We start from the raw sequence: 64,897 nt of genomic DNA on the forward strand, positions 1-64,897 counted from the left end.
TATAATATAATATATAATATAGTTTATATATATATTACTGAAAAAAAACCCGGGTTTTTCTAGTTTAATTCTCCCAAATTGCCTACCCCACACACACACACTCAGTAGTTTTTGGATATCGCAGAAAGAAGAAAAGCCGCAACACCCAGAAAAAGGTATGTAAATTTCTCTTCCTTATGCTACATATACTTTTTTGGTAAATTTACATCTACAATGCCCTAAGAATCCGTAAGTAAATAGCCAATGACATCTAAACAGGAGCACTCCTAAACTGAAGCAGGCAAAATAGCCGTAATTATAATAATCATAAAATAAAATAAAAAGTCATCTAATTGTACACTTATTCTTCTTCACACAGGCATATACATCGGAAAGATGTGAACAAAATGACAGATACACTGTTAATATTCATTACAATCACGCATATTTAAATAAATAAATGCCCTCAACATTTCATAGGATATTAAATGATAAAAATGCTAATAGGCGACCTCATTTCAGAGTCGCCATAATTTCTTATGTGCCAGACGGCCAAGAAACAGTATTAAGTGTAGAGTAGGCAGCATATACGTTGCTATTACGTTTATGCAAATATTTAAAGTTTTCATTCCTACTTTAATTAAATTCTATCGTGTTGATATTCAGCCTTTCATTGGGATATTCCAGATAAATGAATTGTTGAAATTTTCCAAACATTGTCGTATTATCAAAAAATTATTTCTCTACCTCTCCCACAGTTTGTTTTCTACAGAATATAATGAGCCTTCTGCATACAAATTAACATGGCTTGGGGAGGATTTTCTGTCTGAAAAATGAGAGCCAACTTTTTGAAAACTAGAAGAAAATCCAATAAGAATCTGAAATTCTTGCACTGAAGAGTGTTTCATAATTGCACGATAGATTCCATTGACTTCAATTCGACAAGAACTGATCCAAGAGTCCCAATTTACTGGCGATCCATCGAACTTGATAAATGTGGTTAATTTTTAAAATTTTCAAGTTCTTGCTGCCTTTTCGGAGCTATAAAGTTTAAAAAGGCCCCTAAGAATATCATCTACTTTTGTAAGAACATCTTTCACAGATTTCAGGACACTTAGTTGTAATTTATGAGCTAAGCAACGTACTGAAATCAAATGCTTGACTTCATCTTTCATTTTTGCTGCAAGTTTATTAACACTGCTTAACATTGTCCGAGTGGAGCAGACTTTGCATGAAACTGAACTTTCCATTTTAAATGATGCAACTTCGTTTTCATTTCTGTAGGAAGAGGATCATCATCATCAGAACTATTTAATTTCTTTGTATGGAGGACATGTTTGTCTTTTCCCTTTTTTCATCGTGGAAAAACAAACATGTGGAGTGATGCTTGATTGACTTCTTTCTTGTTACTCATCTTCAAATAAAGCATGAAAAATATAAAATTTCCGTTCAAATGGAACTGAAACACTCAGATATACAGAATGACCTATTAGACGAAAATAAATAAAAATAAATAGAGCACATAGTACTGTTTAATGTGCGACTAACAACTAGCGAACAGTATTCTGCAGGGCAATGTCTCATTCAGCATCGATCACGTGACCTCCTCCGAGCAGATGCGCTATGGTACATGCGAAAAAGAGAGGGACAGCTATCTTAAACTTTTCTGGCCAAAGTGCAAACGCATGAATCACCTTATGAATTTCCAAGAATGAAAACATAAGGGGGGGGGGGGTTTCTTCTATCTGTCATCTTGTAACTACCTTACTTCCGTCATTTCGTTAAAGCTTTTAACGGATTAACTGCACAGATTTTCGACCTTTGGAGACACTTTATTTAAGGTTAACTGTTCTAACTTGAAATTTCCTCTAAAAGCTCTGAATAATTTAACGTTTTGCTTTACACTTTTATTTAGGTTGTTCGCAAGATATAAAAACAAATTACATCTATTTGTAATATGATGCGAATTCAATCTCAGCAATAAAGTTATGACAAAAAATATTTGAAATATTTTCTTCAAATCAGGTGCAGTAGAACGTTATTTTATTCAGGATTCATTTTTATGAAAATATTGACGAAGTTGTTTTCAACCTATTTTCATAATTTTTTTACGAAATATATTTTAATATATTTTTATTATCATTAACAAAGTAATTTTATTAAATATTAAACTAATAAGCCTTTGTGCCCTTCCAGTCTAAAATCTAACTGATATTACTCGTCACTATTGAGAAACAAAAGAAAGACTTTTCATAAAGGAACACTAAACAGCTCCAAGGAATAGGCAGAAATTTATATATATATATATATATATATATATATATATGATTTTTTTTTCGTGCAAAAACAATAGCAAACAAATTCACTTCAAAAACTGCGCTCGATATCAAAACTAGCAACAAATGTATTTCTTTTTGAAATACTTTTTGAAACTATTTTTCTTCTTCAGCTTATTAAACATTGAAAACAATAATTAATATTGCTTTATTAATTTTTGTTACTCCGAAGGCTTAGTTGATATATAACAATTTCATATTTCAATTCATAATGAGATTCTGGGAACGACTGTTTAAGATTCCTGTAAATAATATAATTATTGTAAATGCTGAGATATGCGTTGCTTTATATTTTGCTTTATATAAAGAAAAACGGTATAAGTGCAGAAATTAAGCAATCATTCTGTGAAGTAATTTTGAGTCTAAATTAAATTATGAATTACGAAAATTTAGAACAGCGACTTTTTTCAAACTTTTGACAAAAAGCGATACTTCGAGGAGAAAAATGCACTATCAGATGTGGTAGATGATTACGATTTCCTGTTATTACCATCGATGGCCAATTTATCCACGATGATAAAAAAAAAATAGCATACATTATACATGCAAGTTTTTCTTATTTTGTCCTACCATTAACATCTGTGTTTATACGATTAAAGGACAACAGATATAAAAATACATTGCGTACCTATAGACTATATGATATCCATATTTAAAATCAGAACTAAGCTTTAATATTTGAAGAAAAACTTCAAAAACTACACATACCAGCCACCGAATTAGACACTTTCATTTAACAGCATGTTGGAGCTGCCTATTGGACTGCCAATACCGATCCTTTTCAATTCCCTGCGCATAGTTCGGTTCTGTGGAGACGGACACGAACAATACGTCTTTTATCGAACTCTGAGAGATCCTTTATTTTTCCTATGGTGAGATATATCAGTCGGAAACAGCCTTCATTAAATGCTTCGGTCGATTGCTGCACACAGGAAGTTCTCTTTGCCGATTACTGCACACAGGACGTTCTGTTTGTCTAAAAGCCTTCTCAGACAACGGCGATCTCCTTGCTGACTGTCTTAGGAACACAAGCAAAGTGGATTTTTTTCACTGATTAAACACCTCTTGAGAAAGCAGTCCACTCTGCTGTTTTCAAAAGCCTGGCTACAGATGGACGGCACCCACAATAAGCTTTTCATCGAACTGCGAAACATCCTTTGTTTTTCCCACTGTGATGAATAACGCTACTGACGATTGCTGACCGACTGACTTCTTAAAAGTTGCTAGAATATGTGATGACGCAGTGACTAAGTATTTTTGCATATAAGCTGTGTCAGTGACGTTTACGTACCTGCGTAAAAATTTCTAATCCAATGACCAGTATGCGTACAATGAACTATGCCTTAGGGGCTTTCTCTAAAGCTGCTAGGAGCACCAGTTAATCCGCTTATTCTGCTAAGTGTGGATTATCAGAACCCTCTAGGGAAGTAACTAAGGCTGCTTATTCATTTGTTTCTCCAAACTCTGTTATACTTGAAACTTATATATTAGTGGACATGAAAACACATCATGGCAGTCAGGGAAGAAAAAAATGTTTTTTCTTAGAAGAAAAAACAAAAATAGGAGGAATAAACTAGAAAATTAACAATGCATATCACGCTGGCTAATACGTCAGTCTTTATCTTGAAAAATATTCCCTCTTTATCAATAACACACAGGAAATTATAAATGCATTCAAATTTATTCGGTTAAGACTTCGATAAATTAAACAACGCGGTTTTTTCTGATTTTTAATCCCATGGCTGACCACCTTTGGAAGGACAGGAAAACGAATATTGAATGTTTGTTATTCACAATTTAAAATACATTATGAAATTAGATCTGAATACCATCGGAATAAAATACAAAGCTTCTATGTTTAGGTAAAAATCACTTCGTGAAGCTACTTTTTGCCTCGCGCTGTGAAGTTAGTTTTACGCCACTTAAGAATTTATAAACCTATCAAATTATAAGCCATGAATAATTCCGACTAAAATAGCAAAGGGAATGGAGTGTAACTGAATGTTTTTAAAGTGTTTTAAGAATACTAACTTTGGGAATCAATCAGATTTATTAACTGTTGCTAGTGGATTTTCGAAACAATGAATACAAAAGATGAAGTAATATAAAATCTTCAACACTTTCTGCTCTCGTCTGCTGACCAAAAATTCATTTCTGTGTATGGGCCAAGATTTCCTATTTTTCTTAAAACACCTCTCCCGTTCTTTCATTTTAATGGAATGATCACAGTTATAGAGTTTTTATTTGGGAGGAATGGGAGTAAATCATGTAATGGCCTTTTTTTTTTTTTTTTTTTTTACCAATTTGAAAACAAAATCAAAACCGCTGCTTAAAATAATCGTCGGATTTCGTATTTAGATATGATCTAAGAGATTATTAGATTTAATATGCAAATCATTAGTAATATAATGTCATTAATGAATATGAAAGACTACGACTTTTCATGGAATGTATTCTTAGAAATATTATTTTTACTTATTATTTTATTATAATTATTTTTTTTCATGTAGTTTCGTTAAATCTCTCAGGTGGTGAGCCTTGTTATTTTTTAAAGACATTTGGTATGGAAAAAATAATTTTCCAAGTGCCCTACTGGAATTTTAAGGGGGAAGGAAATGGAAAAACGATGAGAATAATATTATTCAGGCAGTGCCGAATTTGAGAGATGTGATCTCCCGTTACAAGAGTTTTAAATGACTGTGCTTCAGCTGAGAAAATCCATTTTTAATTCTTGATTCAAGTTTTTAACTTTCACGCACTTTAGAATGACAGTACTGGCTATGAATCATCACAAATATGTGATGTCCACCTCACAAACAGTCCAGGATCTCATTACATGCCTACAGCAAGATGGTCCAAAATTCTCGTTGATGAGAATTTTGCTGCAGCCATCGCAGCGAAGAGGGTCCTGCATCTTATTAAAATGGGCTCCATTGCTGTTTGTTCCTCACACTATGGTGTTCGTAGATTTACTTCCAAGGTGTGTATTTGCTGCTATTTGACTTGCAGAGATGCAGAAAATTATTAAATAGCCACCAGCCTTCATGTGTACTAGTAACTGAACTTGTAGTACTTGCATTAAACAACGCCAGTGACCATGAAACTAAATTTCATGCTTAACTTATTATTATTATTATTATCTTTTGCAGATTAGTTTTTTGAAAAGTTTTTATTAAATTGAGCAATAGTCATTTCTCACCAATAATGAATGAAATAAATTTATTTTTTTATAAACTTTCAAGAATATTTCTCAAATAATTGCACAAAATTATTTTATTTGCCAAATTTCATCATTTATTATCAATATCATTATTATTATATTAATAGTCTGAGAAGCCTGAAAGCAAATCCTGTTACAATTATTATAAGAAATAATTCGGTAGTAGAGTCCTTATATAGTCCTTATAAGGACTGGCTTAAAGGTGCGAAGCAAGAATGCTTTTCATCTTCCCCGTTATCTGTAGAGGACAGTGTAGGGATAAGGGTTATTGAGCTATTAAAGCTCTGATCATGGAAAGAAGGTAACAGCAATGTCCGAGCCTAAGTTAGAGCTTAATTGGCTACAGCATTACCCTCCAAGGGTATCAATCACCGCATCTGACGGTCGGTACTAGAGTAACATCTAATACATACTTTCTACCTTGGTATAGAAAAAAGCAAATGGTATATTAGTAGATTAAAATTAAACTCTAAATTTAAAGCAGATCCTTAAATTTTTTTTAAGATTTTTTTTTTTTTTAGCAAAAGACAGTTTATTATTCTCATCACATATGCAATGCAAGTATTGCTATATATATATATATAGTAAAATACATTATCAGATAGTTTTAATAGTTTATATAAAATTTTTAAAATGAGTTAGTGAGTTTTACAATTTTTTTTTTGTGTGTGTGTGTGTGTGTGTGTGTGTGTGTGTGTGTGTGTGTGTGTGTGTGTGTGTGTGTGTGTGTGTGTGTGTAACCAAGGGTAACCTTAACCACACTGGTTACTAGAAAATTAAATTTACGTGATACTGTCCCTGGAAAATCCAGTGGCTGTATCTATGAGGGCTCACACATGGTAAATACTTGTAGTAATATATTATAGGAATCATAATTGGACATGATATGTATGTTATAGTGATCTCTGATAATATACATTTAAAATAAAGGTCAACCTTATTTAGTTCCATGAGGTAGTCTCTCAATCTTTTTCTGAAAGCATATTCTGAGGTTATTGATTTCAAATTTACATAAGTTACAATAAATTCATTTGGGAGTTTATTGTAACTTCTGATTTCATTTCTGTTACCTCCTTTAAACAGCGGAATAACTGACGGTCTATAAATTTCCCGTGTTCAAAACATTTATTAATAAAATATATAAAGAACTTTAACTTGTGTTTAATAATAATATTTAGTTTTTCAACATTTATATGGTCACACCCCATCCCCCCCCTTTTATTATTTTAAATCGGATTACTACACTCTTTACCTCATCTTCATGTACTGCGTGTAGATACATGGAATTCTTAATCCACGGAAGGTGAAGTATAACTGTGACGTCATTGCCCTCGGGAAATTCTCCTGCTTTCTTCTTTATTTTATAAATTATCATGTTAACCAACCCCCATTCTTTACTTTTATCATTTATACGAGAAAGAAATTTCATTAAGATATAATGTTCTTTTGCGAGCTTCATTTTTACCTTTAAGTATTTAACGAAATTTTATAATCATGTTCAAACATTAAATTTTACGGATTTTCCTATGCTTCTAACTGAGCTTTTCTTTCGTCCTTATCATATTTTAGTTCATCTGTTATCCAGCGTATGTGAACATCTTTTTTTACGTTAACTCTTTTCTGATATTGCGATTTGCTGTACGCATATTTAATCATTTTGGTAAATTTCTCATATAATTGATTTGATCTAATAGCTCATTTTGAGGCAGTTGGTAATGTTTTATGTAATTCTCAATTTTATTATACTGTAATTGGTGCCAATTTCGAATTTTTCACGACTGCCTGCACAGCTCATATTAGTACTATTAGATAATCATAGATTAGTACAGTATAGAATGAGGATCTGTTATTTTGCTAAAGTAGATTGCAGAGGATACCCAATAGACCATTTTGTTTCTTTGAAGATACGGCTAATACAACCTACCGAGTTGTTCGCTCTCTCGTATTGCCATCAATGTATGTAAGAAACCCATGTGTAGATAATATAGTTTTAAATTCTTCAATTTTGCTATTATTATTATATAAACCCAAATTTATATTCCTCACTAGTATAAAACTATCGTGTTTGAAGGTCATTATTTAGCTCTGACAGAGACATATCAACTGGTCCATCATAGGCACGGTATATAGAAAATAGAAATACCGTATAATTCATTACTGTGTCATAAATCGTCACAGTTTCAGCAGTGTGCATATTTGATTCCAGTTTATAAAAATTAAAAGAATTTTCCCTAGAATACACAATTAATTCGCCTGAACGGTTATAATCACGACAGTCTTAATACGTGTTGTGATCAATTTCAAGTTGTTTCATCCATATTTTACTTAATACTAGTATATCTATATATGATTCGGTTTCTGTGAAAAGTAACATTCAATTATCAAAATTTGTCCTTAAGCACTTAATATTTACATTAATAAGTTGGCTTCCTTCGATGAATTTGAAGTATTATCAAAAACCTTTAACAGAGGTTAGATTACATAGTTTTTGCAGTTGACAGTCGCACCAAGATCTATGTTATTCATGTGTTCTCTTAAGTTCATTGAGGTCTTCATTGTTCCAGTTATTCACAGGCAGCATTTAGATTTACTGCCTTCTTTGACTGTTCGTTGAGTGCGTCAGATGTTTTATCCGGATCACTTTGGTGTTGTCGTCCTTTCTCATGAACAGTTTACCGTCTCTTGCCCATACATACCTGACTGCACCACTCGTTCTCTTTTGTTTTGCTTCATGAAGAAGTTGCTTAAGTTTGGTCAAATGGTCGTTTATATAGACGGGCACCGGTTTACACTCTTGAGTTGTAATCTTGTGGAGTTTTCTTGGCCTCCGCCATATATTTCCTTTTAATATTCTTGCTCACTATTTGGATAATAACTGGTTTGTTGTCTGTTTTTCCCTGCTGGTATTCTGTAGGAGTGCACGATGTCTTCCCTTTTAATTCCAAGTAGATTCACTAATTTTCCAGTTATAGTACGCATATTTTCATTACGAGTTTCTAGTAAATTATTTATTTCAGTATTGCTCAACCTGGTGCACTGTTGAATTTCATTAACTTCCCATTTCAGTTATTCATCTGAGCTTTGTATTTTATTTTTGTTTGTTAGTTCTGTGTTTTTAGTGCACAGGACCTTGATTAGTTTTTTATTGCATTCAGCTTTGTTCTTCAGATCTTAAATGCATGCAAAACTGTACTTAAGCGATGCCTTCAGTTCATTTATTTTAGCTTTAAATAATACTTCCAATTCCCCTCTTATCGCGGAGTTATCGCCTTTAATTTCTACTTTAATAGCATTTAGATCAAATATTTAATCCCTAAAATTTCTTAGGAAATCCCACAGCGACATTTAGTTGAACTGTCGCTGATAGTATTTAGTCTACTTGTATCTTTTATGTCATTTTTGAGAAAAGTATTATTACAACTACCTTTGCAGTTTACAACGGATATGACTTGTCGGCGACCTTGAAAGAGGATTATTAGTTAGGAATCGATTAGGTGAAGTTTGTGGTCGTCGTAGCACGTGGGGTCGTAGGATTATAGGGCGTGACCCAACATGACTATAGCAATTTTTGAAACTAGTTTTTCAGGAACCACTCGATCGATTTCGATTATGAATATTTTTAGATTACAAGACATTTCACTTGGGTACATATTTAAAATGGTTATAATAAGGCGATTACTTACATTTAATCATGGGACAGGAACAGAAACAGCACACCCCAAAAAATTTCACAAATAACAAATTGGTATGTATAGTTTAAGAGGGAATGTCGGAGAAATCTTAATATCACCCGAGATTTTATTCCGTTTTATTAATATATTAAGATATATTAATAAAAAAAGTAATATATTAAGATATATTAATAAAACGTTATTAATGTTTATATTTAACGAATTTTTGTTTATTAATTAATTAAATTAAAATTTTTAATAATTAATAAAATTTTATTAATTAATATTAATATATATATATATAATAACAAAATAATAAAATATTAGACTACCGTGATAAAATTAGTAAAAACTCACTTTTAGCTAAAAAAATGCCTTTATCAAGGTTGTTTTAGAGTGGATTTAAACCCAGTCTCTGTAATAAATTTAAGTTCAGAATTTGACCATTAATCACTTGTCTTAAGTAAATTATCCACTGGAACTTGTGAACGTCAACATTGGCCTCTATACAAAAACTAAGAACAAACCGTACAGCGTTTCTATGGGCTGCCAAAATTAGACAAACCAAAAATTCCTTTATAGTTGGTGGTGGAAGTGACAGATGTGAGACAAATAAATTTTCTCCTATTTAGCTAAACTTCTGAAACGCAAACAGACGAATTCTAACGGGAAAAACTCACTTGGGCCCTGTTTTAGATACAATTACAGGTGAACTGAAAATCTTGAGTTTGTTTCGATCATCGATCTAGTTATGGAAGCCTAAAGTGGTGGCTTCCATAACTAGATCGATTCTTCGCGATGGTTCAGAATGTATTTAATAATGCTCAAAATCATTTATTTAGAGAAGGTAATGGTTTCACTGTACATCGAGTAAAAACTGGATAATTCGCTCTCTCGAAGCATGAATTCGGATTATATCACTCATATCTTATATCACTGGCCCACCTATATATACATCCTATCCTGATTTACGGCTAGACCGACGTAGACACGCGTAGACCCACACTTCACCGTACTTTCAAAATCGAGATCCTAGGGAATAGGTTGGTTAATTAATCCTTACTAAGGAGTGTCTTATGTCTGTACATGCGTGTGTGTGTGTGTATGTGTGTGCGTTCACTGGGCTGGTTCGCCTGCTGTGGGGGACGAAAAACCCGAGTTTCCGAGTGAAAAAAACCTAGACTGGCTAACTCGCCTTTAGTTGAAAGAGGACGGGAATCGAACCCAGGTCTTTCCGACTAAAGAGCTTCGTCTATACTGACTGAGCTGCGAAGGTTCTTTATATGGCCAGCCTAGTTGGCCGAGTGGTTAGCGTATCTGCTCTCCAGCCAAAAGGCTGCGGGTTCGAATCCCGCCATGGGCATGGATGTTTGTGATTGTCTGTGAAAACAATAGTGGTGGTAGGGGGTAGATGGCGTTGATGTAGATGATGATGATAGTTGCGGTTCGTGGTAGTTTGCGGATTGAGTGTGGAGACAGAGAGTTGTAGAGTAGGTGCCCTCCCTCAATGAGTCTTTGGACTCCCTGGAGGTGTCGTGTAATAATAATAATAATAATAATAATAATAAAATAATATACTTCTCTATCGAAGTTAGACAAGTTTTTCTCGACTTAAATTGAAGCTCTTCGCAAGAGTGCAATGTACGATTCATCTCTGCAATCTGTGTTGGCTAGTCTAACCTTTGCATCACAAACTATATCGATTTAGCTCTAACATTAGAACATGGTGCATTACCGTGCTGATTTTTAATAAAGTCATTATAAAAGAACCGCAATTCAGAAAACATACAATTGTCTGCCTAGAATGTTAGCATAACTTAAGGAAGGAACTGCCAAATTAAAAATGAAAAATTCTTGATATTCGATGATCAGTTTTTTCCGGGCACCATTACAAAGGATCTCAGTCGAATTAGGAGGAGCATCCTCACACTATAGCACCACTGCGGGCACATTTAACTGACCGGATGATGCCCTGTGGTCAGTATTGATCTTCTGTCAACCATTATATGCAAATACTAGAATGAAGAATGTATTCTATATTGTCATTCTCTGCTTCATACCTTAAATTTCAACCTGTCCATTCGGGTAGTTCTGTGCACTGCGATTTTAGTATCGAGCAAATCATATGAGGAAATTTTCCACGAAATCCGAGGATGTGGAGTTTAGTAAGTAAATATTCTGGCATGAACCTCTGGACATCTTGGGAAGAATGCGTAAATTTGTGGACAGTTTCCTATCCCTCTTTACGATTTAAGTGGTCTAACCGACAGTTTCTTTTGATAATTGCTTCTCCATCTTACTAATGGCATCTTACATCTGACATCTTACATTTCGGATAGTTTTAATTTCTGCGGCATCACAATTTGATGGAAACCTGTGATAATAACCTCGTTCGAAGTAAATTTTAAACACGACGCTCCACATTCAGTAACTGACGCAATTAAGTTCATTCTATTATCTTTATACATTATTGTGACAGTAGGGATTAGTAATGGTAGGTCTGTCTCTCGACGAGTCTTTCACTCCAGGAGAGTTGATGTAATAAGGAAAATAATAATAAATGTCGACATTATTTTGGTTATTTTTCCTATTTGTTTTTGCACAAAAAAAAGTACAGTATCTAACAGTGGAATTATTTGATAATTAAACAAAAATTCAAAAACATGATAATTACGATAATTAGTTTAATTAAATGCGAGAGTGAATTGCTAACAGTTATTTCATCTATTTATAAGCCTTTCTAGACGGTTGACGCGATTTATAATTTATAGGATCCGCATAGGGGCTTTTCATCGAATGAATCTTTCGTTCGGAGTTTTAATCCCCCCCCCACCCCACTTTCCTCTCATGTTAAGTCTGAAAAATTATTCGATTTATTACAGGGATGTTTTGGTGTGCCAAAGACTATATTAATTCCTGGAATCATATTGTCACGCCACCTTGCATTGTAGCATAGTGAGTCTAAACTGGAGCGTTACCATAGCAACGCCTACTATATGCGACCTAGAATTATTTAGAAAATTGTATTCATTGGGAGTTCAGTAAAGTAAAATACCAAGAATGCCAAATAAAAGGAATTGAAGTTTCTTACGAAAACCTTCTATATTAAAACTGGATGTATTCATAACAAACATATCAGATTCATATCATATTATTAATTACCATATCTGCTAGTGTTTCACATACAAACAACAATTTTTTATTATTTGTAAAATTTTAATAATATATTTTAAACACCATTCTTTGTTTTATATAAACCACAATGGTAATGACGGATTGTTCTCGTTAAGGAAGAAGGGTTTGGGCTGATCGATTCACTCAATCCGATACCCTTGGAGGGTAATGGGTGGCAATGCTGTAGCCAACGAAGTTCTAACTGAGGCTCGTCTATTGCTGTTACCCTCCTGCCATGATCAGAGCTTTAATAGCTCGATAACACCTTAACACTACCCTGTCCTCTATGTCCTCTATAGATAACGGGGAAGATGAAAAGCATTCTTGCTTCTCCCCTTTAAGCCAGTCCTTATATAAGGATAAAGGAAGAAGGAGGATAATTCGACCAACGGGAATGGTGTCACGTTAGATCTTGGTTTTCTGATTTATAGTGGCTGCTCATGTCTCACTTCCATAGGTAAACAATGGAATGATGCACATATTATATTATGTGATATTATATTGTAGAGTTTCTTTTTATTATAGAGTTTAGGCATATATTATAGCTTATATTATATAGAGTTTCTTTTTAGGCATATATTATAGATTATATTATATAGAGTTTCTTTTTAGGCATATACAGTAGAAAAAACCTTCTAACAAGTAATCTTGTTAGAAAGATTTATACAATCAAAATGCTTTGTTTCCTGGTGTGTTTCTTCCACTTATTTCTTTTGCTAAAAGAACAATGTTATCTGCAAAACGTGAGTGATTGAGATTTTTTTTTCCCCATGAAATGCTCTTAAAGACTTCTAATGTAGCAGAAAACAATTTGGCAGATATAGAAATCTCCTTGCCGATTCCAAATTCCTTTCCCTCATGTTCTAGCTTTATACGGGCTGTTGTTCGCGCGGTTAGCCTAGTGGCTATGCGCTTCGCAACCATATACCTGGGGAAGGAGTGTCCTAGGTTCGATTCCCGTCGACGACGTGAGGAGCTTCAGGATCTTTCTCAGCCATAGCCAAGTTAGCCGGTGTTGGGCGTGGACAGCAGGTTTTTTTCCACCAGTTTATCTGGGGTTTTTCATCCCGCAAACAGGCAAACCTTCCCCGTGAACATACACGGATCTACAGTCATTAAATCCATTTCAAACATTAGTTAAAAATCATAGCCTTAAAAATTCAGACATTCTTCTGGTTCCCATCTGCCATACGGCCGCGGGAGGGTAGCTATATGCTACCATTCTAGGGAGAGATGATTATGAGCAAGGTGGTTTCCCCTTGCCTTCCTTGCCGTAAGTATTTATGACTGTAACCTGTGTGTTCACGGGGCCGGTTTGCCTGCTTGCGGGATGAAAAACCTCAGATAAACTGGCGGAAAAAACCCTGCGGCCTACGCCCAAGACCGGCTAACTTGGCTATGGCTGAGGAAGATCCTTAAGCTCCTCACGTCGTGGACGGGAATCGAACCTAGGACACTCCTTCCCCAGGCATATGGTTGCGAAGCGCAAAGCCACTAGGCTAACCGCGCGGACCGTTTTGATGTCACTTCTTTATTTACTAGTGTACCACTAATCCTATCCTATTTCCTCAGCCATGCGGCTGGTGCGAGTAAGGAGAAGATTATGAGCAAGGTGGCTTCCCGTTGCCTTCCTTGCCGTAGTATATTTTTTTATGACTATAGCCGTGTGCATTCAAGGGGACCGGTTTTCCTGTTTTGAGGGATGAAAAATCCGAAATACCGGGAGGAACCCCTCCCCATGAGACCGGTTAACTCACTTTTAGTCGAAAGAGACCCGATAAAGGTTCCTCATATCATTGACAGGAATCGAACCCAGAGCTTCCTGTATTACTGACTGAGTTATGGTGGCTCCTGTACCAATAAAAAACATTCTTAATTTAACTATAACCCCCCCCCCCCGATACTTTGAATTATTCAAATTTGCTATGTATACAGGTCACTTTACATGGGAGGAAAAATTGTTGACAAACAGATTAATGATAGTGCTATTGATTCCTTCCATCTCCCCCCCCTCCTTTAGCAAACTTTTACTTTTAACACTTTGAAAACAAAATACTTACCACAGCTACATACAAGCCCCCTAGTGTTTTTACTTATTGTTGACGATGAGTTTGTCATTTGGCTTCATGGACAGGACATTTTGGATGCTTCTTACACCTGCTTAAGCAGCCAACAACCCAAAATTCACACAGTAGAAAAAGAAACTAATAACTGTTTACCTTTTCTTGACGCATTAATCATCTCTTTCACATGGATCACTATATTTTTCAATTTACGGAAAGCCAACACGCACAGAAAGATATCTACGTAAAGGATCACATGTTCATCCAGCCCAACAGTATGATGTTTTAAAAACACTTACGCACATTTCCAGAGCCAAAATAAAATTATTTCATTAAAACCCATAATATAAACATAAATAATTTTAAAATATTTTCAAAATTTCTAAAAAATATTAAAATTTTAATTTAAAAATATCACCATCATTATAACTGTTTAATTTGTTTAAATCATTTTATTTATATAAAACAATTCAGTAGTTTGTTTTAAAAAGCTGTCTAAAGCAAAGGTGTTGCCTGTATCCTCTGAAATGGATAAAATTGAGTATCGTGCGGTTATAAAATTCTTTGTAAAAGAAGGTTTAACGCCAAAAGAAATTCATTTGAAGTTCATAAAATTTTATGGGCTTTTTTCTCCTTCGTACTAGAAATTAAGAAATGCGTTGCCGAGTATAAACGTGGCCGTACCAGCCTTGAAGGTGATCCACGCGAAGGACGTGCAAAAAGTGAAACAACACCAGAAATCGTTGATCAAGTGCACGATATGATATTGGAAGATCGGCGAATCAACGTGCGAGAAATTGCTGAGACTATAGGTATTTCAAAAGAACGTGGAGGATATATTTTGCATGAAGAATTGGAAATGAAAAAGCTTTGCACAGGATGGGTGCCACGCTTGCTCCAAAGAAAACAAATTCGATTCCATCAGCAAAAAATGTTATGGCATCGGTGTTTTGGGATTCTAAAGGTATTTTGTTCATTAATATCTCTTTCATCAGGACAATGCACCTGCCAACAAAAGTGTTTTGGCAATGGGGAAATTAAGGGATCTGCACTATGAATTGTTGGAACATCCACCTGTTCCCCAGATTTGGCTCCCTCTGAATTCTATCTCTTCCCAAAACTAAAATCTCCTTCTCTGGTCAGTGTTTTTCTTCGAATCAGAGGTGATTGCAGCTGTAGAGGTTATTTTGCAGATCTTACTGTGAACCACTGCAGAGACGGAATAATGGCGCTGGAGCATCGCTGGAATAAGTGCATTAGGGAGATTATGTTGAAAAATATAAATAATTTTGAAATTATGAATTTCAAAATTATTTATATTTTGAAATTGTACGTCGGGAAATTAGTTTTTCTTTTATTTGGTTGTGTAACAGTTGGAACATTTTACGTATAAAGCATGTGTTGTTGACGAATTTGTACATCGCCTTAATGAATTGACTCTCCTTGGTAATCTGCCAGCCGAGGGTCTCGCATGCGTGTGGCCGGACAGTACCTTATCTTCATATACTGCGTAGATCCATGGAATTCTTAATCCACGGAAGGTGACTCAAGTACTTCATCCTCTCTGTAGGATCAAAATCACAACTACCATAGAGAGGATGAAGTACTTGAGTCACCTTCCGTGGATTAAGCATTCCATGGATCTACGCAGTATATGAAGATAAGGTACTGTCCGGCCACACACATGCGAGACCCTCGGCTGGCAGATTACCAAGGAGAGTCAATTCATTAAGGCGATGTACAAATTCCTCAACAACACATGCTTTATATAAAATCACATGCTTTATACGTAAAATTTTCCAACTGTTATACAACCAAATAAAAGAAAAACTAATTTCCCGACGTATAATTTCAAAATATAAATAATTTTGAAATTCATAATTTCAAAATTATTTATATTTTTCAATTGGTGATGTCTTTGTCCTCTGGGAATTCGGAAATCGCGTGTTTCCTGCTTTGTATTACCAACTAGCATGAAAACCAACCCCAATTCTTTACTTTTATCATTCATACAAGAAAGAAATTTCATTAAGATATAATGTTCTTTTGCAGGCTTCATTTTTAATTTAAGCGTACATTTTATAGTCACGTTCAAACACTCGATTGTAGGTATCCTTCCTATGCTTATAATGGAGCTTTTCTTTCGTCCTTATCATATTTTTTAGTTCATCTGTTATCCAGAGTGTTTGAACATCCTTTTTCAAGTAGCTCTTTTGTGATATTTTGATTTGCTGTCTGCATATTTAATCATTTTGATAAATTCCTTGCAACTGATTTGAATCTAATAGCTCATTTTGACGCAGTTGGTAATGTTTTATGTAATTCTCAATTTTATTATAATTGGTACCAATTTCGAATTTTTCATGACTATCTGCACAGCTCATATTAATACTATTAGGTAATAATAGATTCGACAGTGCAATTGACGATCTGCTGTTTTGCTAAAGTAGATTGCAGAGGATACCCCATTTTGTTTCTTATGAGTAAATGATCAATGCACTTGCTGAGTTGATTGCATCTCTCATATTGCTATCAATGTATGCAAGGAACCCATAGGTAGATAATATATTTTTTATATTCTTCAATTTTGCTATTATTTTTATGTCAATCCAAATTTATATCCCCCCCTAATATGACATGATCGTGTTTTCATATTCTTGCTTACTAATTGGATGTCTGATGTCTGTTTTTCTGCTGGCGGGTATTCTGTGGGCGTTCCCAATGTCTTCTATTAGTGAATCTAGTGAAACTAGATTCACCAATTTTCCAGTTATAGTATGCATATTTTCATCACGAGTTTCTGGTAAACCATTTATTTCAATATTGCTCAACCTGGTGCACTCTTGAATTTCAATAACTTTCCATTTCAGTTCGTTTATTTGAGCTTTCAGTATTTTATTTTCATTTATTAGTTCTGCGTTTTTCGGAACAAACCGTTGATTAGTTTTTCATTGCATTCGGCTTTGTTCCTTAAATCCTGAATGCATGCAAAGCATTCAGCGATGAGTTCAAGTCGTTTATTTTGGCTTTAAATGATTCTTCCAATTCCCTTCTTATCGCGATAACTCCGCGATAAGAAGGGATTTCTACATGAATAGCATTTAGATCAAATATTTGATCCCTGAAATTTTTTAGTAAAACTCTCAGCGACAGTTAGTTGAACTGTCGCTGCTGGTATTTAGTCTACTTTTATCTTTTATGCCATTTTTGGGAGAAGTATAGTTACAACTAGGCATTTCCATTTTAATTTCTTGTACTGAGACATTTTTCTAAAACTAGACCCTGTATAATAGTACGCCCACAGATTCGAGACCCTTCGACACTTCTGCGCATGTCAACAGAAAGAGAATCCATTCCGATAATAGGGTAATCAATCCGTATTGTGGGATGAGTTGTTTATTATTACACGTTGGGAAATTAACTTCTATTTTATGATCATTGTAGTTAACTATGTTGATTGTATAATAGTTGGAAAAATTTACCTATAAAGCACGTGATTCCGCGTGTTGGCGACCAATTCGTACGTCCTTCAATTCGTACGTCAAGCGAAGATCTCTATAGCGTGGCCAACCTATACATGCAGATGATAATATTCACGACATTCTAAAGAACATTGCAGTAATTCGTTTTTGTTTATCTTACCCTTGCAGCTTTTAGAGTTTGCGGCGGATATGACTTGGCTGGTGATCCTGAGGGAGGATTATCAGTCAGGTACCGAATAAGTGAAGTTGGCGGTCGTGGTAGCACGTGGGGTCGAAGGATTATATGGTCACAGCGACTACGGCCTTTTTTTTTCTTCTGGTACAGCTTGACTAACATGGCTATAGGAATCTGGTTATGATGATGATGAATACGTCTATATTTTTAGATTACCACGACGTTTCACTTGAGCACATTTTAAAGGTGATTATTATAACCACCGGTCTGGTTGGCAGAGTGGTTTAGCTTATCCGCTCTTCAGGATAAGTTAACCACTCCAAAAGGATGTAGGTTCGAATTCTGCCGTGAGCATGGATGTTTGTGATTTTCGGTGAAAATACTAGTGGCGCTGGTGGGCGGTAGATGACGTTGGTGTAGTTGCGGTTCGTTGTAGATGGTGGATTGAGTGGTGGAGACAGAGAGTTGTAGAGTAGGTGCCCTCGCTCGACGAGTCTTTGGACTCCGTGGAGGTGTCGCCTAATAATAAGGCGATTATAGGAGCAGAAACAGCACATCCCAACAAATACCAAATTCACATGTATAAATTAAGATGGAATGTCTGAGAGATCTCTTCAAACTTAATATTACCCGAGATTTTATTCAGTTATATTAGTACATACCAACAAAATCATAAAAAAATTAGACTATGGTGATAAAATTAGTATAAAATTCGCTTTAACTAAAAATGCCTATATCAAAGTTGTTTTAGAGTAGATTTAAACCCAGTCTTTATAATAAATATAAGTTAGGAATTTGACCATTTAATCAGCTGTCTAAGTAAATTATCCATGGGAACTTGTGAACATCAACATTGGCCGCTATACAAAATAAAAAATACCTTGCAGAATGATACAAACATAAATGGTATAATCCTGCTGACTTTGACTCCAGGAGAGTTGATGTAATAATGACAATAATAATAAATGTCGAAATTATATAAAGCACAGTATCTAACAGTAGAATTAACAAAGATTTTTTAGACATGAATGACCAGTATTTCATGCAAGAAAAACTTAAAACAGCCAAATAATAAAATATTTTACTACTTGCTATACAAAAAACAATCTGGTGTATAACAAAAACACCCAATAGTTTTATCATCTTATTGCAAAATATTTTTTTAATTATGTAGCACGGAAAAGAAGTTACTTGATTAAATAATTTATTTTAATTAATTTAAGTTAAAATATATGAAAATCCCATTTCATTTTAGATAAAGTTTGAAATAATTGTTAAAAACGCTTTCTTTTTGATACAGCTTTCTTTTTGGTATTAGAAAGAAAGCGGTTATCATATTGAAAATCGTACAGCTCATACGATACATATTTCCAAAATTACGCGAACACTGCAAAATCATATCAGACCTTTCAGGCGAGAAATAGCATATTATAAAATAAATAAATTCTCCAATGCCCTTTACTTTTCAGCGGGGGTAAACGATGTTCTTTTAGCCCTCATGAGTTTGACTAAATTTACGTTTAATATTTAGGTTGAATCGTATTTGATGTGATTTGTAGTTAAACTGTGAATATTCCGAAATCAGTGATATTAACACAAAGCACCAGTGCAGTTATTATTATTATTATTATTCCTGATACCTCCAAGGAGTCCGAAGATTCATCGCGGGAGGACACTTACAACTGCCTCAACCACTATACCAAACCTCTCTACTACGAATCATCTCCATCAACGCCATCTACCGCCCACCTCTACCACCACAATTGGTATTTTTTTTTCTGTAAATTGCATGTGTTCTGCAGTTGAACTAATCATAAATATTTTCCATATAAACTGATAAAAGAACCTATGCCCAGCGGATCGAATACTTCCGGCAAATACTGTTATTATCGCGTATGAGGAAATTGAACGAAAATTGTATTTACATTTTTTAAAAAATTTCACGAACAGGCTACACTGCACGCTAAAATAGGAGGAAATAAAGAACTTAAAAGACTATGACGCCGCTAGCGGCGAATATGCGAAAGTGTTGAAGTTTGGCTATTTTTTTATAAATTATGCTACTGCGTTATTTTATCATAGCTAACATAGTTTCGTTAAAATATATCTAACTTCTGTGTTTACTAAAGTAAAACACTAAGAATACAAAATAGAAATTAAGTTTGACTTAATTTGTATTTTTCATATCGTACTAGTGTTTCACATACATCAGGTGTACATACAGATAGTCGAATGCATAATAGTAATAAATTGTTCCGAATGCTTCAATGAAAAGACACATTAACCATCTGCAAGAGAATTCAAGATATTGCTTAAATGTGGGGTTTTGATACTAATAGAAAATAATTAGCACGACGTAGCCATTTCCAATCACCGCTAACACTTTCCAGTTGAGAATTAACGCTGTTGAATATTAATTCGTTGAATCAAAAATGCCAAATACCACATTAATGGAGGAACAACATCACATTACATGTTAGCCATATTACTTAAAGCTGTTTATTGTTATCTAAAAAATTAAAAAGAAGCAGTTTATTTTTATATGAATTTTGTCTGATTACCATCATAATCAAAATTCATATAAAAACCAGATTAGCAAAAATAGTTATAAATCAAGAATATTACTTTATGTGAAATAAGCGCCTCCGTAACGACGCTCTCTCTCTTGGTTCTCCAGTCTTCGTATGAGTTGTCTTATGTGGTTTTCCTGAGTGACGGTCAGGAGTTCTCTCCTTCCACCACAACGAGGAACAAAGTAAGCGGGATTTCGGTCCCAATTCCCTATTATAGAAAGGAGGGACGCCGTAGAGCTGAGAAGAAAGGTAACTACTGCATGTTATATCAACCATGTTCTTGACAAAGAAGGAAAATCTGTGGAGAAGTACGTGCCCGCGTAGTAAATCTCACAACTACAGAATCGCAGATCCATTGTGTTTCCTTGGAAGAAGCTTGATGTGCTGAAGACGTGAAGGCCCACCTTGGTCCGAAAAATCTCAAATATGGTCCACTTCAGAAGAATTCGTCCTCAGAAATTATAGACGAGTAAGAACAGAGACTAGCATAGAAGATCCTTATCAAACGGTATCATAAAATCTTATATTATTTCAAATTTTAATGTAGCTATGATTGTAGTTCAGTTACCGATCAACTGAAAGACTTCAACGAGGGCTGAACTAGGACTTTAGTACATTTAAGAATAGAAAGAGAATAAGCTTGTCAGTCTTAATAGATAAATAATCATGTGTCTAGAAACTTTCTGTTAACTTCTGTTAACTTCTGTGGCTTGATGGATGTCAATCCCGTGGATTCTGATCCCGTCATCGGTATGAAAAAGACTTATTTTAAAGGTTAGCGAGCACTCGGCTCACCCTGATTAGGGCAATGCGGAAGCGCCTGAGCCGAAAGGTAGTGCAGCTTTCGGGCGCTTAGAAAACTCCTGAATGAGTTGCTCGGAATGAGAAGCTGCTTAGGTGAAAAAGTAGCGGTAGTGTTACGAAGCAATGTGGAAATATCTGGGATATCAGCATCGAGATGCAGGAGAGCATGTCATTGGGTGATCATGGAGAAGATTACTTGAGCATTCCTGAGGAATTTCTTAGTGTCGGCTTGGCTGGGGTTCATCTTGCTAAAGGCTATTAGCATCTCCCCTAGTGAGGCAGCAAGAATCTGTGCAGAATTTTCATTGTAATCTGTCGAGGCTACGGGTAAAATCCGCGGAGAGACCGCAGAAGGGTATGTTTTATCGGCGGGAACACTCCGCACTGTGACTTCCGGCGAAGGTTTCGTGTCTTGAATCTCAGTGGGCGGAGCCAACGCCGCTCTAGTCTTCCGTTGGTTAGATGGGTGAATTGAGCAGCCTTTAAAATTTGCTGGATGGGGGCCGCCACAATTCGCACATTTAGCAGGTGTAGACGATGATTTTGTGCAAGTGTGCGAGGGATGGTTGTCACCACACTTTACACACTTGTAATCTGCTTTACATAACTTTTGTGCATGCCCAAATTTTTGGCAGCGGTGGCATTGACCGGCGGATGCCTTTCTTCTGAGTGGTTCGGTCTTGATGACTAAGTTGCAGACTATAGTAAGGTCGTAAATTGCTCTGTGGTCTTTACTGATCTCCACTAAGACCAGAGGCATGGGGCGCTTGTCTGCGCGGTACATGCGCGAGATCTTAATTGGTTCAAGACCTTGGGATCTGAGGTCCGTAGCTATTTCATCAGTAGTTATGGTTTCTGCCAGACCTCTGATGACTACTTTAAGGTTTTTTTCGCTTTTTAGTTGGTAGGTGTGATATGGGACTTTCTGTTCATCCATAAGTCTGGTGAGCTGGCGGTAGTCCGTTTCTCCTTCGGGCTGTATGCGGACTCCATCGTCGGTGTTTTTAGCTGATGAGAACTTGATGTTATTGTTCTTCATCGTCTCAGCAAGTGACGACCAGTTTTCTTTAGCTCTCAAGATTACTGGCGGAATCCTCTCTTTGGGCTGTGTCAATGTCCCTGTTCTTTCATCAGCTAGCGCTGATGTATCCATTGGAGCTGTAGTTTCCGACGTCTGAGGTATTAATTCAGGATGTGTTGCAGGGGATTTTTTCTTTCTCTTCTTCCGTTTAACTTCCTGAAAGCTACTGGAGTTTGAAGGAGAGATGTCTTCAGTAGTTATTGCTGGCTCGCAGGCGTTGTCATGTGAAGGGTGAGGAAGTTTAGAGGGATGGGTATCCTCTGTCTCCGCTTCAAGGATCTGGTGTGCTCCGATTTTATCTGGCCATTTTTTGTGTAGCAAGTTGCCTAAATCCCTGAATAGCGTCAAAAGTTCCTGAAAATTGAGATCGTCGAAGGACTTATCCATGGCAAGGCTTATGAAAACGAAATAGAACTAAAAGTCTTACCTGCTCTGTTTATCGAGCACGAACCTACGGTACAGTAGTAAACTCCGATTGAACTGCTGGACTGCTCTCCCCTCAAGATAGATATGAATAACTCTGAATTAAGCATTAAAAACAAAACTTAACTTCACTGCTGTAAAACTACAATGAGCTCTGATATAAACACGTCTGTACTCCAAATCGCCGGGATCGCCTCGTCTAGAAACTTATGCATGTCATCTATATTTTGTCTGAGCGCTTTGTTTGAAGAACTGAAGGTGGTTACTATTGTAGCGATAGGACTGTTTAACCCATATTACTCTCGTGAGTTAACGTGTGTAAACTAATTGTATTTAATTAAAGTATTGTGTCATAAAAAAAAAAAAAAAAAAACGCAATTGGAAGAACGACGGTACATTGCGCCCTTCGATTGGAATAGGCCTAAGTTCGATTCTCGTCACGACGGGAGGAATCTTTATCTAGATGATTTCAATCGAAGGTGAGTTAGCCGATCTCATAAGGAGGTAGCAGGGTTTTTTATCCCGGAAAATTGGGTTTTTCATCCCGCATACAGACAAATCGCCCTTCATAACATACGCAACTTACAGACAAAAAATACTAGTTGTGGTGGAGTTGGGCGGTAGATGGCGTTGATGGAGATGATTCGTAGTAGAGGTTCAGTGTAGTGGTTGAGACAGTTGTAGGTGTCCTCCCGCGATGAGTCTTCGGACTCATTGGAGGTGTCAGGAATAATAATTATGTAATAATTAATTTAATAAGAAATCATTATGATATTTTGGTTATTTGTAAAATTTTTTAATAATAAATTTTAAATACCATTCTTTGTTTTATATAAGCAACAATGATAAATGCAGATTGTTTAAGGGATTAAGTGTGGTGAGCTTGAAAGGGTGAGAAGATTACCCAGTCCTTTTTAGGACTTTCAGGGTAGCGGATGGCAATGCTGTAGCCAATGAAGTTTCAACTGAGGCTCGGCTAATGCCGTTACTCAGTCATGGCTAGAGCTTTTAGCTCAATAACACCCCATCCATACAGATTTTCTTCATTCAGATGACGGGATAAAGAGTCAAGGACTCTGTCCATCGCCCAGTTTTTTTTAGAACTTTTAGATTTATAATATAATATATAATATAATGCAGAAAGAATACGGAATGGTGAAAAAAAAAACAGAATGGTGAAAACTTTACATTCTTTACACTGTTTACTCTATGAAGTTGCAATTAATGTAGCTTTCACACCAGTCTGGTTAGTAGAATTATGCACATCTTCTGTGCATAATTCTATTTTTAGTCAATATTCTCCATCTCATATTAAATCTTTGTATATCACTTGTGGATATTGTTCTTTGAGGACTTCCTTCTCTTGATATCCATTTAGTGCTTAATTTTGTCCATCTTTCGTCTGGCAGTGTACTAATATCACCAGCCCATCTCCACTTCATATCTTCTACTCAAGTCATCTCTCTAATTATAGTATTTCTTATTCTTCCTGTTTGTTTTATTGGTAGCTCACTTCCATAGGTAAACACTGGAATAACGGCATTAAAGAGCTTTCTTTTTAGGCATATACAGTGGGCAAATCTCCTAACAAGTAATCTTTATATAAGCAAAATGCTTTGTTTCTTTGTGTGTTTCTTCTACTTATTTATTTTGCTAAAAGAACAATGTTATCTGCCAAAAACGTAAATGATTGAGATTTTTCTCATGAAACGCTCTAAAAGACTTCTAAGGTGGCAGAAAACAATTTTGGCGATATAGAACCTCTCTGCCAATACCGAATTCCTTTCTCTGATATTCTAGCTTTATACTGGCTGTTGACGTTTGATATACAGTTTTAATAATCGACCCCCCCCCTTCAATTCGAAGATCTGCATTTTCAGCTGATGAAAGAAGCACACGAATGAATGATGAGCGCCACCCGATATTTGGCCAGACTTGGAATACCAGTATTACTCTCAGGATTCAGTGCAAACAATGGTTTGCACTGAATCCTGAGAGTAATACTGGTATTCCAAGAGCCGAACATCTCTCAAAAGCCGCAATAAACTGCGAACGCTAGGACGCTGCAAACAAAACCTTATCAAATGGGACTACTTCATTGGACCAGATAACAGTGAGTGTGGGACAACCCCCAGTCCAACACCTTCTTTCTTGTCTCCCTCCCTTTTCTTCAATCACCTTGCACAGAAGAGGACCTTATCTTACTGCGCAGAAAGTGCATTTGATTGCCAAGATACTGGAGGAACATCTGACCATATTTATTGTATATAACTTATGTATAGTTTCTTTTCCCTTCATATTTTACTTATCATTCCCTGTATAATTTACCTATTAAATTTAAGCTGTTCTCATTTATAATGGATCCTAATTTGTTAATTAATGTTGTACCAATTACTACTGTACCATTTATGTTTAGATACGAAATAATTAAAAAATAATAATTGGATATATTTTGTTTTGATGGCTTGTTGTTTTAAACTGGTTATTATTTCTGAATAATATAAAGAATCAAAACCTTTTCGAAATCTACGTAAACTGAATTTGCAGGAAGATTATATTCATTTGCTATGATCTATTTTAGAGAATCTTGCTCTGAATCCTGCTTGTTCATATGGCTGTGCATCATCCAAAAACTTGACGATCCTATTTAATATAAGGAATATAAACATTTTGTATAATTTTGTACAATTGTGATAGCAAACTAATTGGCCTATAGTTATTGACGTAATCTTAAGGAAGGTCATGGCTAGCTCTCTCGTATTTCCCGTATTTTAGCTAATTTTTTTTTATCATCCCTGCTCCGGTATTGATCTTCAAATACTCCCGGATTTTTCATAATCGATCATTGTCGTTAATTTTTCAATGTACATTATAACCGCCAAATACAATTTGACACGAATATCAAGAGTTTGGAAAATTCTAATCGATACAATTCTGTTCAGGCCATCGAATATACATGGGTGTTCCGGCAAAGATGTTATATCGTTGCGTTGAACTTGTAACCTTTGGCGCCATTTTAATAATCGATACCCATTCGGAATAATCAAATCGTTGGTAGCGATTTTCGATATACACTTCCGGAATTTGTTTGTCTGTTTCCGATCTTGCGTTCTTACCAGCCGTTGTGTCTGCATTCATTCTCAAAGTATTTTCAGTATCCTTGAACATCGAGTGCAGTAGTATATTTTCGTGATGGATAGTGACGGTGAAACGGAAAGTAATAATGTAAAAAGGCAACCAAAAAAGAAATGTAAATATTTGTGTGTTTATCTGAAGAAATGGGAAGAACAGTACTCGTGGCTAAAACCCGTGCATCCAACGTTCACAAAGCTAATTGTATATTATGTAAAGTGACTTCTGTATCGCCCATGGGGGTAATAACGACTCAAGCAACATTCTAGCACTGAAGGATATAAACGGAGAGAGAAAGAAAGATGTGAAGACCTCTTCGAATTTGAACCTCTTTTTTGGTAGCACAAGTAAGGACTTAAGAGTGCAGTGAGCTAGCGTTGGTTTTTCACACTGTAAAACACAACATCAGTTATAGAAGCATGGACTGCTGAAATAAGCTATCAAGGGACATTTCCTATGACTCATTTTGGCCAAGAAGATTTCTTGTGGTCGAACAAAGGCAGAAGCAATTGTGAAAAATGTTCTGGTTCCAAGAGTGTGCAGGACTTTATCGATGTTTTAAAAGCTTCTTCAAAAACCAGCTACTTTTTTTCAATCGCAACTGATGCCCCGAACCATAAAAATGGAAAGATGTTTTCTCTATTTGTGAGATATTTTGGACTTCATTGAGCAAGCTGAGTCATCAACTTGCTCAATGAAGTCCAGGATTCAGGAATGAAGTCCAGGAATGAAAAATGGAAGTTTTTTGTATGAAGAGTTTTGTAGTGCAATGAGTGTTGTGAAGCTGGTGAAATCAGGAAGTAGTGAACAAAAGTGGGTGAATGTATATTTATTAAATTAAATAACAAGAAAATCAGTGTTCCAAATCTTGGTAAAATTTTAGGTTTTTTGTATTCCCGGTTCAAATGACCACACCGAGAGAACGTTCTCAATGATTAACAATAAATAGACAGATCAAAGAAATCAAAGTAGCTTAGAATTAATTAAATTAGAACTAATAGCAGTGATCAATTTTGATTATGATTGTAAAACGTTTTTGCAGTTTGCACAAGGAAACAAGAAAATCAAAGCCTGCAACATCTGTTGATAAATATAAATAAGTTTAATCTAAGAAGTATGGATATTTTAATTGTAAGTATAAATGTTTAACATTATATTAAATATTTTGATGTGATATAATTTAAATTGCTATTTGTATATTTTAAATATAAACCATCCTATCAATTAATGTAGGATTCACGTTCCAAAAATTTCGCTAAAATGTGTCGTGACCCAATCTCCCTTATTTTCATGTTGAAAAGATGGTCACCCTACGTAAACTGTACTGCCCTTTTTATGTAATAAGACAATCAAGTTTATGCCACTGCACTGGAAATGTTTCGTAAGTTAAAATATCATTGCACATATCCAAAATGACGCTATGAAACCGAGAATCTCTGATTTTATGTGTTCTGCTAATATGTCATCTTCTCCAGGACGTTTAGCATTCCTTGCTGACTTGAGGGCTTTCCATAATTCTTCAATCACGATGTGTAGTTCTGTATCAGTCTCATCTAATTATAGTAGGGGATTTGTATGTTTTCTTGCCTTTGTATTGGTTCCTAGGAATATCACTACACATTTTCATTATTTCTTCTTTATTGTATTGTACTAGTCTTTGGTTGTTTTTCAATTTAGGAATCCACTTTTTCCTTCCATGTAATCCTCATTTTACAGAATAATTTTCAGGAATTGTTTGTTTTCTATTATGTTTTGAATTGTTCTGAAATTATATTTTCTTATGTCGTTCTTGATTTCTTTTCTAAGCTTCGCATTTCCACAAATTCTGTAGTATCTTTGTTACTTCTGTGTCCTATTTTCCATTAAGATATTCTTGGACTTCCTGAGACAGGAATAGAAGAAAAAAATTAGTAAAACAAGGAAATATATTTTTACATACTGCTGGAGGAAATCATGGTTAAAGAGGAGTTGGAATTATGGTCTATAAAAATGGAAAAATCAATAAGCGATGTGATTTGAGTATAATACAAATAAATGCACCCACATTCAGATGAAAAAATTACGAATTTCTATGATGATCTGTCAGAGATAGTACATGTCCCTGGAAAATTGATAAGGGTGACTTAACTATAAATTGATTATATTATGGTACACAACATGGAAATCCTGGATGTATATGTCATCAAGCTGTTTAATTATAATAGTGATCATAGGCTAGTGAGTGCAAGGATAAAAATAAACACCAAAAGTGGGATGATTGAAATCGTTAATGTAAAACCCACACTAGAAGGTGAACATGTAACAAACCATAGTGAAAATTTTGAAGAAATAGTAGAAGGAAAGTTGGAGGAAAATTTTTTGATTGAATCATTATGTGATAGAATGGAGGAAATAGCTTCAACAATAATAGAAGTCACTAAACGTTTAAGAAAATCGTGATCGGCAAATAGAACTCAGAGAAAAACCTATTTTACGGACACCTGAGAGCTAATAAAAAAAAGGAAGAAAATATGCACATCTATCATATTTGGAAATAAATCCGATTGCAAATTAAATTACAAAATAACATGTTTTGGATATCTACAATGGGTGCGTGTGTCGAAGTATGTGCATAATCATTAAAAGAAATAACACCAAACATTATTCAAATATATTAATTGATTGATTTATATGAATAATTTATGTAGAGAGAACTGCAATACAATTTGCAGTTCTTGTTATTGGAATTTAAACTGCTTGGAAAGAAGTCAATGGACACTCCCATGGGCATGGTGCATCGTGCCATGTAACGAGTCACGTGCCACCTGACCAAACGAAGAATATGATGGAGGAATATGATGCGCCCAAGTCAGATAAACTTTTTTCAGGTGAAACGGATGCGAGAAGGGACAAACGGAGTTTGAAAAAGTGGTTGTGATAGGATGCCATGTTGCAGGCCTATCTGTTCGGCGAATTGTTGACAAAACCGGGCCTTCGGGCTCAAAAATTAATTTATAACTAAATTAATTTAGTTAGTAAATTAAATGTTCACATTCCATTACAACGTACTTTTTATTCAAGAAACTTCAACATGCATCTCCTTTCCTTTTGTCTATTTATGATTTTTTCATCTGAGACAGAAGTTGAGATGTACACGAAGTAAGAAATTATGATTTCTGAATAAATAATACTGATTTCATAATTTGAATAAATAAAATTTTAGCATAGACGAAATAGTCATAATCATTTTATGAAAATTGCACTTTTTTATATTTTAGGACGAAGGAAAGTAATTAAATAGCACTTAGAATATTTCATTATTTGCTAATCAGATTATTGAAATTAGCTGGGTGCAGTGAGTGACACATACTAGACTAAAGCTTTCTCCAATGGTACCCCGACAAATGGTAGTTGGAAAGTATGAAAATTGTGTGGGAAAACAGTACAAGTTCAATAAATATTAATTAATTTTCACAGAAGTCATTTGAATATTACCACAAGCCCACAACAGCTAAAATCTCATCTCAGATTGCATAATCATCCAACATAAAAAGTCAAACTGTGACTGACAATTGAGATTTTTGTGTTTAGGGGTGAAGCAAGATGCTTTTCATATTCCTCGCTATCTGTTGAGGTTACAGTGAAGGTAAAATTTATGAGCAGATTGCTCGCCCTGAATGGGCATGAAGATTATGCATCACTAAAGGAGGCTAATATAGCTTTTGGTCTTCTCTATTTGAATATGTCCGTTGGATCGTATGCTGCAGCTTGCTGAACCAAATCGTTGGGATGTGTTGACGTCTTTAGGAAAAACTTGGTTGCTGAGGCGTGTAGAAAAGAGAAAATATAGGGAATATTGTGTCTCTGTGGAGTTAATTGTTTCTAACATACCACGGGGCGCTCAGAATCATTCTCAAGCACTTATTCTGCACTCACTGTATTTTGATAATGTTAGCATTAGAGGTGTGGCTCCAGGCAGGAGAGGCATAGGTGATTATAGGACGAATCGTCATCTGGTATAGTTGCAATTTCATTCTGTAGCTGAGCTTGCTATTTCTATTAATTAGCGGATAGATCTGAGCTATGGCTTTAGATGCCTTTGCGCACGTAGACTGAATGTGTTGGTTAAAAGACAGCTTTTTGTCGAGAATTACACCCAGGTAATTTGTTTCTGTCTGCCAGGGAACTTTAGTATTGAATAGCAACATATCTCCTGCAGGAGACATTGGCCTTTTTGAGAAAAGAACGGCTGAGCTTTTCTGGGGGTTGACTTCCAAACTCCACTTGGAGAACCAACCCTCCAGCTTTAGAAGGTTTTCTTGAAGCTTGCTGGTAATGAATTGGGGTCTGAGAGATCTGGTTAGTATTGCCGTATCGTCCGCATACAGGGTCAAAATGGAAGTCATCGGATTGTGCGGGATGTCTGACATGTATATAGAGAACAGCAATGGAGTCAGTAGAGATCCCTGCGGCACTCCAACAAAGATGTGGCGCTGGGAGGATGTAGAACCGTTGATTTTTACTTGCATTGATCTATTCTGAAGATATGAATGGATTAAGTGAACCATTGTTAGTGAGGTACCGGCTGAGATAAGTTTGTGCAGGAGTCCAAAATGCCAGATTTTGTCAAATGCTTTCGATGAGTCGAGGAAATCAGCGCCTGTGCACTGGTGCCAGTTGTAGCTGGTGATGATATATTCCACAACTCTGTGGATTTGCTGGGTAGTACTATGGTGTTGCCTAAAACCAAACTGTTCTTTAGGGAGGATGTTTAGGTCATTTACTGAGGTTTGGAGTCGTGCGAGGATGACCTTCTCTGCAACCTTACCCAGATTTAAGATAAGACTGATTGGACGATAATTTTACGGTAGGTGTGGGGTCTTTGCCTGGCTTGTGTATAGAAATTACGTCAGCCAGTTTCCAGGTGGAAGGAAAATAGTGAAATCTTAAAATTGCATTTATTATACTGGTCAGGTGCACTACTGCTTTTCGGGGCAGAAGTTTAATCACCCGATTAGTAATGCCGTCTGGCCCAGGAGCTTTTTTGTTCTTTAATTTTTTAATAATGTCATATAACTCAGCAGGTGATGTTGGTGCAATATGGTCAGTGCTGGAGATAGGAAGTTTGAGTGAGTGTCTGACCTTGCTGTGAATCTTATATATGTGGTCAAAGTCAAGGTTTCCATACGAAGGCCTGCATTGCTCCTCTAAGTTGTGTGCTATAACTTCTGCTTTGTCTACATCTGTGTGAGCAAGGCCCTGGTCAGAGAATATTGGGGGAAGGGATCTGTGTTTGTTTTTGATATTTTTCAGTAGTCTCCAGATGGAGTGATCAGTAGGTGAAATGGAGGATAACTTTTCATCCATACTTGGTCTCTATGAGCTTTGAGTGCATCTCTTAGTGCCCCATTTAATCTGTTTAGATTTATTTTATCTTGTAGTGCACACGTGTTACGGTATCTTTTCCCAGCTCTGTTTTTGTCTCTGATCAAGTTCATGATGTCTTGAGGCAAACGATCTGGCTTGCGGGCAGATTTGTAGGAGGAAGCTACCTTTATAGCAGAACTAATTTGTTGTGTGAGATTTGTAACTGCAGTTTCTACTTCTTCTTTTGTGCGTATGTGAGGAACAGGTCCAATATAATCCTTCAGTGCTGCTGACAGTCTTTCCCATGCAATGTAGGAGTGAGAAGGAGGACACACAGGTATTCTTGATTTCCCAGCTGTAGTAGAATTGGATTGTGATCGGATGATAGTTCATCCATAGATATGATGCTGAATTGAAGTTTAATATCCTGAAGGATAGCTATATCCAGGGTGTCAGCAGTGCCGAACGTACTGAGCTGAGTTGGTTCGGTGGGGCCTGCCACAACAGCGTTGCTTGATCCTAAGTAATTGGAAAGGATGCAACCATTCTTGTTTGTGGTTGTACAATTCCACGCAGGATGCTTGGAATTCAGATCCCTGGCAATGAGGGTGGGCTCTCTGGTGCATAAGATGGCATTTAGATCAGAGTGAAGTAGACATTTTTGGGGAGGGTTGTAAGCTGAGTAGATTTTCAGTTTGCCAGTGGAGCTGGTGATTACTTCCACTCCTGTGATCTCAAGGTTAGTGGTTGAAGGAATGCTCACAGAGTGGTGCTTAATGTAGTTTTTAATGAAGATGGCAGTGCCGCCGCCTCTGTAGAGTAGTCTGTCATTTCTGTATAGGTGATAGCCCCTTATTGTAGGATTGTCTGAGGGTAACTGTGACTGGTTTCTTAAACTGCATTATAATAATTTTATTTACGTATTTTACGCTAGGTGTATAAATTGATTACTTACTTTTAATTCTATTTTAAATTTATTCATTAATTTTTCAAAATTATTTTAATTTAAATATTTGTTCCTTTATTATTATTATTATTATTATTATTATTATTTTATTAAAATATAATTTTTTATCCACAGCATTTTTACAGACGATTGACCATCAGATTCAGAGGTCAAGCTTAATGGCCATTCACTTAACTGCGAAGCCCTGGTCTTTGAGATAATATGAGATCTCGCATGAATTAGAGTTTCCCAAAGAAATGTTTATTGATATTTCAGTGTGTTTCTGATTAGCAAAGTTCAAAGTTTGTGAACTTAGAACGCGGAAATTTTGCCTCAGGAAATGAATGCTTTGGTTCTCCTAGAAACTTCACAAGTGTATTAGCCTTTAAGTGGAATATTATAACAGAAAACTCCAGTCATCCGCAATTATAGAGGAAAATATTTAATTCCTAATAATGATAAGTTGGATTTTTGCCGTTGACACAAAAACTAAAGAATAAAAGGACGAAAGTGGCAGAGCAATACTGCAAAATCGAAACCATCGTAGTAAGAGAACCTCTTAAACACTCCTGTTTACACTAATTCTCCAGAGGAAAAGCATTGTCTTGAATATTTCCTTCGCTGATTGAACAAATAAAGTAAGTAAACGTTCTTTTATAATTAATTTTTTGTCATCCCACGATTATATTTCATTTTGATCTAATTTAGAATATTTTTTGTCACGAAGTAGAATATTAATTAAAAGTAAATTAAATAAAAATAAATTAAAAGGAAATAAATCAAACTGTCTTCTTAAGATTTATGTTGATTTTATTTATATTTCACAAGGAATTTCAGCCGTGAGTTTCAATAAAATGAAAATGTTTTATAGATGGCGCTTTACCACGTCTTAGCGATAATCCTCATTCTAGTTGTAATCAACAAAGCATGTCTAACAGATGACATAAAATGTGATCTCATATTATCCCGTAAGAAGGTTGATGAGGCTTTTAGTGCTGTGAAAAACATTTTCAAGAAAGGTAAGCAAGCTATAAGTAATGTACTTTTTGTCATCTTAAACTAACATTTCTTTTTTAAATTTTATATTTTTGTTTCCTTCCATGTCTTAAGAATACAGAAACAAACTCTCAAAGGTGGGTGGGTGTGTGTGTGTGTGGGGGGGTATTCAGAAATTTTTGAGACAAGTTCCATATTGTTTTAGCTTATTCTATATATAAGTTGTCTCAAGGATTCCCCGTCTGATTTAAAACTATCATCTGCCAATTTACATGAACAAATATTTAATAATTTATATAAAATCTAAAATTTATTATATGATATGGTGCTTATTTTAAAATTTAGAAATTAATTTTTGTATGTATTAAAGTAATATGAGCTACCTTTTATTTTTATTAATATTATTTTTTTATTTTGCTTAGCAGGGAACATTTGAATTGTCAACAGAATCTTGGATTCGTTATTTGTTGGACTAATTTTATAATTTTATATACATACAGGAAATGTCAGATTCGTTATTTCGCCAATCAAATAATTTTCAGTAATACTCCACATTTCAATTTGCAATTATTAGTTGAGCATCTTTGGGAAATATTTGCTATTTTCATTAAAATTTGTAGTTGTGATTATTTGTTTTACCTTCATTAAACTTTGCAATGTTTGTTCTCGTTATTATCGTTAATATTCTCATTATGTCTTCCTTATTATCACTAACACTGTCTTATATACACTTCTTGGAAAGAAGTCAACGGACATCCTCATGGGCAAGATGCAGCGTGCGATGTAACGAGTCGTATTTGTCATAATCATCATCATCAAATTCCTGACATGAACCCTCAAGGCATGTACAGGATATAATAGTACTACATGAAAACCTTGCATCACCACCAACTTCCTGTCTACAATTTTCCTCCAAATCAATCTATCTGTCAAGACTCCAACATTGTTAGATCTTATATTTCTGTCTTCTAAGACACTTTTTTTACTGTATCAACTCACCTATATCTTGGTCTTGCTCTCAGTCTTTTTCCTGCCAACCTTGCTGGAATAGAAATAGGATGCTCCCAAGTCACTGCAACTGTGTCCTAGTGAAATGGCCGCGAGAAGGAAACTGACGTAATTTGAAAGAGGCGTTGTGATAGGATGGCAAGTTGCAGGTCTATTTGTTCGGCAGATTGCACCACCATCATAGATCAACAATCGGTGAACACTATACTGAGATGGAAGTTCAGGGAGCCAACTGCAAGTGCTACCAATGGGCCACTCCCACGCTCACCGAACGTGACTAGGGTGCTACGTACGAAGGATAGCATGTAAAAAAACCATTCGTCGACCGAGACGTTGAATGCAGAGTTTTTTTTGCATCGATTGGAACACGAATCTGCACATTCAGAACCGAGGCTCGCAACACGGGTTTAAATGATAGGACTGCAATATACAAGCTCCAGATTACCCGAACCAACATGCAGGGTCTTCAGTAGTTCAAAGTGTGTGTACAGTGGAGCACGGAAACTTAGAAAGCTGCGTTATGGAGCTAAGACTCAGGCTGCACCTTCAACCGAGCAGATGGACGAGCGTGAGTGTAGGGATGCGTGATGAACATCTCTTACCAGACTGTGTAACCTCAACTATGAAATTCGAAGGTGTCAGTGTGATGGTGTGATCTTTTATCCCCTGATTTAGCCTAGGAAAGGGGGTCCTTACATCTTATTAAGGTGAGTGCTATGGCTGTTTTTTCCTTACACTACAGTGTCCGTTGACTTCTTTCCAAGCAGTGTATTCTTAAAATTATTAATATGCACGAGATACGATGATCTCACAAAAGATTTATTGAATCATGACGCCTCCAGATTCCTGGCAATGCATAAAGGAGATGACATTAAGAGTTTTTTAATAAAACCGAGAAAACAGATTTATAAAAATTGCTAGTTTGTGTGCTTTAAGTAATGTTAATTGTCGGTAGTTACTACTGCTGACAGTAAGCAAGAATATTGACTGCCCAAACTTGGGATAGAGGGCACTCCTGTCAATAAGACATTTTATTTATATTTCTCAATCTAAAAACAAGAGCATGTGTAGCTCAGTGGATGTAGCGTTTCCACACCACAGTGCTTGACTGCATGAAGGAAGACTTGCTTTCGAATCTAGTCGGCGAGTAGAGGAAATTTTTCTAATCTTTTTTCGACCGGTTTCCTAGTTAGGCGATCTCTGATTTTTTTTCTCCCAGAAACTCGTGTTTTTTGTCCCCTAAACTTAAGAAATCGACCGTAGAACCCATATTATGTCAGAGATTAAATATATTGTGTTAGGGTTAGCGACCACGAGATGGCACTTGTTGAGCCGTCTCTTTTCACTGCATGCCACTTAATTAGTAATCGTCTTGGGCCAGCTATCTCTGATTGGGTACCAGTGGAGATTGAACTACCCTCTCAGTCTCAAAAAGTTTGATAGGGCTAAAATGGCCTCGCCTACTCCCTATATGGGAATGAAAAGGCGTTAGCTGATTTTTTTTTAATTTAAAAACATTTTAATGATGTTCATTTTTATTGAATAATTTGTACTGCTAATTATCGTAATAATCATTTTATTTATTTATGTAGCATGTATTAATAGATACTAGGAATGTATTTAGGTTATTTTAGATATTTGAATTTTTTTACTTCGTTATTTACTGATTCTGATGGTCTTCTGTGAAAACGTCAAAAACTGTTGTGTGCATCCTACAGCTAACTTAATTTTTTTGAAACGTAAAATTTTAAATTTAATTTTAAAATTAATATATATATATATATATATATATATATATATATATATAAAATTTTAGTTTTGATGTATTTTAATAATATAATAATAATGAAAACAATACAAGATCATGAGAGCTGTGAACATTTTAATTACTGTTTACAGAAATTTTATTTTTATTATTATTATTTTTTTTTTTTTTTCTGAAGTGGAATGTACACATTACCACTCCAGACCAATGGACTGCGCCGAAGTGATGGAGGAAGGACACAACACTAGTGGGATTTACAAAGTATGGCCTCGAAATCGCATCATCAAAGAGGGTTTCGATGTCTACTGCGATATGACTACTGATGGCGGAGGTTGGACGGTTCGTATTTTATAGCGGAATTTTACGTTTGGCATAAAATCAAATGTCGACTGAAAAAATATTAAGGAATGTTTAAGGATTAGAAAATAGTTGAATATTTTTATATCGATGAATAATTGGTTTTATTTTCTAGGAATAATGATGAAATAGGATAGTGGTTGTCTACCGGTTATGAAATTTCGTGAATTTTTAAATTCCATCTCCTTTAATTGTCCAATATAGTACTCCACAATTACAGCACTTGTGTAAAAATACTTCCAACGGCTTGCATTATAACGCTTTATAAGATTTATAAATGTCGTCATTCTTCGTGAACGACATGCAATATTGATCACAGTTTAATTTATACAGCTAAAGTAATATATTCCTGTTAATTGCGTAATAATGCGTTACTAATGTCTGTCTTTACTTCCCCATAAGGCATAAATCATATATAATAGAACGAACGAAAGAATTAATATGGAAATGCTACAATCAAATCTCAGTTTTTATATACGTGAGAGCATTATGTGGGCGTATTTGAATTCGAGAAATAGAGTGAAGGCAATTATCATCACATAACGAAATTTATATTGTATAGGATAGTTTCAAAAGCTTTATTATTTCCAGTTTTTTATAGTTTTCAAGATGAATATTAATTATTGCATATATTTCATTTTAAATTTTATAAAATTACTTTTTTAAAAACTCATCCGTAAACTACGGCCCAAATAAGGAAGAGTCGAGACGACTGTGGAATGTCTGTAAGTTGGTCGCCCTTTCTTCTGGCTGTTATGCCTATTTGGCGGAATAAACTATTCGAGTTTCCAAAAGAAAAACAATATTCTCACCGTAGAAGATCATTTGACTTACTTACCCTGCCGGCAAGTCAAATACTTACTTCTAGTAATCAACCTTCAAAAAAATTCAAACTTGGTTTTTCCATTTAAAGGGCATGATCAATACCCACTTTGCTACGGGGCCAAAGGAAAAGGAATAAAGTCGCAGGGGAGAAATATTGGAGAGAATGGCGGGTAGGAACCATGGGGAGGCTCTGCTTGGTAAAGAATCTCTGTTCGGAAAGTCCTGTTTGGCCATCATATCAGATCCCACAACAGCAGCGAATTTTGTAGATCTCAGGTTTCTTTTTAGGGGAGTATGAGGAGTCTTGGAGGCTGTAAGAACCTGGATATCTTGTAAAGTAGAATGATCTTTTTTAGATCTTAAGTTAGAAGATACTTTTATATCCAGGATGTCACATATTGAAACCGTTTTATCATCATGTCTGTTAAACTTTTGAAGTTCGGTTTCATAAACGAAACTTCAAATTCCATAATGATTCTATAAATATAATTTACTGTATTTCTTGATTGTCATTTGTCTGTTGAGCTACTTAAACATGAGGAATTTAATTTTTTCCCCTTTTGACTATTGTCAGAAACCTTTCCCTTACTGCTGATCACAATGAAGAAAAAAAATTATTTTTAAATAATAAATAAATGTTTGTGCCTCCTCTCGTCTAAAATCTTATGTTGAACTAAACTAAATCAGCAGCAAAATAATACGTGTTTACCTTGTTTATTATTATTATAAATAGAAGGAAGAATCTAGATAGAACAACAGAGTAGTAATAGGAAGGGCCACAATCACCACAAATACTGCCTTCACTTTCAGCTGCTTCCCTCACGATATACACAAGCAAATCAATGGACAAGCTATATCGTTAAAATTCTTACTGAATTTTCTGTTGCACAAGTAATATTAACAGAGGTATTCTTCATTTTTAGTGAAAGAAGAACGCTAAGTTCACCAGCTTAAAGAAAATTTAGGATATACATTTTGTCAAAAAAAAAAAAAAAAGTAGTCAGGTATTAAGGAAAGCAACTCATGCACTTTCCTAAGATGGAAATTGTCTCAGATGGGTTTCTAGTGATTGCTATGGATTAAAAATATAGATATAGAGTAATCATCCTTCTATTGAACCAACCCATATTTTTTTTAAAAAAGTTCACTTCCATAGTTTTTATTTTATTTTATTTTTCAGGATGTGAATTATTATCTCACAGCTGATATTTAGTGATCATTTTGTCTATAAGCCGTTTATTATCATATTATAAATATTCATAAATGAAATTTATAAATATTTGAATGTTCATAAATAGCAGGGACTTTCGTATTTAATAAATGTTACACTGAATATTATTCTGTCTTTATATATAAATAATAAAGCCCATATAACTAATGACTAATGCATTATTGTTTAGGTCATTCAGAGAAGAGGAGATTTTGGAAGTTCTCAGGATTACTTTTTTCGGGATTGGAATGACTACAAAAATGGCTTTGGAGATGTTGACCGTGATTTCTGGTTAGGTATGCAACACAATAGTATTACATCAATAATCGTATAAGCAATATACAGTATATAAAGCGTGTGTTGAAATAAGTACTGAGGAAGCACTATATTTCGAAGAAGGTTAAATTTCATGAACCTCGGTAGCATATCGCCCTTCCTTTGACCCACATCCCAGCCTTCTAGATATTCTCTGCCTACCAGTTTATGATAATACAGACTAGTCATTAACTTCCATTTTGCTTTCAACGTAACCATCAGTCTACATGATGTTGTCTAGTACATTTGCATCCTAGGTAAGAATTTTGCTGAAACCACTGCAGAAGCACCTGCACTATGGAATGGTGATGTTGTGTAGAAAGAGATGTGTTCTTACAGAAATGGAGTATCTATTGACGTTCATTGATTATAGTCAACGGTCCAAGTTCATATCAAGAGAAAGAAACCTTTTAATATAATTTCATTTCTTAAAGAAAAAAAAACATTATTAAACGCAAATACTTTAGAGTAACTGTAGTATAAATAAACCCATCCGAGATACTTTCAATTGTGATATTCAATACTTCATTGCTATTTTATTTTGAGACATCATCAGTGACTCCTTTCATAAGAGTAGTCCTTCCGTTTTCATGATATCATTGAGTAAAAATAAAATGCTTAAAATATGTTTTGATCTTCGCGCTCAGTGTTTTTAATTTAAGAAAAGTGCAGCTAATTGTGTGCCACAACTGCTCTTAACATGCAGTTACATAATGTAGGAACGTTGATACGTAAATTGTACTCTATTATGTACATGTATGTACAGTATTTATGTCTATGTCTGAGAAAATCTTCAAACCAGCAAATAGATACATTTCTAAAGAATTTAACTGGATAGATCGGTATTATAAAGATAAAGCTGAGGAACATTTAATTGCATAAAATGCTTATTCGCATATGCAAATAAATATTATATTACATGCGGATAAGCATTTTATGCAATTTAATGTTACGGTTTGTTACATGCCATAAACGTAGGGAACATTTTTCATGTTACAAAACCGTTTGTGTATAATCATTTTAGAAATATGACAAAGATATACACAATCCTCTGTTTCTTTAATATTTATATAACTTTGATGATTAATATTTTTGGTGTATAAACTAAGTGCAAATTTCATCATCATCATAACACTAGTTACGGGTATAGACCATATTGGTCTGTTCCGGTCTCATTATCCATCCAATATCCTTTTTTGAGGTCTACCCTGCCTTCTCTTTCCAATTGGCTTATATTTTAGTATTTGTTTTCGGTGTCGGGTGTTCGCCATTCGGTTTACATGATCAATCCAGTTTTGTTTATAATTGTTTAGTTTTTCTTCTACTGATTTTGTTTTTAGTTCTTTTCAAATGTCTTCGTTCCTTTTTGGATCTAATAATGTGCATTTTTCAGTTCTCCTCATAAATCTCATTTCACTTCTTTTTATTGTTTGTTTACCTTGTTTGTTTATTGCCGAAATTTCACTGCCATATAATAATGTGGGCCTACTAAAGTATTGTATATTTTCAAGCGTGTTTCTTTTTGTACTTATTTGGATTGACTGTTCTATTTATCAGGCCTATAATCTGTGAACATTTGGAAGTTTTTAATTGCATGTCTTTTTCTCCTTCATATGATATTTCACATCGAAGATAATTGAAAGTATTTATCTTCTATTATTTTATTATTAATAACTATTCTACTTCTAACTGGAGTTTGTCCACAAAATGCCATTGTTTTTATTTTATCTATGGAAATTTTCATTCCAAACTGTTCTACTATAACGTTTAAATTATATATTGCTCTTTGTAAATTGTCTTCCTTATCTGATATTATTATTTGATCATCCGCAAATAATAGTGTATTTATTTTGTTATTCCGGGAAATTTCTATACCTGGATTGTTTAAGGTGTTCCACTGTATTAATATTTCATTAATGTAAATATTGAAAAGTGCTGGAGACAGAGGGCATCCCTGTCTTACTCCTTGATTTATAGATTGTTTTTCAGACAACTTTTCATTTATTTTTATTTTTATTTCATTATCTTCGTAAATATTCAATATTGCATATAGTAAAATATTAGGTATATTTATTCTTTGTAATATATCAAACAGTATATACCTTTTTACTTTGTCAAATGCTTTTTCGTAATCAATAAACAAAAGATGAATTTCCAAATTAAATTCTCTTCTTTTTCTATAAGTAGCTTTAAACAGAAAGCTGCATCCATTTTAGTGCATCCTTTTCCATTTTGACATTCTAATAATATTTTTTCACTGTATATTTTTAGTTTTTCATTAAGTATTCTGCTGTATATTTTGTAGCATGTATTCAATAAACTAATACCTCTGTAGTTAGCAAGTTTTGTTTTATCCCTTTTTTAAATATAGCTATTACTATGCTTTAATATACTATTATTATACTACTATTATACTACTACTACTATTTAATATACTGTTATTAATATACTATTTTTAGAACTAATGTAAATCAAATAAATTAAATAATGAATTTTTTACTGGGTTTATTAATTTAAAATTCACTTTTATATAAAAATTAATTGATCTGAAATCCACTTCAAAACCAACTTATGTTCAAAATCGTAATTGATACACATCTCGTCAGAGATTTAGCATTCTGCCATTTTTATAGGATTGTGCGAAAAGTTTGGAAGACATGTTCCTTTTTTTATTTAATACGCTGTTTTCAAGAACACATAACCACAGTAACTCCACATCAAATAGCATGCACAGCTTCCCCCATACAGTCCATAGATGAAGTGAATAGTTTTTTGTGCATTAAATAATTAAACAATGACTTTTTTCATTTATGTTCAGAAAATATGAATTCGCTATAATTATTTGTATATAATTAAGTATACTAAATACTTAAATAGCATGTTACGAATAATGGTTAATCTTGAACCAGTCTTATTTGCGGACTGGTTCATTTATTATTGTTTTTAAATTGGAGTTCAAGAGGGGCAAATACATAGGATTAGTTTACACAGGCAATTTCAACTTAAAGAAAATATAATTGTTCTTTGATATATAAGATACAATGAAGCCTGTTTGACCCAGTAATTCCAACTTTACCTCAATTTTTATCCCACTGCGATTACTTAAAGCATGTACATATAAACTGACCTCAGTACAGGAGTTAAAAGACAATGTTGAAACATACGCATGGCAAGTAGTTGAGTCATATTTGAAGCTCACAGTGAACGTTTTCTCCTTCTCTCTTCAAAACTGTCATTCGCAATATATTTTTGCTGTCTAGTATATTTGTTGTTTAATTTAATACGTGATATTAATAATGGAAGCGTACCTGGTGAAGGAAGATTGTACATCATCAAACGAATCCTTATAATCCTTATATAACCCCTTTATAAGGCTTAAAGGGGCGAAGCAAGAATGCTTTTCATCTTCCCCGTTATCTGTAGAGGACAGTGTGTGGATAAGGTGTTATTGAGCAATTAAAGCTCAGATCAGGAGGGTAATAGCAATAGCCGAGCCTCAGTTAGAACTTCATTGGCTATAGCATTGCCATTCATTACCCTCCAAGGGGTATTGGATTGAATGAATCAATCACCACATCTCACGGTCGATTGATCCATTCTTCTCCTCATCAAACGAATACTGCAAACTCAACAAAATAAGTTAATACTATTAAAGATATTTTATGGGTTGAGAGTACTCTTTATTTTATTAACAAAATTCTTTAAATTAAATAGAAAATCCACTGTATATAATTCTATCATAATACTTTAGCATTTGTCTTATTAAATTTTTTTCTATTCCTGAATACTGTTGCGCCAATCTCCAATTTTTATATGTCATCATTGCTTTCATTTAGTTCTTCATGTTGAGTGTTCATTATCGTTTTCAAAAAATAAGCTATATTTAAACCACACATCATAACAGGCTGTTACATACAAATACATAATTTTCAACTATTTATTTGTTTTCAGGTAACGATAAAATCCACGCACTTTCCTATCAAAGAGAAAATTCAATCAGATTTGATTTGAGAGATTTTGATGGAAATTCTACATTTGCTATTTACGATCAGTTTTGGATTGAAAATGAAATGAATTTCTACACTGTGTTTGTCAAGTTCTACACGGGAAATGCTGGTATGGACAAAATTAAAATTTTATATGAATTTTTAAATGAATTATAAAAGTATAAACATTACAAGAATGTAAACATTTCCTGACATTGTGTTTTATATACATATAATAAAAATTTATCTGCAAATAATATTTATACATCTCGACACTATTTGAAATGAAGATATTCCTGCAAAACAGAATGAAAAATAATAGTCAATTAATATAGTAAACTAATATATCAATAAAACAAAACATATATTTTGTAACTATATGACTTTATTACTTTTTTGTTCTGTTAATTATAAAATACAATTTTATGAACATATCACAAATTATTTAGACGATCATTTAAATTACAAAAATAATTTATACCGTTCATTGATTTTTATCTGAATTTTATATCTTATCGTTTTAGGGGACTCCTTTGGTGGACACAACGGACTGAAATTTTCTACCAAAGACAGAGACCATGACACATATGGCAAAAATTGTGCACAGGTGTTTAATGGGGCGTGGTGGTATGATTCGTGCCATTCTTCCAATCTTAACGGATTCTATCTCAGAGGAAATCATTCGAGTTTTGCTAATGGAGTTAATTGGAAAGCTTTTAGGGGACAATACTATTCCCTTTCTTTCACTGAAATGAAGATCCGCCCAACTAACTTCAGACAGTCTTCCTTTAAAGTGAAAGAAGCCGAAACTCCGCTTTAAATATCCGCTTCGGTATCATATCAATCAAGCATTTGTGATGAACTTGACGATATTCTAATTATATTCTAATTATAAAGAAGCGAAGAAAAGAAACAACTCCTAAACAACCGCTAAAAACCTGATTATATGAAAAACTTTATAATATTTTATAATTGGTGTTTTAGGAACTCTTAAATAAATTTTAAAATTTTAACAAAAATAAGAAGATAAATATTTTTCATGTCATAAAATATTATAAACAATTAAATATTAGAATATAAGGAAAATAAATTTTTATAAGAATTATTTATTCAGTTATTTGTATGAAAAATTCATTTTTTCTATTTTCATCAAAGAAAAACTTGAAATTTTAACAGACACTGTCTGGACATGATTTTCGTTGGTAATGGCAACATGCAAATGATCATTTTTCTCTACAGAGATCCTCAAATAATCACACTCGACTGCCCTCTTCTTCTAGGAAGTTGGGAATTTTGTGGAAACTGTTGCAGAAAATTTAGCGTCAGGATTATATGTATGTTATCTAGAAATGTAGCATATTTGTGTAGTCGACACCGGAACATGTAAATTGCAGTTTGAGAATTACAGCGTCGACTAAAAAATATGCTACATTTCTAAACTACAAAACTTGACAACAATAAAACTCCTTTAGAAAACAAAATTAATACAGGATATTAGATAATAAACTGCGGAGTTCAGAGGTCAATGCTTTTCCAAGTATCTTAGATTTCCTAACCATAATATTAATACGATGTTGCTCTTCATGTACTTAATATATATATATTTTTATATGTAAACTGTATTTGTTCCTCTGGTCGGTTTTTTTATTTCCGTTCGAGTCCTAAATTTCGGAGAAGAAATCATGGATGGACTAAAGAGTTGGTTTATATATATATATATATATAACACAGAAAGGTTATAGATTAAACATGAAACTTTTTCAAGCCAGTTCAGAATTCCAATAAGCTTGGTGCTGACACAGAGAAATGAAATTCATTTTCCACTTAAAGACAACCAGAAATATCAAGGTGGGGAGGGGTTGGAATTCGCAGCCTGCGATCTCCGTATTAAATCGACAAACTCGCTTCCAGATGAAAAGAGGTTTTAGATGGTATTCGAACCCAGATCTCTCTCTCTCTCTCTCTCTCTCTCTCTCTCTAGTGAAAAGGCAACGTCGAAACAGACTTAGCTTCTGAGATTCTCAATATAGTCTTTTACTTAAAAAGAGAGAAAGCTTGCTTTTTTTAATTTTTTTATTAAAAACGTACTTCATGTTCTTTTAAAACAAAATAACTAATTTTAAAATGATTCTCAATTGAATCATTTATGTTAACTAAAAATATCAAAGATGAATGCGTTTTCATCTTTTGTTAATCAAAAACAAACTACAGAGGTTTCGGGGCCAACAAGAAAATTAACTGAAAATACCACAGCATCTCATTCATCAGCATATCGCCACTGTTAAAAGTACTGATCATTTACAGTGCCGTTCTCTTCTCTGCTCACAAATCATAGCTTCATTGACAGACAGTAACACCAAATTAACTAATGATATGTTCAGTATGATACAAAACATGAAAGGGTTGTTGGAAGAGGCGAGAGTGAAGAGTGAGAAAGTGAAAATAGCAAGTATATTACCTAGATATGATAAAAATTAATTACGAAGTAGAGCTATGATCGCAAATGAATCGATGCATAGGCTATGCAAAAGGAATTGATGCGAGTTTTTGGATACGCAATATTTGCAAGGCTTCCTTGAACTTTACTTGTAAAACAATTATGATAAATATAAGTCATTTTTATTTATCGTGAAACTACTTGATGGGCAGTGGTTGTTGTATGGGATACCAAGTTTAAGCTTGGAATCCCACAGGATGCCTAATTTATGCTGTCTTTTTTTTTCAACTGCGTATCTCCACAGAATGTAACAAAACTCAAGGCTTCATCCTACACCAAGTTTGGTCTGCTTTCATTAAAAATCTAACTGCAACGGACCTAGGATACGACACGTGCAATGCAAGAGAAACGTGAGAGTAGCAACCAGCATTGTTCCAACAATTACACAGTAATTAATTTAATGTTTTTATTCTAGTAATTTATTTATACGCATCAATTGTGAAGTTCTGATAACATTTAATATGTTTAATTAATTGTTTCTAGTCTTTTAGTGTATAACTTTTGCTAGTAATTTAAGTCTGACAGCTTACGTAGGGTTATAATTGTTTAAATTTATTTATTTTGTTAAGATTAGGAAATCTTAACAGAATTGGACAGGAAAGTGGCGCTTTATGTAAGATATTTTAGAAATTTTAATTTTCGTTAAAATTCAGAATACGAAGAGAAGAAAATGTAGTTAAATGCTTTTCTTATGATTTCGTCTGGATATTATTACTAGCAATGGCTAATGTTTCAAAAAATAGAAACAAATTTATGTGGAAATTATACGGGGAAACACTTGGTATTAACATTTCTTATTATCAGTGCAACAAGGGGGAACGTGGGAAAGTAATGTAACTGTCAAATAGCAAAATACCAAATGACAGTATCGGATGGTTAGAGACAACGAAACCTGCGAAATGTTGAATTCAGCTTGGGGAGGATTGAGAAATACTCTTTAGGTTTTAGACATATATTTATTGGGTTCTTCCGTGATAATAAATGAGTCTGAAACGGTCACGTCACGAGAGTTGACTGAGTGCAAAAAGTCATTTAATATCTCTGCCAAAGCCCTCAAAAAAAAAAAAAAAAAAGACAAAAACAGTAACAGTAAAATATTAGTATAATTCTGCAACATAAGTAACAATGTTATTTAACTACTGCATATTTAAATATGCAATCGCAATCTGCAGGTTTCTGTAATATATAGATACAAATTTTTGGCCATAATTTATGGCTTTCCTCTATCGATTATTAATATTGTCGGATTTATTCGTTTACATGACAAACAAAATTAAAATTTCGCTAATATTTAAAAAAAATATATAAATAAGAATGTTGAAATTTATTTCAGTTAAACTATTAATGCAGACAGCAAAATTTCTTCAAGCTTACCTTTAAAGATTCATAAAACAAAATACACAACGCTTGGTCATTCAAAAACTAACACGAGCATCTGTACGACTCATATGAAGCCGTTCAAATGAAGTTTGCAAAACACTCCCAGCTCACATCACGTGATCGTTTTCGAAGTAATGTTGCCCGTAGCCGCATAAATCTCTTCGACTTGTCAGGGAACGCTAACAAAACAAAAATACATGTTACTAACACTAGTACGTATCTTTTAAATTTCCTTTTAAATCGATAATTCAAGGAACATGAAATGATTTTCGCACACCAATTTACTTCTCTTTTTAATAAAAATACATTCATTTAAGTATGGATTAATCAGCATAAATTTAAAAATTTTTTAAAATCTTTAACATTTATTTTTAAGATGTATATGTAGGAGCACTAATCGAATTTTTAGAGGCGCAGTAATCGAATTTGGGTATCGAAAAAAAATGACGCACTAATCGAAATCGGACTAATCGTGGGTGCATTAATTGAGGGATTGCTGGATAAGCAGTGAGGCTGGTAATTTACCATTCATCATCATCGTCATCCTCATCATTTATTATCATTATTGAATTTTTATTTGCAATTTAGATTTTCTATATTTTTTCCCAAAAATTTGATGTTTTATAGAATTCTCCTTATAAGGGTTTACTACTAAAAATACACAGGAAAACAGAATAGGAGAAACAGTGAAAATGAAAGTTTTTTTTCTTAAATAACATTTGTTACATTATTTCTTTTGTTACTAGAATGACCCTTTATATTACACAATTATTCTGTTTTCTTAAAGTTAAAACAGAAAATATTTTCTTCAAAAAGTTATATTTTATTAAATAATATATATATTATTTTTTCTAGTCACTCATCAGATGGCAGAATCTACTGGCCATTGTCGAACTATTTGTCGAACCTTATAGCTGTTTTTTTCTCACTCCCATGTGGGATGAACACTCCCAGAAACATGGAGTGTTCATCCCACATACAGGCAAATCGGTCATGAGAACACACGCAATTTAACTGAAAAAATACTGTTGTGGTTGTTGCTAGTGTTGGGCGGTAGATAGCGCTAGTGATAGTTGTGTGCATCCAATACAATAATCTTCGACTTGAGTTGATTTGAAATGTACTTTTTCCCTATTGGATGGCTATATGAAATGTTATACTTATCTTAAGAGATAGAAAGTTATTATTATATTTTGTACTTTTCTAGCTTTTCTGAATTCTTAATTTCATGTATTTGATTATCCCATAAACAAAAGTGGCCGGATGAACACACACACAAACACACACACAATATAATACACTGGCACCATAACCTTACTTCCCTCTTCTATAAATCCCAAATAGCATAAATACATTATTGTGAGCTTTCTAAATAAATCAAGAGAAATGGAGCAATTGTAATTATAAAATTGCGGTGAATGACATATTCAGCTCATATTCCGCTGTTTAATAAAATATCAATACAAGTATTATGTTAAATATCCTCGTGCAATCCAACTTCGGTGAGTATATTAATCTCTCATAAATACTACAATAAATAAAAGTCAACTATATAAAATTTCTTGACTATAAAACTTGACATATTTTAAAATATTCATTACAATACGATATTAAAGTTATGTCGAAAGCATTTTCTTAACGGTATAAGTCGTTTATAATTAAATATGTTGTACAGATTACTAAAAGTTTCTTATTATTATAATATTTCGGTAAACTATATAAGATCACATAAATGAAGACCTTGTTTTATGTTGCTTCTATGCTAAAACCTGAATATTCGAGTATATTTTGTTGCAAAAGTACTCATCAAATAAATTGGTCAGCTGTCTTGAGGTATCGATGGTGCCCTTTGGTTGCAAAAAGCAGGGTTCCAATCTAGTCCAGGACCTGGAAAATCATTGCGAATCCATTTTCAACAGTCGGTGAGTTGGCCGGTCTCATCCAAAAGTGAATTTTGGATGAGATTCAGTTGACTTCCTACCAAAGTCAATTGAATAAAATTATATGGAATAAGAGAGAAATTAGTCACAACACTTAAATAGCTGTTTACTAGACAGTGTTCAAACCAATTTTAACTTATGGATCTGAGAGCTGGGTTAAAAATAAAACATTTGATCAAAGAATGAGTCCTGAAAAATGATTCGGGTATTGAACAGACGGCATCAATGGAAATATCATATTAAAAACGAGGATATTAGGAAGAAATTTGACATGTTCGTATTAGAGAACGTGTGGGTAGAACCAATCTATGGTGATATGGTCACTTAAGCAGAATTCGAGAGGAAAGGCTAACATACAACAGGAGTTTTTTGGTAGAAGAGCAGAAAAAATATCCAGAGGAAGACCAAGATCTAAGTGAATTGATTATGTAAGAAGTTCCTTAGAAGGCAGGTATATAAGATGACAATATTGGAGTCCTGGCAGATAACATATTAATTCGGAACAAACTGGAATATGAGGTTAGCAGTGTTGTAATCGTTTTAGTAGTACTATCATAATATCCTCTAGACCCCCCTTCCCCACCGAGGTGCACATATCAGGAATTTGACTTAATTAGTAATAAGTAGGTCTAAAGCAATATGTATTGTGTACCTGGAGTGAAGTAAAAAATAAGTCCCTTGGTTTAGACTCCTGAGTATACTATTGGTCGAAGAATTGATTAATTACATAGGGGAATTTTGAAAGACAATTAGAAAATTGATAAAGTTAAAAATAAATTAAAAATGGATGGATGAAGTGAGGACAGACCAATAGGATATGATGTATTCATGTACTGTTGACGGGGAAAAAGTAAAAATGATATGCTAGAAGATGACAGAGATCCACTGGTGAGGCTTAAGGAGAAGACTATGAAAAAGACATGGCTGGAGATTAGAGGAAATGTGATAAACAGTAAAGCAAGTAATGCGCGTAAGAACTCGAAAACCTAACTTCATAGTGAAGAAAATACGCTATGGAAGACTCAAGGTTCAGGTAAACCTGCAATGATGCTCTGGAGTCAATTTGTGTTCCTTTTTATTGAACTTTTAATGATCTTTCATTCAAAATTATTAGATAAATTCTTGTTGAAAATTTTCTTTTGTAAAAACAAAAGAGTTTGATATCATTTATTAAAGTCTTGCCGTAGGCAATGTGGGTAAATAAAATGTTGGTTTATTAAATCCTTTAAAAGGAAACGGATACAAACAACATACAATCATCCTAACAGGATGAGTAGGAGATGCTGATGTTTGTATTCAACTGCACCTACCTCAGTGATGAAAATTTGTGGAAAAAAACAAAACAAAACTGGTTTTCCTACTGCATATTGGCAAATAAAAAGGATTTGGTTGGATTTATTTAATTTTTATTTATATACTTATGTTAAAAATATATTTCGTTTTCCAATGCCGCCTCTTTTAGAAGTCAATATCATGCTTCTCGGATTAGCAGAAAGTGGGAATTAGTAACGAATTCTTCAGTGGCGCAGTTGGAAGAACAACGGGACATGTAGGTTGCATATTTTCAATTACTATTATTCTCTTACATTATTAAGTTTAATTATTTTTCATAAACTAGTTGTCCAGTATTGTGATTTGAAATAAATCAAGCGATTTTACTATCTCGTCAATAATGTATAAAATCAATTGAAAATATAAAGAAATAAAATTTCAGGAATTTTCTGTCAAATACATACGGCAATTATTTTCTTTTCTTTTAGAAGAGAGTATTATAACAGCGTTTTAAATTTTTTCTGTAACCTAGAAAAATAGTCTGCGTACCCTAAAACGTAAATCTTATAAAGAAGTCACGGAAATGGCGAATATCAGCTTTACTTTTATTTTTGAAAAATAAATACAAATTATTTTTCTGAAGAGTGCAATGTTTAATGGACATCATATAGCTTGATGCAACTGCTGGCATAATTATTTTTATCAAGTGTTTTTTTTTTTTTTTTTTTCTGTGTAACGAGCACTGTGGCTGCTCACATTTCCATGACTACTTGCTATCGGATGTTAACTGACAGTTCTGAATTATGCAAAACACGTTTTTAATGTTCGATCGAATTACTATTTTATGAGCAAATATATCACATATTGTAAACATTTCTACGAATATGAGGTGTGCATTCCATGATAAATATCAATGAGAAAAAAATTAATAATGATTACTATGAACTCAGCACTTCTCCTAGTTGCAATAAGTCACTTAGCAAACCAGTACGTTGTGTTCTAATTTAAAATGTTACAGGGCTGCATGTTACATATGCGCTGTTCCAACGTATCAAATCTCCTTTTCCTGACTGAAGAGCTCCAAGAAGATTTAAGCAAATGTTACAGTAAGAAACAATAAAATAAAACGACGAAAATATCTTATTAATGCTGTTTAAAAAAATAATCGAAATTTTTAGTTGCAAAAGACAATTTTATTTTCAATATTTGCAATATTATAAAAGGTGAATAAACTATACTTATGTTCTACTACAGAGTTAATCAAATATTTCATTCTGGAATAATTCTGAATTTAGCAGGACGGATTTTCATCTCGGTTTCATAAAGCGAGTACGTGTGACCTCTCCATGTCACCCAGTCCACACCGTCGCCATACTTGGTGTGTTCTCCTCTCAAGTATAAACCATTGAGGTTTGAAGAATGACAATTAAAGAACCACCACCCTCCATGATATTGTTGAGCACAGTGTACAGATTCATGACTATCGTTGTCTTTGTCCTTTGCAGAAAATCTTAACCATCTGTGGGGTCCGAAGGCGTCACCTATGAAATAAACAACCTTGGAATTTATTTCATACTAATAATCAACCTTTTATAAATTGAAAGTGAAATATCGCAATTCATTTATAACATATCTTAACACTTTCACTTCCCGTCTACACTTAAAGCTAGGAAATATTTAAATTTTTTCTTCATCAGAGAATTAATTCCATTCATCCAAGAATAAACGTCACTTTAGAATTAGAAGCCAGTAACTTGGGAATGTTAAAATAATTTTTAAAAAAATCGTTACTTTTTATTAGAACAAAAGAAAGAACTCTTGGCAATTTGGTTTTGATGTTATATCCACCGAAGAAAGATCTGCGATATTAATTACATGCCGTTATTTAAATTTAAATTAAAAAGATACGTCGCCATTTTCTGTATGGTATCGTAATCTTTCAAAAAAAAAAAAAGTAAATTAAACATATTTAGGGATTGGTATGAAAATCAAATTATATCACAGCGTAAGATTTTCAAGACTAAGAAAAAAAAAATTTAAAAAAAAAAAAGAAAATTCTGAAGATATTTATTTCTAGCGATTCAAGTTAAAGATATTTGCCCACTAGAGGTCGCTAAAGAGGAAGGAAATTTCAAGTTTTCGCTAATTCTTTTATTATTACGTAATTTAGATTGAATTAAGTGTAATGTGTATAAAAATGAACCTCGCCTACGCTCATCAAATTCAAACAAACCTTTTTAAAGTTTTTTTTTTTTTTAACACTATACAAAGTGCATAGTAGAAATATTTTCTCACACATAAACACACACGCAAATACAAACTGATATTATTAATGGAAATTTAGTTCGATTTTACCAGCATCTCCTTTGTATCCGGTGGTATGCAAGGCATAATATAATTCTTCACTGGCAATCAAAAATTCGTCATAAACAGCAACTCGGGAATTTCCTTCGAAGTCTTTGAGGTCAAATCTAATAGAATAGTCTTTTTGATTGGATAGTGAGTGTATTTTGTCATTTCCTAGGGAGGGAAAAAACGAAAATATAAAAGAACTATTCTATGTACCACAGTACATATTTCTCTGTATTCATAAATGACAGAAATATAAAGCTTCAGTATTAATATAAATATGCTCATAATAAGTGCAATGTACGTCTTTTTGTTTTTCAAGAAATTTAATATGCAAAAAGAAAACAAATGGGCTACGTTTCGAGATGTGTTTATCAACGAGATGCCATTTGTTTCCTTTAATTAGATCTAACCAAATTTTCCCCTAGTGATAATTTAGGACAGCGGTAATCTGGTGATTTCTACCAAATATCTAGTCCAGATTAATGCTGTTTTTCACTTCACTTTCTTGAACGTATTGTTTCCTTTCAATCTTGCCTATAACATCTCTAGGATAAAAGTTTGAATTAGCTTAAAGTAACTAGACAGCAGAATCGGTATTTATAAAATCATACATTTATTCGTGGCTATTTTATTAGGTGCCCATCTTCCCATCATCCATTAAATTCACCACTTTGACAGTATCACATTCCCTTTACACGAGTGTTTTATTTTTTTCAGTACACTTTTTTTTTTTTTTTTTGCGAAGGAGCAAAATTTGAATCTTTTAGTGAATATTGTCAGAATGCATTAGCCTACTTAGGAATTACTTCTATTCGGACATCCATTACTCAGTCATTTTTTGGGAACTGCTATTTCCATAATATATAAGGATAATATTCATGTCGCAACCCAAACATTGTTCGTGAATGATTCTTTGAGGATAATGATGACACTGTCGTACTTCACTGACTGTCTCACTTTGCTGTGTCAAGCAAAGGGACTATTTCGTGTCAAGAACCTCTGCTGTCAATTTGAGACAAATGCGGAATCCATATGTATAGACAGTTCTCCATTTACCAGCATGGTTGGTCGAAGAGTTAGCGTATCCGCTCTTCGAAAAGCAGAGTGCGGGCTCGCATAACGCGTTGGCATGGATTTTTGTGATTATCTTCAGGTGACGGATGAATTTGAACGCTCGGTGTAAGATTATGACCCTGCTTATTGAGGGTCTGAAGAACTTGAAAAAAAAGTTCCATGTTTATTCTTTAGTACAGAGTTTTCAAAACATTTTTTATACCAATCACGATGACAAATGACATTGAACTTGCATTAGATTAGTTCTTTGGATGAATCAGATAATCCCCTGCTCTAGAGATCAAACGTGCTACATTTCAAGCTACTACGGCCTACCCCCCCCCCCCCAAAAAAAAATCTGTGTTTCAGTGGAATTCGAATCCATATCCACTGGTGAAGGGCAGAGACTGACTAATCCGCGAGTCAGGCCAGCATTTGAGGCTATTTATATGTACGCTTTAACGCAGAAAATTACACTGCACATTACATTTACGGATTTTCTGATGGACTCCTGCGCACATAACCATACAAAATAAATAAAAAGATCTTCGTTACTTACCTAGCCAGAAATCTTTATCGATGTCTCCAAATCCCTTCTTGTATTCATTCCAGTCCTGGTAGAAGTAATCCTCAGCTCGTCCATAATCCCCTCTTCTTTGAATGACCTACATGTAGCATGATATTAAATGCTCATTCTAAAAAAAAAAAGATACTAGACCAGATTAGTTTGAAAATTTAACTTATATAGAAAATTTAACTTATATGAAGCTAAAGCTGTATATACATGTTAACTGTATTTCCATAGTAGCCCACGAGATGGAGATTACAGAAGTTCTGTTGAATTAGTTATATGAACGAACCTAGGATATTGCAACATGCATCCCAGTTTGTTACCGGAGTTTCTTGGGCTGTTGACTAAACTAATCACAATCTTTTCACTTCAACAGTTCTCAATGCTCACGACTACTTTTGTGCGAATCATAATATGACTCTTGTAATCACCCTTGGATACGGTTTCCCGAAAGATCCCAGCTTTGAATATGTTTGTTTCTTCTTTATTGAAATCGCATTTGTTTCATAACTTATGAGATTATAATTTCATATAAAGTTATGAATCATTCCAGTTTCATTATAAAGGTTTCGATATTATTAAACAGCTTCACAGCTGCGAAATACTTTTCTGAATTTATAATTTCATTACAAGTTACAATGGTTTGAATAGAAAATGTCATAAATAAAGATTTAGATATTCCTTTACCTATTAATACAATCATTCCTTATTGTGGATTCATTTCCTTTAGCCTTTACTTTCAATTGATATCTCGTTACATTCTAACATCAAATCATTTGATTAATGGGCTTTTATGAGCTGCGCAGTTTAAAACCCAAGTTCCTGAAACGGAGGAAAAAACTTGACTGCGATCAACTAACTGGGGAACCTGCTGAAAAACAAATGCAAAGAAAAAAGAAACCATAGTTTCTCTGATCGTCAACAAAAACCGAATAAAGTTCATAAAGTGTAATTAACGGTGTCACGGGGTTACACATGAACTTTATTCGTTCATTAATATTAAATTATTAATTAAATATGAAAAGCCGAAAGGTTCCATGCTTTAAAGGTACGAAAATTTCAACATGAAGTTAAATAAATTATAGACAAAATATTTTAAACTGCTTCATATTCTTAAACAATACTTATATAATACTCTGTTTTATATAAATGTTGTTATTTATATAATTTTTCAGATTCTTATTTGTATATAAATATTAAAATCACGAACTGTCCATCCTCCACCATCAGTATTCATATCACAATAGACATCAAAACCCTCCTTCACCACACGACTTAGGGGCCAAATTCTGTATATTCCACTGGTGTTGCGTCCCGACTCCAATATATCTGCACAATCCACAGGTCTTTTGGGGCACTGCCCACACTCCACTGAAGATAAACATAAAAACACAAAAAAGCAAAAAATTAACGAAGAATTTATGATAATTAAGAAAAATATACACCTAATTAGTTTGACAGTTCTACAATCCTATATTCTTATCACAAAACGATGTTTTTTTTTTGTTTTTTTTACGATTAGTATTAAATGTAAACACCAAAGATGCTTGCATTCATATGAGTCATAAGGCATTTTCCAGATGGTCAGTTTACAATATATAATTCAGTGATTTCACTGAATAAGTAAAAATTTAAGATATTTCTCGTACCTTTGTTTAAAACATCGTGCATTACAAGAAAAGCCTCATCGATGATCTGTCTGGATTTTGATAAGTTAAATTGAGAATTAGGTGCAGGACAAGCTTCTATTGACACGACAAAAATGGAAAATAAACACAACACAGGATACATCTGCAAAGTAGGAGAGCTAGTTATAAAATATGACACTAAAATAATATTCTGTTATGTTAATATAATATGGATTCTAATAATCAAGCATGGAAACATAGCTGAAATCAGAATCGCAACAAAGATTTTAACCAGAAATTATTACAAAATTAATCGCCTTAACTTTTATATTTATTTATTTTTAATCTAATGCCTCGTTTATGAATTGCGGGAAGATTATCCAACCTACATCTGAGTTAGTAAAAAATAAATAAATAAAATAATAATAATAATAAATTTCATTTGTATTGCAAAACTGCGAAATATGGAATATCAACGAAATGGTTTTACATCTATAAAGAAAAAAAATATAGAAACATCGTCACAAATGGGTTTTCTACTGAAAGGACTGACGACAGATACTTACTCTAAGCAGCAAAGATTTCGCTCCTGCAGTAAATTCCAGAGAAATGCACTCCTTTCTTCTGAGAAGAGAGTTTTACTTCTGGGGGCGTTTATAAGACGTCATGTTATAAATCTTTGTGGTCTTATATCAACATCCTGAAACGATACCCCACCAAAATGTTACGCGTGGTTGGCCAAGCAATACGGAAAGATTTGTTCTATCTTATCTGAAAACTCATACAAGAGTGATTATATGTATGAATGTTTTTCTTTTCACTTAAAAGAAAAAAAAGTTATTTACGATTATGATAACTGTATGGCATCAAATCTCATGTTTCTACGTGTCATCATTTTTATTCTGCTGTTTCAGTAGCGAACTGCCCTACGGTGGACGATGTTTTGTTCTATCACGCTAAATGATAAGTCATACTGATTTTTATAAACATGTTATGCGCATGTGTTGCTTACAGCTCGCAGAGTTTGTTACTGCGCAGTAGTGGATGGTATGATATAGCTAATTATAGCAAAACGATTTCATTTTTCTCTAAACTTATTATACTCATTAGATGTTTAAAAAAAAAGTATATACGATTCTATAAAGATATAGTTTTTTGTGTTCTTTGTAATTTTTAACTTTTGATTGATAAAGGTTGTCATTGTTGGGATGGAAGGACGTATAGCACTTATCGTAAAGCAGGGGTGTTCAACCCGTCGATCGCGATCAGCCGGTCGATCACGGAGCGATTTTTGGTCGATCTCTTGTGTATTCATCCTTACTTACAAATTTAATTAAAACTGAAAACATAATATTTTATTTATCATTATTTTGTATCATTTTTAATTCGCTTTAATTGTATTGCTATTGTTTATTTAGTTTTCGTTAAAATTGTCAAATCAGTAATTTTCTTATAATTTCGGGTAAATGAATTAATTTGGATCAGTGGAAGTCAAACAGCGAGCCGAGTGAATACGATTATAAGCAAAGTGTAAAAACTCTATAGAAGCTTAAATATTAAATATTTCAAAGCACATTACATCGATTTTTTACTTAGGTTAAGTCCCATGTGAATATTGGAAAAAAATAAATTTTGTTTATCTCGGTATAGTTTGTATAAGATGTTTTCGTAAATAACTCTTTTGAAGCTAACTGTATAGACTGCTTTAATAAGAATATGTTACAGTGTTAAAAACAAAGGCAATGTTTTTGTCGCCGAAGCTGTACATGGCGGTATTAGAAAGATTGTTATTGAAACTTGTATGTATGAAAAAGGCTTGCAGGCTCTAAGTGTAAATATCTCCGAAGTCAGTCAGAAAGAGTTCAAACAACTTTCCGATGGCCGGCAACTTACAATCAAAAGAAAGCGGAGGAGAACAAAAGGGCGCGCCGAACATGAAACTTAAGATGAAGGACTCATATCGATTCTTTGGGGGTTGCCAAACTTCATGCGAGGTCTCAGAGGAGGCCTAATAAAAAAAGGACCGAAGAAAGCAGCAGAAGGGGTCCAGGTTCCAGAATTGCTGTCAGAGAGGAGGCCGCCGTCAGAGAGATTGCCCGGATACACGTTGCTTGAGAGAGGAGTTTCCCGCTTCCAGAAAGGAGCTTCTCGGTTCGAGACGTCGCTAGAGAGAGAGAGAGAGAGAGAGAGACTACTTCTAGGCCTCGGACAAGGTTTCAAATTGCCGAAAGGAACAGTTCCAATTGCCGGAGAAAAGTTTCCAGGCCAGGTTAATGTCAGACATTCACCAGTGTGTTGCGTTTTCATTACAATTTTAGGAATCAAACGACTTCACTGATATTGCTCAGTTAATGGTATTTATTCGCATGGTATTTCAAGTAAAAAAGAACTTTTGAAAATTATAACATTATTGGGAAGGATTAGGGGAGAAGACAATTTTTTGGCATTTGATGAATTTGTGAAACAACACAAACTTCCGCTTTTTAAACTTGTGTCTAATTACTACTGTGCTCCTGCAATGATAGGTAATAAATCAGGCTTCATTATGTAAAAACGATGATGACAGATATTCAGGTTTTTTAACGTACCACCGTATTATTCACCAACAAGTACTGTGTAGTAAAAGATTCAACACAAAAGATGTTTCGGATATTACATTTAAAATTGTAAATTCTGTTTGAGGAAAAGCCCTGCAACGGCGGTTATTTAAATTACAGGCAGATGATGATTGGGAACTTCTGTTGTACAATAATGGTCGCTTGCTCAGCAGAAGTCAATTTTTAGAAAGATTTCTTGTATTGATTAACTATATAAAAAACTTTCTCGATGAAAAAGGAGATATTTATCCACAATTGAGTGATAAAAGATGGTTGTTATACTCATCATTTTTAGTATATTTCTGTACGAAATTAAGCAATTTAAATCTAGAGTTACAAGGTAGAGATAAAAATTTAATTGACATGTTAAGTTCAATAAAAACTTTTCAACAATACTTACTTTTATTAAAGAAAAATATAAATGACCGCGAATTTACACATCTCCCTTATTTATTAAAATTTTTTGAACAAAATCAAGAAATGCTTCGTTATGATTGAAAAGAATTTATTCGTGAAATAGAATTAGTTGAGGAAGAAATAAATTCAAGATATAAATATTTTAATACAACTGAAATGATTGTATCTTTTATCAATAATCCATTTCAAGAAAACGTGGACATCACAGAAACTTCAAATAAAATTAGTGGGCTATTTGATATAAACCAAGCTAAAGTAGAACTTGAGATAATAAACATTCAGAATAGTTTACATTTAAATTCAATAAACAATGAAGTCATTTGGAAGTATGCACATGAAAAATTCCCGATATTAACTGATATTGCGCGAAAAATTCTGTCGTGTTTCGGATCGGCATACTTGTCAGAATCCGCTTTTTCAAATATGACCATCATAAAAAATCAATTAAGAAACCAAATTACGAATGATCATTTGGATGATTGTCTGCGATTGGCCACTTCTTCATATCAAATTTTCAAAATAGAGAAATAAACATTTTATTCCAATATATATATATTTTTTGTTGAATTAAAATATTTGTTGTATTAAAATAATTAAAAGTGATAAATAAATTTTTAAATACACAAATAAACTTTTTAGTTGTGTATTTTTTTTTAGTTGTTTATTTTTAGTTGTTTATTTGTGCGTAATCAGATATCAGGTTGGGGGAACGTGATCTATATAAGAGAGTAGATCGCCGAATAACTTTTTATAGAAAAGTAGCTCACGTAGTGAGCTACTTTTCTATAAAAAGGTTGAACACTACTGCCGTATAGCAACTGTATTTTTATTTATTTTCCAAATAAAAACAATCAATATTTCTTATGACTCCCACCACGAATAGTTGGAAACCTATTGTAAAAGCTCTAATACCTGTAATTCTTCTACCTCCCAAAACCATTCATTATTTAATTTAATAAAACTGAAAATTAAAATTATTTTAAGGTTTTATTCTGTAATGCAATTGCTCCATTCCAGAACCACTCTTGTAAGGGATAATTCTTAAAATGATATCAAACTTGAAGTCAGAGTACGGGGCAATGTAGCAAGACATCGCCAGGTTAAAGCAAAACATACATTAATAAATTAAAAAAATAAAATAAAATTAATAATAATAATAATAACTTTCTTAATCATCAAACTTACATCGTCAAGGTTATTAACAAAAGTTGTACATAAAAGAGACTAGAAACAATTGATTACACATATTAGATGTTTCAGAACTTTACAATTGGCACATATAAATAACTACATTAAATTAATTACTGTATACTTCTTGGAACAATGCTAGTTGCTGCTGTCACGTTCTCTTGCATCGCATCCTAAGTCAGTTAGATGTTTAACGAATCAGACCAAACTTGGTGTAAGATTAAGCCTTGATTTTTGTTTGTAGGAATCCGTAGTATTTGCAAGGCTTCCTTTTAAAACAATTATGATCATTATAAATCATTTTCATTTGTCGCTAAACTACTTGATGGCCTATGGTAGTTGTATGCCAAACCAGATTTGTGCTCTCTTCAAATTTCAACTGCAGATAATCACAGAATGCGACAAAAATCAAGGGTTAATTCTACACCAACTTTGGTCTGCTTGCAATAAAAATCTAACTGCCGCGTACCTAGGATACGACATGCGCAATGCAGTGTCATCTACCATTGTTACAACAAGAACAGAGTAATTACCGGTAATTTAATGTTTTAATTCTAGTTATTTATTTATACGTACCAATTGTGAAGCTCTGATAACATCTAACACGTGTAATTGATTCTTTATAGTATTTTATTGTGTATAACATTTGCTAGCATCCCTCACGATGCAAGTCTGATGGCTTACGAAATTAAATAAATTAAATAAATAAAATTAAAATTAATTAAATTAAAAAAACTTACGAAAATAACAGGAAAGCGGCGCCTCACGTAAGATATTTTAGAAATTTTAATTTTTGTTAAAATTCAGAATACCAAGAGAAGAAAATGTAGTTTTACTATTTTGTTATGATTTCATCTGGATATTATTATTAGCAATGGCTAATGTTTCAAAAATTATAAACCAATTTATGTGGAAATTATACGGGGAAAATTCTTGGTATTAACATTTCTTATTTTCCATGCAACAAGGGCGAACGTGAGAAAGTAATGTAACTGTCAAATAGCAAATTACCCAAGATAATCCACAAGAGGTACAGAGAAAAAACAGAGAGAGAGAGAGAGAGAGAGAGAGAGAGAGAGAGATTAGCAGCTAATGACGGTGCTAAGGTCTACGACAGCTGTAAACGACTGACGATTTCCGATGGTTATAGGCAACGAAACCTTCGATATGTTGAATTCAGCTTGGGGGAGGATTGAGAAATACTCTTTAGGTTTTTAGACATTTATTTATTATTTATTTATTATCAGGAAAGAAAATAGATGAGCGTCTGAAACGGTGACCTCACGAGAGTTGATCGAGTGCAAAAAGTTATTTAATATCGCCACCAAAGCCCTCCAAAATAAGACGAAAAAAAAAAAAAACATTATCAGTAAAATATTACAGTAATTTTGCGATATTACCAATTTCATACAGCAAAATCAGTCACAATGTTATTTAACTATTGCATATTTTACATGTGCAATCTGCAGGTTTCAGTAATATAAGAAAAAAATTTCGCTCAAAATTTATGGCTTTCCCCTATTGATTATTAATATTGTCGGATTTATTCGTTTGCATGAGAAAGAAAATTAAAATTTTGCTCATATTTTAAAAAAAAATTAAAGATATAAAGTTGAAATTTATTTCAGTTAAACTATTAATGCAGACGATGATAATTTTCAAGCTTACCTTTAAAGATTCATAAAACACAACGCTTGCTCATTCAGAAACTAACGCGAGCATCTCTACAACTCATATGAAGCCGTTCAAATGAACAGTTTGTAGAACATTCCCAGCTTACATCAGAATGCAATCACGTGATCGTTTTCTAAGTTATGTTGCCTGCAGCGGCATAAATTTCTTCGGCTTGTCAGAGAAAGTTAATCGAAAAAAAAAAAAATAGAGAGATATTACCAACACTACATACATACAAGTTTCCTTTTAAATCAAGAATTCAAGGAACATCGAGTGACTTTCGTACATCAATCTACTTTCCTTTTCGTAAAAGTACATCAATTTAAATATACGTTAATCAGCATAAATCAGTCGTGTGAAGAGTACCAGTTCCGAGCAAAGTTAATTCTTGCCCTAAGGGGGCTGTTCTCAGACTACTCACCAAAATCAAGACTTTGGGCCTGTCTGGAAGCATGTGAAAATGGTTTCTTTATACTCTTTAGGTGCGAAAGTCTGGTCAAAGCTTATTTTATTTTATTTTCCAGTCATACACACTGAGGCTCGTTATTTACCTTTCATCATCATCATTATTTTAATTTAATTTAATTTTTATTTCTAATTTAGATTTTCAATGTATTTATTTATATGTTTTAGTTTTAGTTTTTTTTTCCCAGAAATTAAAAAATAATCAGAATTGATGTTAAGTTAACGTTTTATAGAATTCTCCTTATGAGGGTTTATTATTAAAAATACATAGAAAAACAGAATGGAAAGTTTTTCCTATTCTGTTTTTCTATATATATATATATATATATATATATATGTATGTATGTATGTATACTTCGGCTATACTTTATTATGGGCTTTTTTAACAAATAAAGAGGAATGAAGCAATTGTGATTACGAAACTACTGTAAATGACAAAGATTCTCATAAAACCTGAGTTTAATAAGTTTAATAAAAAATGTCAAATATAAAATATCAAATATCAAATACAAATGTATTGTGTTAAATTTACTCTTGTGTAATCCAACATCGGTGAGTACATTAATCGCTCATGCAGCTTAATTTATAGCAGTCAAGTACATAAAATTTCATTTTACAATACAGCTTTTACAGTTAAATATGTTCTACACATTAATAAAAATTTATTATTATTATATTATTTCACAAAACTATTGAAGATCACATAAATGAAGACCTGTTTTATGTTGCTGCTATGATAAAACTTGAATATTCCATTAAATTTTGCCTTACATCAAGATAATTGATTAGCTGTCTGAGGGGATCTTGGTTTGCAAAAAAACCAGGGTTCCAGCATAGTCCAGGACGTGGACAATCTTTGTAAAAGCATTTTAAACAGGATTTTAAAATACTTTGTAAAAGTATTTTAAACAGTCTCATACAGATGTGAATTTTCTTCCTGGAAGCTGGGATGTTTTTTCATCAGACAAACGGGTCAAAAGATTTACAGACATAACACACACACACACACAGACCTCATAGTTTTAGTTGTTTGATTGTAATTTCAACCAACAAACCAATTATTTTGATCAATACTGCGAATATGAACTGTATATAATCTTTCCCGGTGTTCAGCATATCAAGTTTGGAAGTTTTGTACACTAACAACTAATGAGGTGGTTTACTGTTGTGCGGTGAGCAACTTGTGATCAAATAAGTTTTGATAACAATCAGCTAGGCAGAGGATGGTGATCATTAAATCAATTAAACCATCAACTTCAATTTCTCAATGAATTGAAATCCTATAATTCTTAAATTTATCTTCCTGATACAATAAGATTTTAATGTTCTCTCTCTCTCTCTCTCTCTCTCTCTCTCTTTCTCTGTCTACATATTTTTGAAAAACTACTGCACTAGCTCCGAGTTCTATGTTTCTATCGGTAATGCATTTTACTGCTGTAAGTTGTTTAAAGGCTTATGCTGCATACAGCTCTTTTCGAGATGTGTTGCTTTAGAAATTCGCTTTATTTTTTTCTTATATATTTAATGAGACGTCCTAGAAATTTACGGAAATGAGGTGTAATTGGTAGAAGAATTACAGAAGTACTAGGTCGATATAACTGGTGTTACCTAAACAAAAAAAAAGAGACAAAAACATGTGAATTTCTACTACATACCAACTGCAAGATATTCTATTCAGGCATGATCAAGTAAAGAAAATAATATCTTGTATAGTATTCAACATTAAACACGAAAATAATCTTTATATATAATCACTCTACTTTAAAGTTCATCACTTGAATGGTGGACTTTAAAGTAGAGTAATTTGGGCAAACATCAAAATAGGGATTGGAGAGTTAGACGTCTATGGGCACACCCAAAGGCCCTATGAAGAAAGAAGTGTAGGATTTGTTGAGTTATTAAAGGAGGCAACCGAAATAAAGAAAAAAGGTTTATTGTTCAAGAACTAAATACAAGAACAATGTAGAAGAGTATGAAATGGATACCAAACGTATCGAAATGTTTCTGGAAAATTTGAGGAAATGGAGAAATAAGTTAAGTATCTGCTTCATTTCGGTTCAGGACACTGACTAATCACAAATTTACATTGCACAATACACAAGATAAGAGAAAAGCTAATTGGTTATATTATTCTTTCCAGAATCTTTATGCTATTTAGAACTTAAGAGTTTACATGGATATGTAATAGACACAAATATATAGGTTGGCCATAAATTTATTTCCCTCTTTGGAGGTATCTGAGACCACATTTTATATTGAGAAAATTGGAATTTCGTGTGGTGGCCAAATTTTCTTTATTTTTTTATTTAGTTAGCGACGCCAACGCGATAACGCGTGATCGGCCGTTTGGTGAGAACTAGCATCGCGCGATTTCGCGTGATCGGCAATGAACATGTTAAGAAGTTTGAAGAAACTGAATCACTAGGAGATGGACCTGGCAGAGCACGGAAAGCAGTGCAAGAAGAGACAGTAACAGACGTTGCTACTGGGCTGTTCGACGACACAGGGACATGTTTAAGCGCTCATCCCATAGGGAGCAAACTTATGGTACAGTCTGGAAAATCTTACGGAAAATGTTTCACTTCTATCCGTATAAGTTCAGTCGTGTGCAAGCACTAACTATCGCAGATTATGATAAGCGCATGACCTTTGCGCTAACTGTCTTGCCGGAATGGAGGTCGACAATGACTGGTCTAGGAGAATATTGTGGGATGATGAGGCTCATTGTTTTTTGAATGGGTCGGTCAGCACTCACAATTGCAGAATTTGGGCATCTGAACATCCCCAAGGGATCCAGCAAGTACCACTGCATTCTCCAAAAGTAACCGGCGGTGTTGCTTCACAGCCGATTTCATAACGAAACCATATTTTTTTGAGCATATTACCCCTACAGGGCCTGTAATCTGCTCCCTTACTGGACAGATTTATCGATGAATGCTGGAAAATTTTGTCATTCCTGCATTGCAGCTAAGGCAATGTTTGGACTTCATAACGTT

The 64,897-nt window shown here is 33.8% G+C and overlaps 2 protein-coding genes across 2 annotated transcripts; one reads left to right on the plus strand and one right to left on the minus strand.

The window, feature by feature from the left end:
• Positions 1-32,772: 32,772 nt before the first annotated feature.
• Positions 32,773-43,960, plus strand: LOC150103309 (techylectin-5A-like). The gene is made up of 6 exons (XM_090398205.1): positions 32,773-33,043; positions 33,277-33,424; positions 36,353-36,513; positions 38,757-38,862; positions 42,833-42,997; positions 43,392-43,960. The coding sequence occupies exons 2-6, from the start codon at positions 33,277-33,279 to the stop codon at positions 43,685-43,687; spliced, it is 876 nt and encodes a 291-aa protein (XP_090254331.1). The 5' UTR covers positions 32,773-33,043; the 3' UTR covers positions 43,688-43,960.
• Positions 43,961-51,133: 7,173 nt separating this feature from the next.
• On the minus strand, positions 51,134-56,474 carry LOC150103310 (techylectin-5A-like). Its single transcript, XM_090397746.1, has 6 exons — positions 56,127-56,474; positions 55,582-55,723; positions 55,143-55,303; positions 53,921-54,026; positions 52,312-52,476; positions 51,134-51,497 (listed from the first exon to the last, which is right to left on the minus strand). The coding sequence occupies exons 2-6, from the start codon at positions 55,721-55,723 to the stop codon at positions 51,226-51,228; spliced, it is 846 nt and encodes a 281-aa protein (XP_090253872.1). The 5' UTR covers positions 56,127-56,474; the 3' UTR covers positions 51,134-51,225.
• Between the last annotated feature and the right edge of the window lie 8,423 nt (positions 56,475-64,897).

The sequence above is a fragment of the Typopeltis vanoorti genome, chromosome 9 (assembly GCF_054136105.1).
Source record: "Typopeltis vanoorti isolate ZY-2024b chromosome 9, IOZ_Tvanoo_1.0, whole genome shotgun sequence".
Lineage (NCBI taxonomy): Eukaryota > Metazoa > Arthropoda > Arachnida > Uropygi > Thelyphonidae > Typopeltis > Typopeltis vanoorti.

Bases quoted from the DNA above. Each gene is read 5' to 3' on its own strand.
- LOC150103309 (XM_090398205.1), top strand. From the start codon at position 33,277: ATGGCGCTTTACCACGTCTTAGCGATAATCCTCATTCTAGTTGTAATC. The intron at 38,863-42,832 runs GTATGCAACACA...ATTTGTTTTCAG, and splicing joins TGACCGTGATTTCTGGTTAG to GTAACGATAAAATCCACGCA. The intron at 42,998-43,391 runs GTATGGACAAAA...TTATCGTTTTAG, and splicing joins GTTCTACACGGGAAATGCTG to GGGACTCCTTTGGTGGACAC.
- LOC150103310 (XM_090397746.1), bottom strand. From the start codon at position 55,723: ATGTATCCTGTGTTGTGTTTATTTTCCATTTTTGTCGTGTCAATAGAA. The intron at 55,304-55,581 runs GTACGAGAAATA...GTTTATCTTCAG, and splicing joins GCACGATGTTTTAAACAAAG to TGGAGTGTGGGCAGTGCCCC. The intron at 51,498-52,311 runs GTAAAATCGAAC...TTTATTTCATAG, and splicing joins CGGATACAAAGGAGATGCTG to GTGACGCCTTCGGACCCCAC.